We start from the raw sequence: 66,364 nt of genomic DNA, 5'->3' as shown, positions 1-66,364 counted from the left end.
TTCACAAGGTGGTTTTTTCCAAATAGTCAAAAATATAGTCAAAATCCAATAGCTCCCGTAAAAATAGTCGGATCAAAATGACAGTATGTTCAACTACACATGATAGCAAACAATCCTACCAAGTATGAAAGTTTTCTGTAAAAGGGTATCCGATGAGTTGCGTTAACAATGTTTTAGTGTCACAATACTAAAAGACAATGGTCAAATTCCCAAAACTGCTGTAAAAATGTTCAAAACATACTGACGATATAGCATGGTCAAGAGAATATGACGAAAGATGAAAAAATAATACTACCGATTATGAATGCTATGTCAAGCGGTCAATGAGCATTGGTGTGTTTCGGACGGACGGAGGCCATTACCATCACCTCGCTGGGACAACTAGTCAAACAGAAAAAAACCAGCACAACCCTTTTAAAATTTGTATGAAGCAATGCACGAACTGTACTATTAATTGATGTTATTTCCAATAAATATCTTAAGACTCCTTTTGATTTAGTAAGTTCATGCTTTCGTCACACTTACATGACGAAAACTACTTCGTGTCGGGAGATTTGTCATCAAAAACATCCAGCCGATGAGAACTATAACCCAGATCACCTGTCGCAAATAGTTTTACTCAGTCACAATAAATAACTAAAGGATCAACCTATGCCACTAACAACAAATATCATTACATCCTAATATCAGGAGAAATATCAAAATACAACAAAACAAATGTATGTGTCTTTGTATCAAGCTATATTGTATATTTACTTCACATGATCAACAACTGACCATCCATTAGTCAAATATGTATTTTCAACTACATTTGTATTTCTCGATCAAAAATTCTATTCCGGAGACTGATTATTTATATTTTCAAACATTCTGTGTTTAGTTAATAGTTGATCCCTGTCCAAAATGGATCGGTCAATATTTTATAGATTTCTGATTGGATAATGTTGAATATAAAAATAAGGAGACGTGGTATAATTGCCAATGCGACAACTCTCCACCAGAGACCAAATGGCATAGAAGTTAACAAGTATAGGTCTATGTACGGCCTTCAACAATGAGCAAAACCTATATCGCATACTCAGCTATAAAAGGTCCCGAAATGACATGTTAAACAATCCAAAAGAGAAAACTAATGGCCTGATTTACGTACAAAACAATGATAAAAAAACAAATATGATATAAAGCAACAAACGGCAACCACTGAATTACAGGCTTCTGACTTGGGACAGGCGCATACAGAATGTGGCGGGATTAAACTAGTTTGCTGGTGCCAAACCACCCCAAACCTAGGACAGTGGTGTAACAGTACAACATAAGAACAAACTACAAAAATCTGTTGAAAAGAGCTTAACTCATCAGATCGATACAAAGCAGAAAACATCTAACAAAAACACAGACCGGACGTGGCATGATATTTATACACCCCCACAACAAAAAAGACACTAAGTACAAATCTGAGAGTATTCGCAGTTTATTTACAAGCGACCCGCAAGAAACTGTCAACGAATGACGGTTAAGAACTAAAATCATCCCCTATATCAACACACTCAAACCCCTTTCCTCTGCTTGCGATTAATTGCGTTTCAATATTTTGTTCAGGCTTTGGTATCATTTTCGGCGGTGGAAGTTTGTACATATTTTTCTTTTGCAAAAGCAAGCTGATGATAACGTTGCTTTTTTGGGGTCCCGGTAAAGTGAGAAACGGAACAGAAACGAAACAGAGCGAAACGAAACGAAACATGGCGAAACGAAACGAAACACAGCGAAACGAAACGAAACGAAACATGTAAATTGAGAAACGAAACACTACGAAACGAAACAAAATCTGTATTTTGAGGAACGACATATAGAAAATCTTCCTGACGAGATATGTGCATAGCCGAAGACACCGAATATTCCATTCAACTTTGAAAAAATTACTCGTCATTTACATTGGTATCTTCGTGCATTAGTTGCAATTAGTCAACTTGTTTTGTTAAATGTGAGGCTTAGGTGCGTCAGCTATGCTACAGAGCCTGTTCTAATATCAAGCCTTCTTGTCACGTGCAACAATGAGTTAACATTGAAATTAGAATAGCTGTTACTGGGGATCGTCTGAATATCAGCCTCGAACAAAATTGGCCATTCTTACCTTTGTGACTAGGATTTTTATGTACCGCCTACGGTAGTGGGGAATAATCTTTTCTAGTCTGTGCTGCCGTCCGTCAGTCCGTCCGTCCGATTCTAGGTTTATTCTGTTTGTTAAGATAGATTAAATTACAATGGAGTTGAGTTCATGTCAACTTGAAACTATACACATGTTCATTATGACATGTTCTTTTTGAAATGTATGCCAAATTAGGAATTTGAACCATAATTTGCGATTCAATGAACTTGAAAATTTGATATTATAAGCGAGTCATACTGTCCTATGGATACTTAACACATGACATGAGTAAAATCTCTTTGTTCTTACTGTGCTATAATCTGGATAATGCACAGCAAAGGTGTGCATTTACTACCTCAGATATACTGCACAGTTCAAAAGTACTCTTACCTTTAGGGGCGGACCCTCGATTTTGAAAGGAGTGTAATTCCATATAAAATTTAAAAAATATTACCGAGTGTACATATATATATATAATAAATATATAATATAAAAAAAAAGATGTGATATGATTGCCAATGAGGCAACTCTCCACAAGTGACCAAATGACATAGTAATTAACAACTTAAGGTCACCGTACGGCCTTCAACAATAAGCCCATATCGCATAGTCAGCTATAAAAGGCCCCGAAATGACGTACAAATGTAAAACAATTCAAACGAGAAAACTAACGGCCTAATTTAAAAAAAAATGAACGAAAAACAAATATGTAACACTTCAACAATTGACAACCACTGAATTACAGGCTCCTGACTCGGGACAGGCACATTCATACAGAATGTGGCGGGGTTAAACATGTTAGCGGGATCCCCCCTCCTAACCTGGGACAGTGGTGTAACAGTACAACATAAGAACGAACTATAAAAATCAGTTGAAAAAGGCTTAACTCATCAGATGGATACAAATAGCATACATCTAACAAAAACACAGAGTGGACGTGGCCGGGTACTTATATATCCCAACAACAAAAAGACACTAAGTACTGATTTGAGAGTACTCGAAGTTACTGACAGCTAGTTCAAAGCCACTAACAAGTAATAAAAAAATCATGCATCTAAGACTAAATTATCAATCTGTACGCATCCAACATCCAATGGATTTAGTGTACAGACGTCATAAACAGTCAGAGGAAAAACACGACCTTGTGTAATGCCAAGATACAGGTATCGACAGATTGTAGATCCATGAATGTGTATATGAATTATATAACAATAATATTTAGTTTGCTTTTAATTTACTGACAACAAAATCAATATTGATACCAATAAAACAATTTTCAATGATCTAATTACAGTGTTGAATTGGTAACCTTTTAGAATAAGTTTATTTCACGGATCGACAAGTTTACCAGGATCGTTTCTAAATTTCCGGGCACGGTAAACAACATTTCCGTAAAAATTAGGATGTGCTATCCCATTTGAACTTCAAAACCAAATCTTTATATCTATGGAAGAATTTAGTAAAGGTTTTAACTTTGTGGTAACAAAATCCCTGGCTTAATAATTTACCAGTAATAAATAGATTACGTTCGTTAAAATCAAAAACGTCACAACAGACACGGCATAGCGAACGAGTTGTGAAATTCAAACACCATAAGATGGTGCCAATGGAACATCACCATCCAAAAAGGGAAAAATAACATTCGGGAACGAAAAATCGTCCCTTTTGTCGTAAATTTCGGCAGTATATTTAGAAAATTCTTGATTTTTTAACGAAAAAATATCACCAAGATAAAGGTAAGTGTTGTTGAATTTATCAGTTAAATGCAATTTTGACGGGTCTTTACTTAATGTGGTCATAAACTATGATTCATAACAGTACAAAAACAAGTCTGCCATTAAAGGGGCGCAATTAGTGCCCATTGGAATACATACAACCAGTCTATAAACTTTGTTGCCAAAACGTACATAAATATTATCAAGGGGAAATTAATAGCTTCACTCATCTCATCCCACCTCCAGTAAGTATATCTAGCATATTTACCTTTCACATTAGAGAAGAAGGCTTTAAATGAACTGCAGCAAATATATATTTGCATTTAGATTTACCAAACGACCATTTAATTAATTAAGAAAACTTTTGTTTGATAAGATTGTGTGGAGGTGTAGTGTAAAGAGTAGAAAATTCGCATTCAGATCTACCAAACGACCATTTAATTAGAGTAGAAAAGTCAAAACTGTCAACAGAATCCAAAAGACCATCAAAAACATCTAATTTATTTAAATCATCCAATTTTTTTCACTCCAAAATAGACGATTTTATGCTAAAACAGTACAATGTACATCTGAAATCAGTGTTTCCCAGTCAAACCAGATAATAATAATTTTTTATGTAATTTCTGCCGAAAAAGAAATGTATTTTAGAATATCCAAATAAATAAAATCTGATTTGGATTATAGTTTCGTGCTCAATGGAATTAATTACGACTATTTAGATATGTATGCCTTTTAAGTTTTGGGATCGAATTTAATGAGGAACATATTCAAGTTTGCATCAAAGCAGGTTTGGGGGATAAGCTACAGATTAATCAGATTTTGTTTAGAAGCGACATGTCTTTAAAATTGATACAGTAAAAAATATGGAGGGAGGGGAAGTTAAAGATTGAAAAGTGTAACATTATTTTCTGTTTACATATTAATATTTTTAATTTAGGTACATGTCCACATGGGAAGGTCGACTATTCATATGTATTATATATTGATAGAAACAAGTGTCTGTGTTCATCTCTCTTTGGTTCATCTTCCTAGAATTATTGAGGGAAAGAAAGACAATTAATCTATACACAATAACCAGTTTAGTTATGATTGTTCATGCACCGATTCAAAAGTACACTCAACGGAACTAAAACTGTATGAAATGTAGGTTACACGTCAATAAGACAGCAACCAAACGACAAGAACAAACTAAGGACATCTAGAAGGCAACATATAGTATAATTTCAACAATAGATAGGTGTCTACACAATATGTCCATTTCTAATTCGTCACTATAACATATTCTAGTTTGTATTCGTTTCTTCTTTGTTTTTAAGTTTTAAAGATATTTTATTATGGCAGTCTATGACCATGATGACATTCTTCTTCTGTCATTTTGTTGCAAATCAGGCAAGACATAATCTCGTTTAATACAAGTTCAATTCATATTAACCTTTAAAACTACTTACAACAGGTACCATCGACTTCAACAACTGTATGGAGATGCCGTATGTACTTCGTAGCTTATCTTTTGAAAATGTGGTAGATACTATACCTAGTAACACGCGTCTGTCAAGATAAATGGCGAATAACAAAACACAATATTCGGTACCGTAAGTTTAAAAAAGAAAGTAGAACATGACGAGTCGAACATACAATATTGTATGAATAAAAGGAGAAAAGTGACTGTGCTCCAGTACAAATTTAGATCACAAGGTCACGATTAAAAATTGCCTCGGGTCACCAGGTCACATTTAAGCAAACTATTCAGTTCTAAACTGATTTGATTCTCGGTTTAAACATTTTAAAGGTCATATGTACTTTCAAAAGAGACGTCAGGTCGCAACGTGGTCAATCCCCCCCCCCCCCCCCCCCTTTGACGTCACAGGTCGGACTTGACAATGTTGTAGCCACATATAGGGTGAATGCATCCAACTTGAACATTTGGATCCTACTACCTAAAGTTATGTATGGCAAAGTGTCCATACCATTTACATATTTTGGCTATGGTTATTTCACTTGGGATACTTACATATAAATGTTTCATTCATGAATCAAATACCTTTCTTGGCATAAACTCATAAACAATAATTAAATGATAAAAATCTATTGCAGATTATTGCATATACAATGATATTAACAGGCGTGATCGAATGAAAAGTTATACATACTTATATATTATAATATTATTAATGATAACAATGTGTGGGACTATAAAGCATAGAAAAATACAAAGCACAATAGAACTGGTATGTAATGCGTTCTTTCTAGTGCGGCAATCAGTGAAGTTAATCCCAGTGTGTAATGTGTGTTCGAATAAACCGTTAATCACACGTTCTCTTTGGATTAAACGAGATCTTTTGTATACATATATAAAAAAAAGCAGAGACAGATCCAGAGTTTAAGGAAAGGGGGAGGCATAATTGTCCAAAAAGATAAACATACCACCAATGTTGTTTTCTTGACGATTTTTAAGCAAACGATTAGATGATATCAATCAAAAGGGCCCTCTAAACCCACATTGGAGGGGCCTGATGGGTTATTTTCATTCTTCGTGATCGGCGCATTTTCGCTATCGTGATCCGTTTTTCTACAGATTTATTTTTTTTTATATTTTCTTTCGTGATCCGTGATCATGGAAATTTATTTTCTGTGAATCTTGATTGACAAAAAAATCAACTCGTGAATCGTGATGAGAAACCCCACCCGCCATCAGGCCCCTCACATTGATCTTCGGCTATGTCAGGAAGATTTTCTATAGGTCGTTTCTCAAAATACAGATTTTGTTTCGTTTCGTTGTGTTTCGTTTCTCAATTTACATGTTTCGTTTCGTTTCGTCGTGTTTCGTTTCGTTTCGCTGTGTTTCGTTTCGTTTCGCCATGTTTCGTTTCGTTTCGCTGTGTTTCGTTTCGTTTCGCCATGTTTCGTTTCGTTTCGTTTCTGTTCCGTTTCTCACTTTACCGGGACCCGCTTTTTTGTCTGCAATAAGCTAACTTAATTATTTGAATCAAATTTTGTAACCGCCTCTGTAAATACACTTAGATAAAAATAGGTACTTTATTAATTGAAGGAGCGCATGCCAGTTTTGTTTCACGTTTATTCATGCTAAAGAGTTGTCATTCGCCGCCTTCCGCGCAAATGTTCAAAATCCTCGTACAGGCCGATACAACGATTTTGTTCCTTAAGATTCCCACTTATTGTACGTTCTTTCGTGCAAATTTCATTCTGACGACCGCCATAATAGTTCGTTACTTTTATAATAATTATAATATAAGTAGTACTGGTTTCGTTTTTGATGAATACTACTTTTTAACTGTCATAATTATCATGATTATTATGATTATCTATGACATATTACTGACTGTTGTAGTTTTTGTTCCCTGTTTCTAACATAATGATAAAAACACATTCACACGAAGTTCAATATTTACACTTTTAATGAGTAAAATTAGAAATAAGTACCTTGATAATTGAGTGATTATGATAACCAAATAAAATAACAATTAATCTCTCAACAAATAGCTAAATTTTAATTAAAATAAAGAACTAAGCACTTTGTCTGTTTTAAGAATAATGATAAACTTTTCAACGAAACAACTGTATGATATTTTAAATAGCCAATAATACACAAGTGCACGTTCATAAGCACGTCCATCTGTCGTCGCGTTCGACTAATGACCCTTTAGTGTAGAGTGTTAAGTGGTACTTAACTAAAATGCTTCCTCTGGTATATTGGTTTTGCTCTTAAATGAAATTCCAGGATGTACAACATAAACAATGTTAAACAAAATAACTTTATAGAATGATTTGATGGATTTTGGCTCCACTTGATATATATAACATTATATGTAAAGGAAACCGGTATTTCCCTATTTGTTTTAAATCCTGTCTCATTCATAAAAACGCAGTTTTTCAGCAGAAGATTGCGTTCGTGACTTATAGTATTGCAAGTGGTTATCGTGTTTCCATGAACATTTTCATTCAATAAAATTGATTTTCTGAACCTTATTTTTCGTAATAATAAAAAGAGTGTACTATTCACTAATATTGTTGAAAGCTATCTGTATAGCCTTTGTTTAAATTATATGCAAAAGTGGAACCGTAAGTATTAATATCCGGACCAAGACAAAAGAATCTTTCGTGAGAATATGTTCTACACTGGACAACCCATTCTAACTTCCTTGGTCCTACAGACCATTCCAAAGAGGATTAAATAATTAAGTGTTAATCCAATGTCATTAACTACAATAACATCTCGTGTCTGTATTTAGAATGATAATTATAACAAACACGTCCATATGTTGGCTTTTATTGCTCTCTTCCTTACCGGATTATCTTCATTAAACCACAAATTTATTTCCATTCAATTTATCATGTGATCAATACAATCCTAAAGTCCAACATTGGATCCGGAACACGTACACACGCATGTTCAATTGTACGTGGAATATAAGGATATCGAACGAGTAAGGTCTTACTCTCAAACGGAAAATCTAAAGATATAAAAAAGGCAGTTCGAAAAATTCATATTGGAGGTACTTTTTATCTTAAAGTTAAAAAAAAAAGAAAAAATGAATATATATATTTGTTTTTGCGATGTAGGGGTATACGTCCATGCGATAGCAATTAACCTAACGGCAAAAGTAACAAAACGACACATAGCGAAATGATTCTTCAAGAGCGTCAGGTGAATTTCGATTTAAATTAGAAAAAAATCTTTATGACATTTTTAAAAATAATGACTTGAATTTTCAAATTCATTCTAGATAATAAGATTTGTAATGTCACTGAATTGCCCTCAATTTATAAAGATAAAGTTGTGAACATATTTAACAGAAACAATATATTCTGGGGGGGGGGGGGGGGGGGCAGGAGGATTTGTTTTGGATCGGTTATTTTTTTTGTAAACTAAGAGGACAGATTATCTATTTTCTGCACTATTGAAGCAAGATTTTTCATTTTCATTAAAGCAAGGGACTGATTATTTATTTTCACAACTATATTTATAATATTCGAAAACATACAATTTTTAAATTATTTGTTTATTATAAATAATTCATGTATAGTCAAGTCATTATGTACCATTTAATCAGAATTAATTATTATCCTCTGCAGAAATGAATCTTCTATATTCCCCAATGCATATATATGTATTGCATACATACATGACATACACAGTATTAAAGTCTGGTTGTAACTAAGGCTCTTTTAAAAATATTGGCAAACATGTTTCGCCGAGCGGAGCGAGGCATGATTTTGTTTGAAGGGTTTTTGAACCGCTGAAGGCCCAAGAAGCTATAGAACAAATGATGCAAATCATGCCTTCTGGGTGTTCCCCAGACCTTTTCTTAAACTGAAAATGCAAGTTCTGTTTTAATAATTTTATGACAATATTTTGGTCTCAAAGCAAAATCACGTTATAGATTCAATGTAAGACTTAAGTTTCTAGGAACAACATCAAAAGACAAATATGCATGATAAAGCAAAAATGTAATTCACATAGTTAAGTCTGTGGCTGCTGTGTTTTTTTAAACTCATGATCAAGTTAATAACAAAATTACTAAATTACAAAATGAATGCAACACTAACAGAATACAGAAGGGCAATCAATGAACAAAAGACAAATAAATAAGAAACATTGATCCCCAAAAATCAGGGGCTACGTCTGAGGGAGAACAGAACTTGCTTCTTGCAAGGCAATCACGGTGAACACAATTTGATATGGAGACAAGCGTTTGGTTTTGAAATTTCCTACATGAGGCATTTGTCTCAATGTAGTTACGGCCCTGATTTAATAAAAGTGAGGTAAGTGTTCCTGAGACAATTAACCTCGAGTTAAATGAAACCAATTTTCTGACATTTCAAGTATATTTAAATAATATTTATACTTTTATTATTAAAAGATATGGGAAGTGTTTCCCGATTTTTTTTTTTGGAAAAAAAGATGAATTTATGAAGAATCTGGTGCCATCTCATACTTTCGATTAGACCTGCTGAGTTATTTATTTTCAATACATTGCAAGTCAGGTAATCTATTTTCAAACTACCACAGAACAAACCATTTATTTTTGTGATTATCAAGGCTGAGTTATTTATTTTCAAAATCCTCCTGCCCCCCCCCCCCCCCCCCCCCAGAATATCAAATGGTCGTCCCCTTAAATCCCAATTCTCCAAATAGCGAAACGTAAAAATATCACATACAGCAAGTACCGACGAGAACATGTACATGCGAAAGTGGCGTGTTTTAACTAGTTGTTTTTAGATCTCCAACCCCCTCTTTTGTATATTTACCTGCAGATGTTTGTAAGTTTTAAGACGTCTCATTGGCGTAAACTCACGCTTCTTTTTATTCACGCCACTATAACAAAAAATAAAACGTCGAAAAAAATACACAATAAAAACTACACTAAATACTAATTAAAAGATTTATTACTATTGTTCCGATAAGAACGTTGCATTTGCTAATTAACCATAAATGAGGATTAGAGGACGGGAAAGTCCGTTTTGAAATTCGATGCTAAACCGGTCGAGGTACAGCAAGTATCATCTTTATTCTCTTTATTTTTTTTTCTCGTCCTGAACATTTATGAACTGTTTGTCACTGGACTTAATCAACCAACAATCAATCAATCATCTTTATTTTGAATTTTGTCTTTTTTAGATGACCTATTGTGCCATCAAGAACCTTTAAAATGCTATTAAAATTCTACAAACCTTTAATCTAAGACCTGAAATAAGATCGTAATACCAAATTTAATCTTAAAAAGTCAACGTAAATAAAACATTATGTTTCAGAAATTGTGGAATGCTAACGATATGAAAAACAAATAATAAAATTATTAAGATAATCAGTGACTAAAGATATGCTGAGTGAATCACTTGACGCTAAGTCCTTAAAACTGTTATCTCAACGTTGACTGAATATTTGTGTCACAGATGACCACCTGTATCTTCTGTTTAGCGTAGTCTTGAAGGGTGGAAGATAGATACTCAGAGTCCGTAAAATTTATGAATCTGTCATTAGCGATGTAAAGGTGTTATGTGCGTTGGTGTTGGAACTAAAAACCCATCTGAAACTCCTAAATTAACCCCATGTTTTAAGTATTGAATTGTTTTTGTCCTTGTAATACAATCTTAGATTTCTTCATTACATCATGTTTCTGACACAGATTTCGTTAAAATAAAGTCACTTATTTCGATTTCAAAAGAATTAAACAGTCTCTGGCGTACCTTGTGAAGGTTATTGCAGAGATACATGTAGCGCGCATTGGAATCAGTTTCATGCGTTTATTTTACTTAATACGCTGCACTTCATCGCATATAAACGTACTAGTAGTTGAAAAATGTCGCTGCAAGTAAGTAAAAGGAAAATAAAACTGACACCGCAATCAATAAGAGCAATAAAATACTTAGTCAACTAAAAAAACTAAACTAAAGTGGTTATAGGGTATACGTCATGAAACAGCAATCAACTGATAAAAAAAACCCCAAAAATAAAGATTTATACGATATTCAACTAAGACAGGTTTTATTTACTTACTTACTTAATTTTCTTACTTTACTTAACTTACGTACTTTACTTACTTTCCTAACTTACTTACTTTTCTTACTTACTAAATTATCTATTTACCCTACTTACTTTTTTACTTAATTTCAGGAAACTATACTGACAGCTCACTAATTATCAAACAAACTAACCATACATCTTACTTACTTACTTTAATTACTTACTTACTAAATTATTTAATATTCTTCACTTACTTACTTACTTACTTATTTGCTGACTGACTGACTTAATTTTTTACTTTATTACATGAACTATACTGACAGCTCACTAATTATCAAACATACTAACCAACTAACCATCTTACTTACTTAATAGATTATGTACTTACTTCACTTACTAACTTGCTTGCTGACTGACTGACTTAATTAATTACTCACTCACTCACTTACTTACTTACTTACTTTACTTAACTTAATTACCACTAAATTATCTACTTACTTTACTTACTTATTCAACTTATTTACTAAATTATTTACTTACTTTACTTATTTACTTACTTAATTATTTACTAAATAACAGGAATATGAATGAATATTTTAGTATTAAAGTGCAACCTGAATTATAACAAACAGTTATATTCAAATATACAAGTGATTTTCAGCCAACCAAATAGGCTTATGATGCACTGTCATGATATGATACACATTATGTTTCCATTATTGAAAATAAAAATAAATAAACCTATACTGACAGCTCACTAACTAAATATTAAACAAACTAACCAACCATCTTACTTATTTTTTTTCCTTACTTACTAAATTATCTACTTACTTCACTTACTTACTTGACTGACTGATTACTTACTTACTTCACTTACTTACTAAATTATGTACTTACTTCACTTACTAACTTGCTTGCTGACCGACTGACTGACTTACTTACTTACTTTACTTTACTTAACTTAATTACTACTAAATTATCTACTTATTTTACTTACTTACTTACTTATTAAATTATTTACTTACTTACTTTACTTATGTACTTACTTGCTTATTAACACAATTACAGGAACCTATACTGACAGCTCACTAACTAATTATTAAACAAACTAACCAACCATCTTACTTATTTACTTTACTTACTTACTAACTTACTTACTTACTTACTTACTTACTTACTTACTTACTTACTTACTTGCAACAACTTCGGTCCAATAAACAAACAATCTCGATGCAACAACTGAAGTACAATAAACTAGGCTGTAGTAAAAAAAAACATTAGCTGAAATAACAAAAGACCACCATTGACGAGATACATGACCTCGGACAGGCACATGGCACGTGGAGGGGATTAACTTGCCTTTCAAATTTATCAAACAAATAAAGACTATTATACATGCTACATGGGATTTGAGAAATGAGAAACGGATAGTTAGAAACGTTATGAAAACGATAAAGTAAGATAAAAGTGTCAAGCCAGTTGTTTAGAATTTTAATAACAAACAAATCTGAAAATTTCAAGTTCCGTTTATTGTCATATAAGTTCCATAATTATCGAAATTTGGTATTTTGACTCCATGACTCATCACAGACATCGTCGTATAAACGTCTAAATGTCAATGACAAATCAGTCTAGTATAGTTTTTCCAATTTATTTTCTTGTAGTGGTCAGAGACTCAAAGGTAATGTCAAACATTTTGACTATGTACTTAAAATATTCAGAATGTTAATCTATTATGTTAACAAAAAATACAAGCCAACATAGAAAGTAAATTTCACGCGTTTCCTGCGTTTCACAAAAAAATCATACGATACTGAAATTGATTGTAATTATCACAGTCACTTGTCTCTAAAAAAAAATAATCATATATACCTTAATATAACTTTTTTCAGAGACAAGTGCATGTGGTAAGTATACACTAAGTTGTTAAAATTTTCGATCAATTTTAGTCGTAAGATTTTTAGGAAATGTAAGCCAAATCTGAATCGGCTATTCTCTAGACTGAAATTGTTTGCAATACCACTGAAACATTATATATCTATTCAATATTAGGAATTTGCTTTATGATGCGAATGTATTAATACACGAAAAAATTAACCACCATATTATCACTATATGCAGTCATTTTTTAAAGTCCCTTTGGGGAGCTACCATTTGATTTTTAGGGGGGAGGGGCTAGGATGAAAAATTTTGTCCTGCATTTTTTTTTAGTTGTAATCTCTGTCCTGCCTTTTTATTTTTCACCCTATTCGGTCCTGCCCTTTTTTTATTAGTTTATCCTGACTTTTTTTACATAAATTGTCATCCTGCCTTTTTTTTTTGCCAAGTTGCACCATTCTGCCTTTTTTTTTACTCAAAACTCCTGTCCTGCCTTTTTTTCGAATTTCATCCTAGCCCCATAAAAATCAAATGGTAGCTCCCTTATCTAATAATGTTAACCAATGTAGGAAGTCGGTTGCACAATATACCGTACGTCAATTTGTATTTCAAACAAAAACACATAAAACAACATTGTTTTTTTTTTCATGCAAACACACATAATTGTCATGTGAATACAATTAGATTAGAATACGTTTAACTGTATTTCAATTCAACATAATTTTTTACTAACAAAATAAACAGCTATCAACAAAACAAAGAAACAAACAAACAATATAAATTACGTATAATAATAGTACTGAACATCAATTTGGTTTTGCATCGGTAAGGATGGAAATACGACGGGTCTCAATATGTCACAATCCCCGTAAAGTCTCTTTCCGTCCTTTACCAAGAGAGTTACGGCACATTTCTTACCCGGATGTGGCACTGACTGGTCACAGTGTAGCTGTCGACGTTTTGTTTTGTATCGTCTATTCTGGAACCAGATTTTAATTTGAGTTTCTGTGAGTTTAAGACTTTTGGCCAAATCTGTTCTTTCCGGTCCCGATAAATACCGTTGATGACGGAAACGTCTTTCAAGCTCAAACACTTGTGCATGTGAAAACGCTGCACGAGATCTTTTCTTATGAGATTTGTCCATTTTCACATCATCATTAGAATCTTCATTGTGCAGATCTGAAAGTAAATGAACACCGTATTTATAAATTATGAGATGAGCTTTATACAATGTGTTTCTTTATATTATATTTGTTTCATTTTTAAATGAACAAATGTCGTGTTGGGTGTTATTTAAATCGAAGCAGGTCATTACAAGAATATGGGTTGGATTATGACCCCTACAAGAAAAGGGAACGGTCAGACAGGTGGACAAGAACATTTTTTTGTTTAAAAAAATGGAAACAAAGACGAAGGCGGACAGGGTGCCTCTTACTACTAAATACCTTGGTTGAAGATTATATAAAATCTTATAGAGGCAAGCACAATGAATGGGGCTTTTAATCAAATCATGCTGTTGACAACGTTATTGCTAGTCAAAGACTAAAAACACACGGATAATAAAACATTTTATGAACCAAAAAATAATTGCGATACCTAACGGGGACGGCCATTTACCGGATATTCTAGATGGGACCAGAAGGATTTTTCCGGATTGATCATATAGTTTCATCTGAAAGCTGCGCATGCTTATTTTTTTGGCGCGGCTTATATACATATTTTACTCTTGTATACATTTGTTTCCTGCATTTTGTGTCGCAGAATACTCATTTACATCCTGTCTAGTGTGCAAAGTTATCTATTTTCAGTTCTTACCAGGCCACGTAATCTATTTCTAAAATCCTCCTGCCCCATCCAGAAAATCAAATAGTCGTCCCCTTATTAAGGGAAAAATCTTACTGTTAAAGTAATATAAACTTTATGATTTTTAACATTGATAATTGCTTGTAAAAAGTTTAGAACTGTCAACACAAATTTACTACTTGTACACTGCACCATGGCCTTATACCAGTTGACGATGCAAAGAACCTAATAAATCTATGACTGACGTAGCATGTGAATAAACTAAATATCAGAAAACGTTAATAAGACATCATCTCAACAACAATATCCACATAAGTGTCATCACAAGGCCTTCAACAATGGAATAAATTCAACAGAGAAAACTAATAACCTGAAATCATCACAAAAAATAGCGACAACTACTGAAAAGTGTCTTTACTTTGGTATCAGCGTTGTATACATATGCACAAACCCAGCATCAAATTTATTCGTTCACTTGTTTTTGTTAATATGTCTTTTGATTGAGTTAAGCCATTTCAATTGATATTTTATAGTGTATCTTTCTATGTTGTGATGTTACACTATTGTTTCAGGTAGGGTGAAGGTTGGCGCCTATTAAAACGTTTAACCCCGCTGCATTTGTTTGCACTTGTCCTAAGTCAGAAACCTGATGTTCAGTGGTTGTCGTTTGTTGATGTGGTTCATAAGTGTTTCTCGTTTCTCGTTTTTTATATAGATTAGACCGTTGGTTTTCCTGTTTGAATGGTTTTACACTAGTCATTTTGGGGGCCTTTATAGCTTGTTGTTCGATGTGAGCCAAGGCTCCGTGTTGAAGGCCGTACTTTGACCTATAATGGTTTGCTTTTACAAATTGTGACTTGGATGGAGAGTTGTCTCATTGGCACTCATACCACATCTTCTTATATCTGTGTTGGTAAAACACGCACTAGCGCTATTCTAGGCCGTAGTAAAAATTTTGCAAATATAATAATAAGAAGATGAGGTATGATTGCCAATGAGACAACTCTCCACCAGAGACCAAATGACGCAGAGGTTAACAACTATAGGTCACCGCACGGCATTAAACGATGAGCAAAATCCACAATTTATTTATAACAATAAGGATAAATGATATTTAATTACAAGATTGTAGCAATAAGACAAATACAAGCGTGTACAAAATAAAATAAATCATATTTACAATTTTGTTTTTAAAATAGTGAATTAAAAGAATGCTATAATTTTTTATAAAAAATAAACGAAACACACATATGACACACATGCAGCGATTAACGACAAAAACAAACAAGTTATTTTATTGAAATTAGTAGAAAATGTTATATATTTTTGGCGATTTTTTTCCAATTTCACCATATTTTTGTATAATTCTTCCTTAAATTATTCAATTGTAATACTCGTGTTATTTTCTGCTTATGAGTCATTTTAGGTCCAATTATGAAGTGATAACAGAGAGTAGATATAAAAAAAAAATACAGTTTTTATAATGTTCAGATATTATTAATTAAATATAGGATTTCATTACTTCACGTCTGATTCAGAGTGCAACTATAACTCAAATATACTTAAATTGTTTTTATTTTTCACATATTTTAAGATTGCCAGTACTTTATTTTTTAATTTGGGCAAATTGACAGTTGTCATCTTTATACTTCCAGACTTAGTATCTAACATTGGAATATGAAAGTTAAATTTTGTAAGAACTCCTTTACTATATATTTATGAAACTAAATTAATTTAACAAGAAATCTGATATAAATAAATTAACTGATTTTTTTTTTTTTGGCTAACTGCAATTTCAAGAAGAACCTGAATGATTTATTATAAAGACTATGCATAATATACTACTAGTAATTTTTTCTTAAGTTGTATGAAGTCATACTTAATTACAAGTATTGACAGTGGTTTTAGACGACCAGCGTTCCAAAAAACCGAGAAGGCGTTATTAGTTCGAATATCTGTGGTTGTTTTTGAAAATCAAATGTGTTTTAAACCAGTGTAGCATTCTAAGAGACTTCATTGGATTCACAGAAAAAAAAACAAATAATTTCAAAAATTGATTCCATATTGATATTTTCATTCCTGAATTCATCGACAGACTGTGTTTCATTTTTTTTCAAAGGAAGAAGAAATCTTTTGATCATAGTCTTCTTTTTTCAAATTGTCTAATTTAGTTTTACCACTATTCTACAATATAATATCAAACTTTCTATAACGGAAGCCGAATTTCATACAACTAAGATATTTTTCAGAAGTAAAAAAGATAAAAAAAAATTGCATTTAACTTCTTTGCAATAATCAATATTTTTTATGAGGTTTTATTTTTTTTTGTAGCAAAATTCACTTGGAAATCACTGTTAGTACTTTAAATTTATCTTAAAGATTCTATGTTTTGGGTCTAAATATCAGAAAGTACTTTTGGAATGAGATTTTTGTAATATATACCAAAGGGACTAAGTTGTGTTCATTTCCAACCTGCAGTTTGCTTAGTTGCTTAGTTAATACAAGTCACGAACTTGTAATTTTGCAAATATGAGACCTTATACGTTTAATGCGGATTTAAAAAAAAATATATAGCTATTGAACTCACCGTCTTGTCCCAGATGATGTGTGTTTGAGTTTTTCATTTCAGGTTCAAGTTTCGGTACAGACAAATTAAGGACATTCACTTGTTTGTGTTCTATTTCTTCAGTTTCTTCTGCGAATCTGGTATCCTGTCTAAAGTCTGTTGGTCTGGAAACATCAGACTCCTTGCATTCACCAGTGAATGAATTGAAACAAACGTTCTCGGTGTCGCGACGGCAAACTTGAGATGAGTCAATGATATTGCACAACTTTTTATCCTCGTCATTTCTTGAAGTATTATGTCCGAGAATCCTATCAATTGAAAATTTCAATGTACTTTTCTCCATCTGTTTTAATTTAGGTTGAAAGTTTGTTTTTAGACTGTTAAGTCATAGTTATCAATATATATGTAGATAACAGACCTGAGTGTATTGACAATGCAGTTAAGTTTTGATTTGATTTTAAAGAGAATATGTTAATATGTATAGCTCCTCCTACTCTTGCTTTCGAAGAAACCAAAGAATCTTTTCATTTGTTGCAAATTATGAATATTGCATTAGCTATGAATGTCTATGCACGTGCGCTAAACTAATATACAGCCGAAGGCGGACACGCGATTGGTGTAAATGTGAAAGCTCTCAAATATAAAATATTTACATTTGTTCTAATCTATTTTGTTATGTTTGATAGAGAGATAAGTGGTGTGAAACAAACTGTTTACACCATGTGAAGAGGATAAATTGTCATACACGAGGCATGCTGTCTAATTTGTTAAGTTTTATCCAGCTCCTTATTCCATTAATAACAATTACAAATAGAATTGGACCCCTAAAGACAAATACTTATTCCATAAAATGATCTTACAATTCGACCACACATGAGTTTAACTAGTTTCTGGTCGATTTCTAAGACAAATGATTGAATTTATATTTTCATTCAGTACTATTTAAATGCGTCTTAAAAGTCGGTTTAGCTTTGTTTCTTACTTGTTCGAAAATGGATCTTTGTAACAGGACTATTTTGATGCAAATGGAGAATTGTGATTTTATTAATCATTGAATTGAAGTCAAGTTAGTCATAATAGATATATTTGATTTTTAAAAAGTTTGAAATTGCAGCACTACTATGGTCTTGTCCCGACACTTTCAATCACCAATTAAAAAAAAATATCAAAAAGAAAAACAAAATCGCGGAGTCGATGAGCTATTTAGAAATAATAAAGCATTAAGTAGCAGAAAGTATCTTGTTTCAGATAAGTATTTGTGAGAATTCTGACATGTGGACGGCTACCATAAAGCGACCTATGCTCTCACATGATAATATGTTTCCGGCATTATTGTCGCTTAACATTGATTAATCAATTAAATAAAAGGCAATCGAAACAATTAATAAAAATTATCAGTATTAATCATTTGATTAGAGTGTTGAATCTAAACAGTACACCTTTAAGCTGGTAAACAAACTGAATTAGGAAGCTCTTACTTTCCATTCGATGGTGGTATTTTACCAGATGTAAACAATAAATTTCCGTATTTCCTCAGGTGGATAGAACTTTAAGTCATGAAAGAAGATAAAATCTATCTGGAAACGTGTTTAATAGGGCATAATGAAAGAAATATAACTTTCTGTCATACTTAGAGCAATTAGTGCACTCCGTTCAACAAATACTTTAAAAATGTTATGACCAGACGGTAAAAGTCTGTGCAGACACCAGAAAATATTGAGGACCAAATTAAATTATTTCATTGCACATCTACAATAAGAATGAAAAAGGTCCAAATAGCTTGTTACAAAAAAAGTTCATTGTCAGTTCTGAGGTTGAGGATCGTTTGTTTGTTTTATAGATTTTTTTTTGTAACCTGATTTCTTATAGTTACATCTCTGGACAGGTTTTTACACCACGTTTCAAATTGAGGCATCGAAATTTTTGAGTTTTTTTTTAAATATAAAGAGGATGATTTATTGAATAAGATGAAATATTGAAAATTAAGAGGAGATAAAAAATGAAATTAGAATAAAACAAATGATAATAAAGAGATAACATTTTATAAATGTAATGATAAATACAAAAAAATTGAAATAAAGTCCTAACATGCAATATAAAATTACTAAAAATAAGTTTCAATTAAATTATCAACTGAGTGATATTTATTTGTAATTACATGTATAAAGAAGCTTTGAAAAATATATTTAGGTCAGACAAAAATCTAAAAAGAATATCAGAAAAATATAACAAGTAGTAGCATTGACTCTAAGGCTGGATAAAACATTTAATTTTGTACTGCATTTCTTTAAAACAATAAATGCACATTGAAAAAATCGCACCCGTGCTTTCTCAATAATATTTTTACTGTGTGTTGTACTACTTTTGGGAAAAATTATTTAAAAATTCTAGAAAAATTCAACAGCTCTTAATCAACATATGGACAATTTTATGTTAAGGGAGTTTTGAATTCAGTTTCACAGATTCAGGCTTACTAATTGTCTACCTTTTCCAACTGGACCAAATCACTGTTTTGCCATAAAATTCATGAACTAAATTGTTTTACTGTGTAATTTCACCCACCTGATGCAACAAAACACCTGATGAAATAACTTGGGAAGGTGTATGAAAAAAATTGCAAGTAATATACATATCGTTCGGTTCATAAAGATTACAATGAGTACAATTGTTCTTGTTGATTTTGAAGCTTAATTGAAAATTCTTTGCTGGGGTGAATAAGATGTCGTCACTTGTTTTCAATTCGATTATTGGTAGTTCTTTCTGAAAAAAAGACCATTCAATTATACAGTGTAAAATTAAAATTATTTTTTAACCAAGAATTGGCGCTATCGTTTATTAATTTTTTGGTGCAAATGATACTAGGTATTTTAAAAACTAGTGGCACAAATGGGTTGTGGTGCAAAAGGGCGTGTGTTCGGCGCAAACGGATTTCTCCCGTTTTAACAGCACGACTCTAAAAACTTATTATTCAATCTAATATTTTATTATTTGTTATATGATGAAAGTAACAGAATCAGAAAAACAATATATTTTTCAGCAACTGTACTTTACAAATTAAAACAATCAGAAGAAAATGTCCACGATATGTGGATAGAAAGTATAAATATCAGTCCGCAATGTCATTATTTCAACAATACGAATTTAACATCTACTTTGTGTGTTTTTGCACCTTTTATCTGCAACTGTTGAAAATCTCATTCAAAACAACTAAAGTAAATGTTTTTTTTTCATAAAAAGACTAAAATTCAATTGTTTATTTATAATTGGTTCGGCGACAAATATTTCATGCATTTTAAGTATAGTATTTTATATACAAATCATACAATTTATGAAAAATGCATGCGATTTAATTGAAATAAAGGCTACTCGTTTATAATTCTCCCAATGACTGCTCGATCATGAAATTAAATAACTTTATATTTACAAAAAGAATAAAGTATTACTACAGTTTATGAATTTATCCCCTTTTTCTGACTTTTCATAGTGCATTTCATATTTTTTTTTATCTTCAATGACTATGGGTAAAAGTAGAAATTATGGTTATTTTTTTTTTAACAAATTTTTTACATTCTGAACAAAATATAAAAACATAATAAAATTTATGGTTTCCAACCATGAATCACATTTTACATGATTCTTGGGTGAGCTTAGGTAGACTAGCATTTACAGTATATGATTTAATTGACATTGTCTGACATGTAGAATAAGTACAATATGTACATGCGACGAAAGAACTGGATACAGAACGTTTAAAAATACAATTGAAATTGAAAGCTCATGATCATTGCACGTGTAAAAATAAAATACTTTTGGTCTGCAATTCATCAACATAAGCCCTATTAAGCATGATTTCGTTTCCACTAATAGTAACTCATTCTATCTTATACTACCATTGTATCCAACACGAGTTTCAGGGATGGTTCAAATTTTTATTTTGGATATTTTCCGAGTATTGCAGTACTGCCTTGCTATTAAAACGGCATTTGCGATCATCAAATCCCCAACTGACAGCGGCTTCTATTTAAATACAGTACTGTTGAATCAGCTGTATAAAGAAATGCAGTTTTGAACTTGCAGTGAAGTATGAACTTTTGCCCCATGTTGAAGGGCAATATGAAGAACATCACTAAAAGGCCTTTTACATTCACCATATGACTGAGATAAAGAACAGTAATTATCCCACTGTACCCAGCCTTTTTTATTTGTGTGTGTATGGATTTTGAATCATGGTTTAATCCACAATTTTCCATCTTATCCATTTCAGTTGGTTTAAAGAGGGTTCTTATTGGACCCCAATATATATAAACTTGAATATATTTATGACAGAACCAACAAGATTAGTCCGAATTCGATTATGCTCGAAACAACTACCATTGAAAGAAAAGAGATGAATGATTGTAGCGTAAATAAAGAGGAACTCTTTCAACTTGAATATTGATTTGTTCGATTTTTATCTACAAAAAATATGAATATGATTCATGATTTAAATATCATTAAACCTCATAAGTTTTCGTATGGACTATGAAGGGTCGGGATATAAGGGTTTTATCAGCATGACTGTATCAATAAACATCTTGCTCAATATCAAGGAATTATGGGAGGTGAGAGGTCAACCTCAACAACAGTATAGACGTCGGTAAATATTGGTAGTTCCGGATTAAAATAATCCCAAATAAGACATTGAGATTGGGGAGTCAATTTATAACACACATCGAACAGCTGGATAGATGATCCGTTAATGAATATGAAAATGTGTGACAAAATATCTGTCAAATTTGGGCAGAATCGATGAACTACGCGATGACTATGCATTAAAATAACTTGAAAAAGATGAGAAAATTGGTAAATTGTAAAACGTACTTAAAATTGTATTAGATCTTCGACATATAATTAATCCGAGCTATACATTTCTTTTCTTAAATAAAAATCTCAGGACATTTCTTAGCCCTAAGAAAAGGTACACGAAGATTAGATAGGACCAAGAGTGTTTTACCAGACAAACAAAAAGTAACTTAAGATCTGTGCTTACTTGACACTGACCAAAAAAGTAGTCCTTAGTTAGGAGGAAACAAAGTCTGAGCTTTTTTTCAATAATAATGCTCTAGTATTGAAAAATCCATGATGTTGCAATATTTTTGATGGATAGTTTGCTATTACTGCACTGCGGGATGATAGTTTATCTTGGAACTGATTAGAACCATAGACGAACTGGGAGACCTCATTACCGTTATGGATGGCTATTAGTCAAATACTTGAGAAAATTCAATGTGTACGAACAGATTTTGCTGCTCTACGATTTGTTTATTTTTGTATTAGTTGGATAACTGTAGATTAAACCACAAACGACGTTACCTTCCACAGTGTAAACTAACAAGTGATAAATTGATATGAATCGTTCATACCATCCATTTTAACAGCAATATTAAGTACAAAATATAATAATTCATTAAATATATTTAACTGGAATGCAAAAACTGTAATCCACTTGCAGTAATGCACTAAACTCAAATATGACGTTAGCACGAGAAAAAAATAAATGAATTGAAATATAAATAAAATACTACTATACAGAGCCCGTTTGAGTTCCATAAATCTGCAAACAAAATAATACATTCAAAATAAAAATTCATATGTGGTAACTGATTTCATAGACCTTTTTTAACTCAGTTAAAGCGTAGGGATAAGATAATTAATTTGAGTGAATAAAGCTGCGGGATTAAAAACAAATGAGACAACAATAGAATCGGAAAAGATTTCTATTGGGCAACATATACAGCTTTCAACAATGATAAGTGTCTCAAGCACTATATCATCGATAGTCCAGACAAGGGGAAATAAATTGAACAGTACGGTGACCTTTATTTGCTAACTTCTGCGCCATTTGGTCTCTGGTGGAATCATCTCACATCTTTTTATTTTTATAGAGACTACTGAAGCAAAATTATCAGCACCATATTCTTTAAAGGACACAACTTACACTTAGATACAAATCAAAGACAGCCGCCTTACTTTATTCTTGACTCGGGACAGACACATCAACATGTGGCATACAGAGGAATTCGTATAAAACAGTGCAAATATACCTGATTCTGAATGTTTTGAATATGGTGTAAATCTGCGACCAAAATTATTTTACAGAATCAGAAGACTTAAATGAGTAACCAGTGTGCATACAAAAAAAGCTCCTGATGTGATACTCCAAAATACGGGTTCTCGTGTGTGAATTTGATAAAATATGATCTAACAGTTCTTAATAGTAAATTATTTAATCATGCGCTTGAACATCTTATTTTTGGATATTTTGATGTGGATGAACGTATGTATGACAGATGATACGTTTCGTTCTTTTTTTGGTAATCTGTCTTTTTGTTCCCATCCTTGGGGTACTAACATCGGATTAATCACGAAAACTAAGTCAAAGATCAACAGTTATTTTGTGATTAATTTTCGGTAACAGAAATTAGTTTGGACATAGATTTCTCAATGATAGTATTACTTATTGATAATAAATTTGTGCTTGCGTGCAACACAATTTAACATAGAACCCAATTAGATATACATGAACACATTTTTTTTCTCTTAGAAACAATCACATACATTTTAAACCAAATTATGCACTAATGATACCAGGGTAATGAGCATCAAACCAAAGATACATTGTGATGAAGCCAGCAAATTTAATTGTCCCCACTGGTTACTTAGAAAAAGAATTTTAAAAAAGATTATCAAACACCAAGTAAACGGATCGTGACAATTGAATCTGTCCGTTTTCTTCATATACATAACCGCATATACAATAATCACCATTTTTTGATAAAAGAATAGGTAAAAAATCTTAAACCATTAGATACAAGAGAATGAACAATAAGGTCAAGTTCAGGTACAACTTATTTAGATGAAACAGCTAGAGACATATATATATTTACGGTGTGTGTATATATGTCTCTGGATGAACACACACTTTTTATAAACCAAATAAAGTTATTTCGACGTATTCCTATTAAGGACTAACTAACAATGACTGTCTGATGACATATTAGAAACTACCTCAATACAAATTCGTGTAAACCTATTATTGTTTAAAGTATGCCATCATCAGAACAATAAAATATGTATCTAGCCGCTTGGACATATCAATAGTGTTATAACACGGTCATATAGACAAAACACATTTTGGAGTAACAACAGCACAAGCATACAAACCAACGTATATGTAGTATCAATAAAACAAGGATCTGAACGTTCTTTAAAAACCAACGTATATTTAGTACCAATAAAACTAGGATCTGAACGTTCTTTAAAAACCAACGTATATGTAGTACCAATAAAACTAGGATCTTAACGTTCTTTGTAAACCAACGTATATGTAGTACCAATAAAACTAGGATCTTAACGTTCTTTGTAAACCAACGTAGATGTAGTACCAAGAAAACTACGATCTGAACGTTCTTTGTAAACCAACATATATGTAGTAGCAATTAAACTAGGATCTGAACGTTCTTTGTTAACCAACGTAGATGTAGTACCAAAATAAAACTAGGATCTAAACGTTCTTTGTAAACCAACGTATATGTAGTACCAATAAAACTAGGATCTGAACGTTCTTTGTAAATAATGATTCATGTAAAAAAATCAAACACTAGAGTTGATTTTTGACTTGCAATTGAGAGTAAACGCTTGAGTCATGGTTGTGGATTAAGGTATAAGTGAACATCTTAATACCCAATTGATATATAAGACAAACAACACTAATCTTATCCATGTTTAAAACGAAATCAAACTCGTTGAACATTAAATCATGACGAAAGATTATAGACCACTTATATTAACATCTAAGTCTTGGTTAAAGTAAGCTTTACTACGCATAATTGAATATTCAGTTGATTTTGATAACAGAATACCCTTACATTTAAGCCTAGTATAATTTGTTATATGTCATGGGGAACCCCAAAAATTTAGCTCTAGTGGAGAATTAATAAACGTGAACCACTGAATTTTGAGTCCCTGTTCAGAAAGTTTGCTACGTACATGATGAGTTTGGGTTCAGATTAAAAGTTATCACTAAAAATCTGAGCAGATTATGGGAATCTAAAACTACTGAACATCAGAGGTCCTAATAATAACTAAAGCCATACACCATGTCAAACATCTACTTTACATCAAAATAGTTACACTAAGTCTTTTTATCAACCTAAATCATCAAAATGTTATGGAGGTCAAATCATCCTTTTGACCAAAACTTTGGTCAATCAATCCTTGAAATTTTCTGTTGAAGGATTTCATCAAAAAGTCAACTTGTATGCATTTCAACTAATTAACTAGAGTTGTGGTTGAGTTAAAAAAAAAACAATAAAACTGAATCATGGTTGAGGTTGAAATGACAACCAAATAAATGACAGTTGTTTCAAAATAGTTTGAAATTTTAATCAGTGCCTGTAAAAGTTGTTAAAAAAACTGACATTGCTTTTGGTAAAGACTTCTTCTTTCATTTAAAAAAGAGTCAACATCAGAAACCAAATAAATAAATATATATAGGTAATCAACACTACATAGGACAATGCCTAAAATGTCTTCTGATACTTCTGGAGTTTCAAAATGTTTACACAAAACCATTTGAGACAAAATCACTTTTCCACAATACAGGTGCAGAATTGTTTACCAGCATAATTTTCTGTGACTGAATGATATGTTCTGTCTTGTAATTTTTTGTTGCTTTTGTTGTAATATATACTTGTATGCTGAGTAAAGTTCAGTTGAATCCTTCCTTTTGGTATCATATGTACACATAACATAATGTTTGAATACAACTGCTTGGCCTGTAACTTTAATTAGTTGCAAAAATGAACTTCTCATGAAAATTTAATGTAAAAATTACAATGAGAATGAGGAAAAGGTCACAATATCCCTATCAGACAGATATGTATACCTTACAAAAGAGAGGTGAAAGATACCAAATGGACATTTAAACTCATTAGTAGAAAATAAACTGACAACGCCATGGCAAAAAAAAAGCCAAAAGACAAACAATACACAAATCACAACATAGAAAACTAAAGACTGAGCAACACGAACTCCCTCAAAAACTGGAAGGGTAAGCAGATCCACAACAGTTCTATAAGCAAATAGTTGAAATACAGTCATTGAGAACCTGAACATTAGTCATTGAAGCATAAAACTGAGGTCTTGGTAAGGTTACAATTTTAAATGGACATCTGCTTATTACGATAATATTCTAGACCAAAGATAGTTGACAATAACTAGTATGTTTATTACATTAACAACTGAGAAACTTATCCAATTATGATTGCTTAACTTTTATCAATGTCCCATGTATAAAAATGAGGTTGAGGTCAGGTGTCACCTGTCAAAGGGACATGCAAGGCTAATACGATTTAAAGAACCTAAAGATCACCTTATAGATAACTAAGTTACAAGGTTGACCCATGAAAAACTTAAATTTGCCAGAAATAAGCATCCTACCATATGGTATCCATATTCAAAATACGTGTACTAATTGTGTAGCTCTTTTTCCAATCAGAAATACAAAATTTACAGTGGATAAGCATATTTATGAAACTCTGTATCTGCCATTCACCAACGAATAATTTGTAGCAAGAAAGACAAAAAGGAACACTTAATTTTACAACAATGGTCTAAGGAAGATACTAATAAATCAAATATGTTTATAAACAACAAAGACTCAATAATGTAAAGGAATTTAATAGATTAAAATAAAATATCACAGATATTAATATTTGTATACAGGACAGAATTCAAGAATTCAGAAACATAAATTTTGAATTATTAGGTAGAATATATTTATCATTTTAGAAGTGATGTAAATGATTCACAAGAATTATTTACTAGTAAAATACTATAGGAAAGTGGCTAAAAACTTCATACTGTTTCACATGAAAATTTAACTTTAGAAACTATACTCATATTAGTTGGAGTTGCAGTTACCGGTAACCAGAGATAAAAATTAGTAAACCATCTGATGACAAAAGATGATCATTCACTTTAATTCTAAAACTTCATATTCAAAATCTGTTTTACCATTTTCATGAAAACAACAAAACTGAATAATCCGTTAAGTGAAATCTTACTTATGTTTTGAGATTTTTCAAATAAAACTCAACTTATTCTTATGAAACTATGCACTCAAGTCATCTTTTAAATTTTTTTTTAAATTCCCCCTCCCAATTCTTCTGAATATAATCTCAACATTTCATTTGGAAATTCCAAAAAAGACAGATAACATTTTGTTGATACAGTGTTTAAAATAAAAAATTATAGTTTATAATTTTTCTGTTTTCTGTAGAAGTTTTTGTGAAATGTCCTAAATGTGGTCTATGCTACGTTGCTCCTTTTGTTGCTTTCAAATTAAATCCTCCACCTGTGAAACGTGGACCATCCGATCTTTGTGGTTGTATAACAGGAGCCCCTGCTTGAGCTAGTGTACGCTCCCTCTCTCTGAAAAAAAAACACAAAAAAATCATAGGAAATTGCTATTATTTTACCTTAATAATTTTACTTTGAATCTTTTCATAACAGCTCATACATATTTGTTAAACTTGAAACAGAAAATAGAATATCTAAAAACATTTTGAAAACAATAAAATTGTCAATTTATGTATTCAAATAAACAAACTTAATTGAGTAAAATAAAATGTTTGTTTAAAAAATAAACCACAAAATCATAATAAAAGTTTATCTAAATTTTCAAAGATTGCAATATACACTTTTCATCATGGTATATTATAATATAATACACAAGTATGACTGATAAAAAATTTAAAAAAAATTTGTCTTTTTTTCTTCATTGTCCACCCAAATTTCTTTTACAAGTCAATATGATTCTAAACTTACTTTGTTTGTGACTCTTTCTTTTTCTGCATAAAATATTTCTTCTTGACTTCTTGTAACTCTCTGGCAATTCTTTCTATCTCATACTTATATTCACCGACCTGGGATTCGTACATGTTCAGTTCTGATGCCATAGCCTGTACAGAAATAATATCAAAGTTTAATCTGGAGTGTACACATGATGAGTTTTGTGAGGGATACAAAATGTCAAAAATAACTAATGATATACAATTCTGTAAGTAAAACCATAGTAAACTGAGATAAAAAAGTATGTACATGTTTAAATATGAATCGTTAATAAAATTTGTATATAAGATACAATGTGCAATAAATTTTCTCTTCTCTAACTGCCTTTTTTTCAATATTAGGTGCACTCAAAATTATCAAAACACTTTTCCAGTTATAAGCTCTTATCCAAAAGAATTTACAGTATAAGAATAAGCTGCCAAAGTTAAATTTTCTGTGACATGGGATGGAAACATCATTTATTTTATTTAAATTTGACGGATGAACTAGTGTGATTGTCAAGAATATATGAACTTTTCTTCCAATAACTTCTCCAATACAGGTCCACCAAATCTACTAGGGATATTACCTTCATTTGTTTTGTCTTTTCTTTCAGTGTTTGTTGATAAATCTGTAATTGTTCTGCCACTTCTGGACCTGGTTGTCTTGCCAGGATGTGCTTCAGTTCTAGATACAACTTCTCCTTCTCCTGGATCAATAACTCCTTCTCCACAACCTCCTCTGTCTTGGCAATCAAACGCTTCTGTAGTGTGTGGATCTTCTGTATCATCTCAAACTGACTTGGATCACTTCCCTTTAAAAGATTTTAACATGGTCAAGATTGTACAAATGGGCAATTTTTCAGAAAAAATAATTTTATATTTCTTTTTAACATATCTATTACAGAGCATATTCTCAAACTTCCTCAATAACAAAAATATTCCTTAATTGTAAAACAAAATTGTTTCAAAGTGCAAAACCTACCTCTAGTTTTCTCCATCTATGAATATTCATAGGATTCTCAAGTTCCTCCTCCAATGCTTTACATCTTGTTCTCTCTCTCAAAAGTTCTCTCTGAATGTGGTAAACCTCACGTCTGTAAGAAAATATAAATGTTCAGCTTTTAAAAGAATTAGCATTTCATTCAAAATCTCAGAATTCAGAAATGAATGTTTCTCTAACATTAGTTCTTATTTCAATGAATATAAAATCCATGCTTTTTATATAGACAATGATTCACAAAGCCTTTTTCCGAAACAGCTTCTTTACTTGATTATTTAATTATATCTATTTCTATCTTTTTTCCGTTTTTCTTTAGTTTGTATCATTTGCATCATTTACCTCAGATCTCCAACATTGGCTACACTCTTGTTGAGGATGTTGTTGGCTCTTCTCAGTTTTCTGATCTCTAGTTTAAGTACTCTAATATCCTCTAGTCGTTGATTATACTGGATTTCTCCTTTGTTCAGTGTTGACTGTTGGATCTTTATCTTCTCATACAGCAAAGCTAACTCATCATTACGTCTAACCAGCTGTGTTCCTAAAATATCTCTTTCACTTATAACCTACAAAACAATATATATAAATAGTAAACAGCATCTAAATCAAAGGGCTTATCTGGAGATATTATCCTTTGCCCATAGTTATACCAGTAGTTAGTTCATCTACATTTTATACTGGACAAAGGAAGGCAAGCTAAATTTTAATCTCTGGAAAAAAATATTACCCTTTCACAGTGAGATCATCGAATTTTTTTTAGAAAAAAATATTAATGTAACATGCACAACTATAATCTAATGCAAATTTTCTTGACAAAGTATCATTTTACACATACACATCTTTTTGTTACTTTAATATCCAAGTTTACAATTCATTGATACATTTCATGATAGGTACATGAAAAGGATGAAAAAGAATGTTCTCCTCAATGCACTATATTTTTGTACTCTATCAAGTAGTGATAAGGTCTGTTAAAATATAAATATCAAGCCAGTTTCATAAAGGTTTTGATTGCATTTGCCATCTTAACCCCAAAACTCTGGTTCAAAACACACCCTAGCAGTCAAATAGTGTTTAATTAATCATGCATTTTATATATATCAAAAATAAGATGCTTTAGACCTTCATGCAAAGTGTAATTTTGATAGTTTTAGCTGTTTTGTTTTAGGTTCGTCATGCCAAGAAATAAATAACTTCATTTTATAAAACTGAACAATAACACTGGAGAATGACATGAAATAAAATCATTAAGTTCATCAAGAACATAATCTTTAATCAAAGACAAAATTATTTACTTGTTCTAATTCTTTCTTTTGTCTGACTCTCTCTGCATCAGCCTCAGCAATAATCTTCAGTAATTTCTTTTCCTCTGCAGCTTGGTTGTTGATGACATCCTTACTCTCCAGTACTTGTTGTCTACTCTTGTCTCTCTCAGACTTCAGGATATCCTTATCCTTCTCCAGTTTCTTGGCCTTGACAGCAGCCTGGACGATGGCATTCTCCTTGTTCTGTATATCTTCCTTCAACTGATCTATCAGATGGTTCATGTTCTTTAGTTTCTTCTTCATCTCAGTGATTTCATCCTATGAATGGTAAAATGTTCACATTTATAAACAACTCAACTGATTTAAAATAATTTATTGCCAGGAATTAGATGACTAATTACCTTTTCACTGCATTTGTGCAAATCATATCTTAAGTATCAGTATCAATAGAAAATAAATTGGATTTGAAGGTGCAAATTTTTTTCTTCATTTTACAATTTTTCTTAGTTAAAGCTCAAATTGATCCAAATAACTCTCAGGCTACCAAAAATGAATCTCCCTTAAATTCTTAATCCATAATATGAGTAATTGATAATACAGGTGATGCATTTCCTAACAAAAATCTTATTTACAGCTTACATCAACAAGGCCTTTTTAAAACTTTATTACATTTTCCTTTTAATTTTTACTTAGATCTCTCAGATACTGATTATTTTTCCATTTTCTCACCTGAGACTCAATCAAGTTTTTGCTGTACAAGTTACGATCACTTCTGACAGCCTCGTACAAGTTTTGCTGTTGTCTAAGTCTTGTCTCAGCTTCAGCTATTTTCTTCTTGTATTCAAATATTTTCATTTCCTTTGTCTTAACCAACTCCATGTGTTCCAAGACCTACAAAACATTTTAATGCATTACAAATTTAATATTTTCCACAAAAGATGTTTTCTGTGGCAGCATAAATGTTGAAATTAAATGTTGTTTATGAGCATATGTAATTTAATAAGTTAATAAATATTATAGCACATGCCATTGGTTTTGTTTCCTTCAAAACATTTTTTACACAGACAAACATGTCAGATGACTGATGTACATGTAATGTATAACTATATATCATGAAGAATTAAAAAATAAATGGAGAATGTGTCCATGGGACACAGATGCATGGACACAGATGATGACCCCACCTGCATATAACATTAAAAAGGGGCATAACTGGAGAAAGGTAAAAGTGACACCACCCAAATTCGAATTAGATTTGTGTTTTGTTGTAATAAGTATTGTGTATAAGTTTCATAACATTTGGTTGAGGCAAACTAAAGTAAAAGAACGGAAACCAATTTCGGGATATGCATACAGACGACAAGGGTAACACTTAATGCCCCCTTTGGTGACTGTAAGGGCATAAAAATATAGAATGAAAAACAGACGGAATATATATGAAAATTTTTAAAATAAAACAAGTAAATGAATGAACTAATCAATTGATCTATCAATCAATCAATAAGTATGATAATAACAGGTACCATACATAAAAAGATAATCACCTTTTGTGTAAGATCACTGGCTTCATTGATATATCTGTCTCTTTCTTTCTCCAGTTGGTAGATGATTTTTCTTTGTTTCTGGGCCTCATCCTTGTAATTTTCTATTTCCTGTTCTGCTTTCTTGAATTTGTTGATATCAGCAGCCATTTCTTCAAATCTTTTCTGGAATTCATTCTTCATCTTTTCTGAACCCTAAAAAACAATAATTTTTTTTCACAGTGATTAATGTTATATAAATCAAATGTGTGTTCTATATTTTGTGTAAATTATAAGAAAAAAAAAAATGTCCTTTTCAAACACAACAATCAATCAATTCAAAATAAAGAATCAATTCTCAACAAATAATAATTAATAGGTTACCTTCTTCTCAGTTTCAAATTTCTTCACAACATCTTGGTTTTCCTTTTTACCAGTGTCTACTTTCTTAATAGTGGCATCAAGATCTGAAATACACGCAAAAGTGTGGTTTTAAAAAGTACATTTAAAATCCAATAATAGTTGAATGTTTGTTACTTTGTCTTATATTAAACACTTATATTTGAAAAAAAAATTAAATAAAATTTTATTGTATGTTTCATATAAAGATTATTGTTGGATGTTTTGAAGTAAATAATTATAGATTATCGTTGGTCATCTCAGCGAGATTGATTTTCTCGCTTGAGCTGGTACAGCGAAAGTGAGAAAAGCAATCTCGTTGAGATGAGCAATGATAATCTGTTTATCCCTATCTTGCCTATGACAACAATGAAGTTTACATTGACATCGGCACATGCACCATTAGTTTCTAGGGATAACTTTTTATATCAAACTACTGTGCTGAGAAAGCAAATTATCAGTCAGTAAGATCAAAGGAAAATTTCGTAAAAATAGCAATAATATAAAATAATCACCTCTTTCTAAAGCTAGATTTTGACTTTTCAGGATTTCTTTCTGTTGTTCAACTTCAGCTTTCAGATCTTCTATTTGTCTTAGTCGTCTCTGGATTGTCTCCCTTACTTTATTTAATCTTGTTGTTTCCTTCTTCAGCTGATTGATCTCATCATCTTTTTGCTGTAATACATTTCATACATTAAATTCAAATTTTTATTTAATATCAGTTTGTTTGTTTGTCTCTACTTTCAGTGACCATGGCTATATCATGGTGGTCAAGTTTTATTGGTGGAAGAAACCAGAGTACCTGGAGAATCAACAACTTTTGGCAGAAGTGCAGAAAAACCTTGTAAATTAAGAGTTAAACACACCTCACCACAAACAGGATTTAAAACACTACAAACTCAAAGTTGACATACTAGTAATCCCTGTAGATAACTACATATAAATAAGAAGATGTGGTATGAGTGCCAATGAGACAAATATTCATCAAAGTCACAATGTGTAAAAAGTAAACAATTATAGGTCAAAGTACGACCTTCAACACGGAGCCTTTGCACACACCGAACAGCAAATTATAAAGGGCCCCAAAAAGACTAGTGTAAAACAATTCAAACAGGAAAACCAATGGTCTAATCTATATAAAAAACGAGAAACGAGAAACTCATATGAACCACACCAACAAACGACAATCACTGAACAACAGGCTCCTGACTTAGACCACTTGCTCACTGAAGCTCCAATTGATATTGATTGTACAAGAAACAAGACATTAATTAATAATGGACACTGTTTTGAATTTAATGGAAATTTAACATAATTATTGAACAAGCCAAACAATAGGCAACATTCTCATTCATTATTTAGTTTTATTTTGAAGTACAGTATATTTACTCTCAGTAACTTGAAACCAAAAATGTTTCACAACGTGAATTGTAATACAGAACTATTTACAGTTATGAATTTCTAAATCTTTTTAAAATCTTGTTTAATCTTTATTCATACATTAATATATTTGTGTTTTATCTTCATTTTACTGTCATTGATAATTTGATTGTAATTACCTTAAGTTCAGAAAGTCTTGATTGCTGGTCAGCATTTAGTTGCTCATAATTAGTCAGCTGATTGTCATAATCTTGTTGCAGTTTCTGTAAACGTGTTGTCTGCATATCAGCATCCTTAATTGCCCTTTCCGCCATAATCTGATAAAAAGGAAATTAACATTGGAAATTACAATCTCAAAGTATAAGTTTGTTTTTTTTTAAATATAGGAACAGAAAAAAGAGTAAACAATAATATGTGCTCATAGATCACCATGTCCAGCTCACAATATCACTTTCTTTGTTTAGTGCACCACAAAAACTGTATAGAAACCCTAATTTGGAATACTTCAAAGAATTCACATCATGATGAACATTGTGTACTGAGTCTCAAGTTGATGTGACCACAACTTCATGGTAATATACCTTGATCCAAAACTTTAACATGAAACAGATAGACACACAATTTGACACAAACTAGAAAACATAATCCCTCCTAATTTTGTAGGTGGGGTATAAAAAACATCCAAAAAAGATTGGAATGCTTAATTCTGAGGTGTTTTTTTAAATACCAAATAGGTATCTTGAAAAACAATTTCATTTATCCTTGTTTTTTACCAATGATTATAAAATTAAGTAGAAATTGAGATTATAGTTAGAAGTAACTATTTTTACAATCTTGTTTTTTACAATAAGAAATAAGCAACAAAAAGACACAGTCACAACAAAAATCAACAGTTGAATTATAGGCTTTATAATTTAGATATACCAAATTCAAAAGCACCTACCCTCTGTTCCTTAAGCTGCTGCTCCAAATGGGACTTTTCCAGATTGTGACGTTCCATTGTAGATCTGGCTGATTTTATTTCACTGTTCTTTGCATCCAACTCAGCTTTTGTTTGTTTCAGTTCTCTTTCCATCTTCTCTTTTTTCCTATTCTCTCTCTGTGCGTCATTATTCCTTATTTGTATGTCTTGGGTTAACTACAAAATTTAATATATATATATATATTACATTTGTTTAAGAGTTCCTATTAGTTCTTGCAAATACAATTGCAACTTAAAGGTACATGTTTTAATCCAAAATAGTATTGTGGATTCAATGAAATTTGTGGTAGTACATTGTTAATATGAGTTTGGAGAAAAAGTTGTTTCTTTAAAGAAAAATGATGTTTAATCATACAAGATGCTTTTACCTAAGAAAACTATACACATTTATTTTATTGACAAAAATATTAAAGCATGCAAGGAAATTTAATAATAAAATAAATTACCTCATAAATATTAATAAATTCACAAAGAAGTTAGCTATTTTCTTTTTTTAAAGTTACTCATCTGCTTTTTTAAAACAGTTTCCCTATAATTTGTTTAAATGGTAAAGATAAAATTGACATTGAAAACTGGATTTAGCTTGAAAAGACGAGGATCAGCGCAGTGTTGTGCCCGAAAAGAATAAACGGTCTTTAAAATAAAAAAAAGTTTTGGCAACTTCCTGATACATTTTAGCATGAAAAAAAGTAATATTCTATAGAATTGCAAAAATTTCTGTAAATAAGATTTTAAATCAAAGATAAACCTTCCTATGAACATGACACTCCATTAAAAAAATGTTTATTTTTTGTAAAGCTATTTCTCACCTCCTGAATTTTCTCGTCTAATTTTTGTTTTTCCCCTTCTATTTTACTTTGTATACTGTTGGAGTTTTCTGCAGCTTCTTGTAATTTAGCAATCTCCTTTAAATGTTCTTCTCTTTCCTTTGTTAAATCTTCTTTTATTTTCAAAAGACCATTCACACTGTAATAGAATTTTTAGTTAGCATGGGGAATAATAGAAGTTTTATTGAGGTCACTTATTTTTTACAAGCACGTAAAATGTTTATAACAAATAAGAGGGATTTCTTATAAAGTTCTTGATATTAAGAAAAGTCTTTCACCTGATGATGCTGATTATTTATTGAGTTTACTTAAAAACAGTAATAATACTAATTGCTAAGATCAAAGTATTGAAATCAAAATGCAACATATCTTGAATTGAAAATAATGAATTTTATCAAATTTCATATTATAAACATTGAGACCAATGATGGTAAAACATACTGAAAATCTGCCGTTCAGTATAGTTTTTAACAGATATGGTGAACTTTTGTGAAGTAACTATATCTTTTGAAATTGATCTTCATAAAGTTTACCTGTGTTCTTGTCCCATTGTTAAGTTAGCACCTTGTTCAACAAGCTTACTCAAATTAATGACCTCCAATCTCAAATCTTGAATTGTCTCCCTTGCTCTTGTTTCTTTCTCATTAGCCTGATCTGCCATCTTCCATACTCTGTCAAGTTCCTACAATCATAAATAAAGTGTACTTTTCCTAATCACATTTGATATTTTTTTACTAGACATAACAAGCTTATGCAGTATATTCAATTTAAGATGTTGTAATTTCTCATTTTTTCTCCACTAGTCTTCAGAAATGATAAAAAAAATAGTGGTGAATTTTCCAAATTTCTGACATTTTTGAAAAATTATGTGATGAATGTTGTTTCCATTGGTCATATTGAGATTGATTAGTAAGCTGGGAAAATAATAAATTTACCTTTTTAAGTTCTGTAATTGTATGTTGGTCATCCTGAGAAAGTTTGAGGGCAGTGGCTACTTTGGCAGAATTCGCTACGATCTCAGCATTCAACTCACGACATTTTTGCATCAATCTCTTTTCTCCATCATGTGACTTTTTCAAAGCTTTATGAAGTTTCTCAAATTGTTCTCTAAACTTATCCATTCCCTCACTGCCAGTAAGCTGGTTGAGAACCTAGAATAATAAAAATGTATGCATATTATCTAACCTCCCTGCACAGAAGTAGACTGATATTTGTATTAAACAATGTCTATCATCACAACTTATTATGAAAATCTGCTGCTGAGTATTCTTTTAACAGATTTGTAGAACATTTGTTTGTTAAAATATTGTTTTTAGGTTCACTTATATGATTAAAAGGAGATATGGGGTAAAATTTGATGAGATAGCAACTAAACAACAAAAGTTAACCAAAACATGTAGACACTTATCCCTGTTTATATCTTATCTATTTATTCGCTTGTACACATGTTGTGATTAATAAAATAAATTATGCTTCATATTAACTGTTTAATTGTTATTATGATCATTGAAAACTAAAAGATTTTATGTTACATGATATTAAACATTAAGAGACAACATTAAATGATATGCAAAAAAATAACAAAATTGTATTTAGTTATTAAGAAGAAATCATAATTACATGACACAATTATCAATTTCATAAATTACAATTGAAAATGTTGTAATCAATAATCTAATTGATGACACTTGAAAACAATAGTAATTGTAATTTATATAGGTTCTTTTCAAACTAATGCCCTGTAAATATATTTTTTTTTGTCAGAACTAAGGTTTATAATGGGACACAAATTCAGAATCCTGTAAAATTTACAAATACTCACATCTTGGAAATCTTTTTCCAGAGATTCAAATGCACTATCATCTATTGCCGATTTATCTGGTTTCTTATCCTGTTTCAAAAATTAAACAGACAATCTTTAATACATATGCTGTGTGCAGATAATGTTCAACAATGTGAATTGTATCTAATCATGATAATTATAAATAATGAACTTTCAATGCTTTTATACTCATATAATAACATAACTGTATACTGATTAGGCATTGCATTAGGGAACGACCATATAACTTCAAGGGGGGAGGGGGGGGGGGGGGGGGGGGGGATATGGTTTTTTCCTAAAAAAATATTCTGATCCTCAATTTTAGGAAGAAAAAAATATTGTGGTCAAGCAGATGACAAAAAAAAATATTCTGAATCCAGATTTTCCCCATACCTTGAAGTGTTAAATTTTGAAAAAAATAATTTGATTGATAGCATCGAAAAAACTAAAAAAAAATGTTCGCGCTTTGCGGGAAAACTTTTTTCTAACTCAGACAAAAAAAACACAACCCCCTCCCCCCCATTGAAGTTAAATGGTTGCTCCCTTATTTGCCTATTAAATCTTGTACTTTTATCTCCTTTTATCTACAGAACACTGCGACTGAGTTACCAATAATGTTAAACATAAGTTATGTGGAAAAAAATTATGTGTTGTTGTTGAATTTTGTCTATGTATATCTTTTTTTTTCAAAAGAGGAGGATGTTGGTGCGTGCGGCCTGTTTAACTATACAATATTTTTGGTGTTTACTGGCATATATATACTGTGCTGATTTGTCCAGATGCCAAAGTAGCTAGGAATCTCCCCAGACTGTGTTGTGACAATTGGAAGATATACACTAGTGTAAAAATTTCCAGTCTTATTTTTCCTAGAATTAATGTGCCTTCCATTTGCGAGGGTAGAAATGCCCTTTACCGTCAGGCGTCAAACGGTCATTTTTGGCTACTGTTAGCGTCAAATTGGCTAAAATTTTACTGTCATTTGTCAAAATATCCTTATCGTGATTCGTCAGAGGTCTCAAATTATTATCGTTACCGTAATTTTAGGAAAATATTTAACGTGATTCGTCAAAATCGTCTTTAAGAGTGTGTATATTTCATCATCATGCACCAAAAATTAACCTTAACGTCATTTGGCAAGGTTTTTTACCGTTATTCGTCATGAAGTTACCCCCATTTATAACAAAATAAACAGTAGTTTGAAATAAGAATACACTTGTGCATCTCATATGCCAAAGGTTCAAAAGACTGGAGTGAAAGCACACTGATATAAACACCTGAAAGCAATGTAAACATTTACTGCCATAAGGCATAACTCTGTACATAGCTCAAGGGTCATGGTGGTCCATGGATTTGAAATAATAGCCACTTTATAATTTGTTCTTTCAATGTCTGTGAATCAGGATTGCTTTCCCATTTGGGTCTTCTGATACAGGTTAAAAAAAAGAAAACACTCAAACGGTATGTATATTAAAGTTAATAAAATATTGTTTTACCTCTGCCATTTTGCAGGAATGTCAATTAAATTCAAGAGTTGATCCAGATTATGCTACATGTATTATTTACAACGTTACCAACGACAACTGCCAACTATAGTTTCGGATGAATTGTCCTTAAAATTTCAGTGCTCGGAAAAAAGACCATTTATATATATTAAAAAATATAAAAAATCAAATTTGATTTAAAAAAAGTATTTTACTCGAAGAATAAGTCGATATCTATAATAATATGCGAAACTAAAGATATATATATCTCTGGCGAAACTAATAAAAAAATAAATTACGTTAGATGATCCCGTATACGTATTCCTTTTCATGTAATGATTTTGATGAATCTAATTTGATTGTACCCATAATTTACATAAAAAAAAATTTCATAGATATTTAAACGATTATAAAATGAAACAGTGTTCTAAGTTTAATGTTATTAACTTCACTTGAAAAAAGTTACGATTCCGGAGATTGTGTACCTTTTTTGTATATATTTGTGTCCATTGTTGTTATTGACAACATTCATTTCGGATGTGAAAATAATTGTCTATCAAGCTTCAAGGGAATACAGTTGATGTACAATGGTTATGATAGAGGTATAACATATAAAAAAGCCAAAATGAAAACACAGACGACTATCAACATAATTCAAACACAGACGGCTATCAACATAATCCAAATATGTCATGTGAAATGCATAACTGATTCTTAACCACCCATAAAATACTAGAATACATTTATCCTTGTTACCTGATTAGCTCAGTAAACCTTGTTATAATTGATAATAACTGAAAAGAATCTCTTAAATAATTATATAAACAAAACAACGACACCTATTAAATATAAAAACAATGCATGTACAAGTAAAAATTAAATAAAACTCTGCAGTCTCTGAACAGCCTATTCTGTGACATACTTTGTCAACATCGACGTACCCTGCATATATTTTTTTCTTCTCTTAGAAGACGGTTGTGCCATGATGCAAACGTAGATTTCGAATTGTTTATGATTTTCTGATTACAGAATATACTTTGTGTTATAAGGTATTTGTCATATTAAATTTTACATTCAAAGCCTTGTTTCAGTAGGCGAGGAAAAAATATCTAAACATTATTATCCATATAAATTTTTCTATTTTTTTAGTCATGTTTATTATTACTTTACTCATCGCTAAAAATTGTATGGAAATGTTTGAAATATGAATTTAAAAAACAGAAAAACGAGGGAAGAGTCTACATTTGAGCCTGAATCAATCATTAATCACGACTTGAAAACATTATATTTTTATTTTTATTTTCTATGATGAAATACACATTGTAATTGGCATACATGAAATATCTTTTAAAATTTGTTGATTGATAAATTGTTGTTTGTTCAATGTCCAGTTGCAGGTATTGCATGCAATATTAAAGATGAGATCTAATTAATCTGTTGCTCAGGAGGTCCTACAAAGTACAGTGATCTTCCCAGGCTGTTTTAGCGTCCCTGCACCGCGACGCTAAACATTTTTTCCGTGATGCTATAATAATTTCCTTGACACTATAAATATTTTGAGGATGCTATATTTTCTTGTCTCTATACATTGCTGCAAAATCGATGTCCTAATTTTTGAACTATCATCTAATTACCGCTTGTGATCATAAAAATTATATCACCTTTAATTGTAATTAGGCAATTAAGAGTGATTAAAAGGTGTTAATTGCCCTTTGGGTGATAACTGTTTGATACGAATACCCCAAGCTGACACTTACAACATGACTAATAACACATGGTCCAATCGCAAATTCTGACATCGAGAAAATGTAATCAGAAAATCATCAACAATTCGAAATCTACGTTTGCATCATATCAACCGTCTTCTAAGAGAAGAAAAAAACATACGCAGGGTACGTTGATGTTGACAAACTGACTGACCAAACCAAGTTGTACAACTAGGCGATTTTTTCATGTCGATTAAACAGCAATTTTTCATTTATAAGTAAAGGAATTCATAGATATAAATGATTTATTTCTTTAGAAAAGAGGTTTCGTCGTATGTTATTTCAAACTAACAACTTTCAAAGAAGTATTTTCTTTCCCTTCCGGTACTTGTTACTCGAGAAGGTATATTAAACATTTTTATTTTCTGCAAAATAAGTTTGATACTTCATTAAAAAGTGATTGAAATTGCCTTTAGTTAATGTTTCATCCATTTATTGCATTAAAAGCGTCATTTTCATTCCTAATTGCTTGTCAAACATTGTTTTTTTTTTTTTTTTATTTATTTTTTCTTCGACCGCCATTGAAATATTTGTACAAACTACAGATCGGATGCGGGATTCATCGGAAGCGGACCAGCTATGACCAAAATCCGCATTTGTAAAATAATAACTACAGACGCACAAATGGCACAGCTGACAAAATAATAATGATCCCAAACATTAACAGACTATTTGTTAGATCTCCTTGCTAAATGTATTCATTTTGTAAATGCATTGTTTTAATATACTGATTAAAGTAGCTTAACTTTATTAAAAAAAATATATCATTTTGATAAGAAACAACTGGGACTAATACATGAGTCCCAGGAAACAATGAATTTCATAAACATGATAAACAGAATTGTTTTTTAATTGAAATTTTATTGCTATATTATACTTTCTCTTCCTTTTTGATATAAAAAAAGTTCTTTTTTGTACTAGATATTTAGTTGGTACATGTAGTTTCTGACAAGAGGAAAAATATAATTCTGTAACTATAAATGAATATAGAAGTTAGAAGACATAAACTGAAACAACTGTTATACTTTAATTGTATTCTCAGTTATGAATTGTACAATATAAACATAACTTAAAGGAAATAGAGCATCGCCACAATGCAACAAATGACATTAAAACAAAAATACAGTTTTATTTTTTTTACGCCAAATGTGATGCTATCCAAAATTTCTGGGGAGAACATTGGAAGTAAGAACCGAGATGAATGGCTGAAAATTTAGATTGCAACTGGGAAAGGATGACATGCTGGATATGAAGAGAAATCATAGTTTGCATTGCATCGGGTTACCTACTAATTCAATGTCCCCATTGCATCAGTGCCCCTCTATATTGTGACGTTACCTTGGATAATTGACGTTCTATATAATAAACAAGTTTTGTGTGTAGAAACCATAAATATACCTTTGGCAGCAAGAGGGTTAACACCCTTGGACCACCATTTTTTTTATGGTTTTTACATTTTTAAAGAAAATAGGTTCTTTAATTATTTAACCTTTTTATCAATTGCTTATTATGTTCTTGTTCTCATGCATACAATATTACAACTATATAAGTTTATTACTGTTGACTTTTCTTATACCCCTTATCGCTTTTTGTCTGCCATTACTGGACATCACAAAAGTTCAGGTAAAATTTGACGTCACAATAGAACATTGCCATTCCAAAACCTTTGATATATCATTATCAATCAATACGTTTTTTCATGTCATCTTTTTAGACAAAAAATCATGTACACAATGAACAAAATTTCGTTACATTTCAAACTGAGAAATCATTAAGTCACATTTGGGTAGATTTTAGACAAGACATCAATTTCATCAAATTAAACATTGAATAAAGGCCAGTTTCAATGTTTAATTTGATTAAATGTACATGAATATTTTAAAAGTAAAATCAGACTTTGATGAATAGATGTCTATTTTGATTTTACTCTTCTCTGAATCTAAAATTTCAAGTTGAACATTAAATTATGGGAGATAACTGTATTTGTAGAAGTTTGTATATTTTTATACCCCACGCAACGAGTTGCGGAGGGTATAATGTTTTTGACCCGTCTGTCTGTCCATCAGTCTGTCAGTCCTGTTTCTTGTCATCTCTACTCCTCTCAAACCACACAACAGAATTTCACAAAACCTTTTTAGATAATAAGAACATACTATGTAGTTGTGCATATCGACAGGAAATTACAATTCAATTCTTTTTCTAGGAGTTACACCCCTTTGAACTTATTTACTTTAATGTACTACTGCAACAGTTTGTCATTGCAACTCCTCTCAAACCACACAACAGAATTTCATGAAACCTTTTCAGATAATAAGGACATACTACGTAGATGTGCATATCGACAGGAAATTACAATTCAATTTTTTTTCCAGGAGTTACGCCCCTTTGAACTTATTTTCCCAATATACTACTGCAACCTTTTGTCATCGCAACTCCTCTCAAACCACACAACAGAATTTCATGAAACCTTTTCAGATAATAAGGACATACTACGTAGATGTGCATATCGACAGGAAATTACGATTCAATTTTTTTTCCAGGAGTTACGCCCCTTTGAACTTATTTTCCCAATATACTACTGCAACCTTTTGTCATCGCAACTCCTCTCAAACAACACAACAGAATTTCATGAAACCTTTTCAGATAATAAGGACATACTACGTAGATGTGCAAAACGACAGGAAATTACGATTCAATTTTTTTTCCAGGAGTTACACCCCTTTGAACTTATTTGCCCAATATACTACTGCAACCTTTTGTCATAGCAACTCCTCTCAAACCACACAACAGAATTTCATGAAACTGTGTAGATGATAAGGACATACTATGTAGATGTGCATATTGACAGGAAATTATGATTCAATTTTTTTTTCTGATACAATTTTTTTTTCTTACATTTATTTTATTTCTCCAATGACAATGTGGGGACGTGGGGTATGTGAGCGTGCTCACTAAGGTTCTTTAATTGTAATTCTGTTAAAACCATCCATCTGACTGTTGATGTATCGAGTTAATATAATATATATTCAAATCTGTTTTAGGATTCCAAAGAACTTCAGGTTGTTGACAAATCAGCCATTGATGATGCAGCTTTTGAAGACATGGAAGAGGATTTTTTGGAGGTATACTACAAAAAAGAACTACAATGTAGACAATTCTTTTACATACAACAAATTATAAGCATACATGTATAAACATGTCTTTATAATAATATAATAATAAATTCTTTATTAAAAGAGGGTAACTCAATTTAAGAACTAGTCTTATTTTCATTGATGCCCTCAAACAAAATACATGTATACAGATAACATTGATACATCTGTGTTTTTTATGAATATACGACTTGATTTAACATTTTATTAATGTAAATATTCATTCTAAACGAACATAATATTCATTAAAGTAGAAAAACCCCCTTCTGTAATGTTTACACTTAAAAAATTTGAAATATTATTACAAAATGTAATTAAATAATGGTTACTCATACAAACATTAACTTCAATTTATTTATATTATAATAGGTACTACAACAACTTGCTGGAGATAGAAGTCTTGAAAAGTTCAGATCAGAATATGAGAAGCTATACAAAGCCTTGAAGAAGTCTCATGAAGGAGAAAAAAGGCTAATGGGAAAGTGTCGTGAATTGAATGCTGAAACTGTTGCAAATAGGGCTAAAGTTTCGACATCACAGAAATTATCAAATGATGATACACAAACCATAGCAGAACTTAAAGAGGTGCAAAATTAAAATATTATTACTTAATAATGGACAAGGTGTAGAAACTTTAAGAGATTTTCTTACACATTTGCTAATAAATGAGATAAAAGATGGTAAATTTTGTTAAATAATATAATAAAGCTCTTTTGTATAAGCTACTAGATACATGTTTAGTCAGATTTTCATACTTTTATCAATTTGTTATTTTACTTTTAACTGCATATATGTATTATTATTATTTGTTTGTTTTGTAAAATGACGTGCATTTTTGTGGATAATGTTGTGCTAATATCTTTTATTACTTAATTATACACAGTGTGTAAATCAGCACTACTTATAAAAAAGAAGATGTGGTATGATTGCCAATAAGACAACTCTCCACAAGAGACCAAATGACACAGAAATTAACAACTATAGGTCACTGTACGGAATTCAACAATGAGCAAAGCTCACACCGCACAGTCAGCTATAAAAGGCCCTGAAATGACAATGTAAAACAATTCAAACGAGAAAACTTACCTGGTAGTCTTTGATTTGTTTGTCATTTCTTTATAATTTTCAACCTGCAATATAAATATGTTTGCAATCCAGTCTTTTGCCTTTGTTTAATCATTAAAGAGATCATAAAATTATTTTCTTTTTTTAGGAAAAAGCGCAAGCAACTGAAAACGAAGTAATGGCTCGAGAAAAAGAACACCAAACAAGAGAAAAAATTACAGCACTTAAACGTGGCATTAATGATCTGACAAAGAAAATTGAATATGGGTCTGGCCTGTCTATAGGACAGGAGAAAAGGTATTATAAAGCATTAATTGGTCTGTTCTGTCTATTGGACAGAACTCAGGAGAAAAGGTATTATAAAGCATTGGTCTGTTCTGTCTATAGGACAGGAGAAAAGGTATTATAAAGCATTGGTCTGTTCTGTCTATCGGACAGAACTCAGGAGAAAAGGTATTATTAAGCATTGGTCTGTTCTGTCTATTGGACAGAACTCAGGAGAAAAGGTATTATAAAGCATTGGTCTGTTCTGTCTATAGGACAGGAGAAAAGGTATTATAAAGCATTAGTCTGTTCTGTCTATCGGACAGGAGAAAAGGTATTATAAAGCATTGGTCTGTTCTGTCTATCGGACAGGAGAAAAGGTATTATAAAGCATTGGTCTGTTCTGTCTATTGGACAGAACTCAGGAGAAAAGGTATTATAAAGCATTGGTCTGTTCTGTCTATAGGACAGGAGAAAAGGTATTATAAAGCATTGGTCTGTTCTGTCTATCGGACAGAACTCAGGAGAAAAGGTATTATTAAGCATTGGTCTGTTCTGTCTATTGGACAGAACTCAGGAGAAAAGGTATTATAAAGCATTGGTCTGTTCTGTCTATAGGACAGGAGAAAAGGTATTATAAAGCATTAGTCTGTTCTGTCTATCGGACAGGAGAAAAGGTATTATAAAGCATTGGTCTGTTCTGTCTATCGGACAGAACTCAGGAGAAAAGGTATTATTAAGCATTGGTCTGTTCTGTCTATTGGACAGAACTCAGGAGAAAAGGTATTATAAAGCATTGGTCTGTTCTGTCTATAGGACAGGAGAAAAGGTATTATAAAGCATTAGTCTGTTCTGTCTATCGGACAGGAGAAAAGGTATTATAAAGCATTGGTCTGTTCTGTCTATCGGACAGGAGAAAAGGTATTATAAAGCATTGGTCTGTTCTGTCTATTGGACAGAACTCAGGAGAAAATGTATTATAAAGCATTGGTCTGTTCTGTCTATAGGACAGGAGAAAGGTATTATAAAGTATTGGTCTGTTCTGTCTATCGGACAGAACTCAGGAGAATAGGTATTACACAATGTATATAGCATTGGTCTGTTCTGTCTATCAGACAGAACTCAGGAGAAAAGGTATTATAAAGCATTGGTCTGATCTGTCTATTGGACAGAACTCAGGAGAAAAGGTATTATAAAGCATTGGTCTGTTCTGTCTATTGGACAACTCAAGAGAAAAGGTATTATAAAGCATTGGTCTGTTCTGTCAATCGGGCAGAACTCAGGAGAAAGGGTATTATAAAGCATTGGTCTGTTCTGTCAATCTGACAGAACTCAGGAGAAAAGGTATAACACTGAAATGTAATTATCTGACAAAGGCAATTGAAGATGGATCTGGTCTGTATATAGGACAGATAAGGCAAAACAATGTGGGTGTCAAAGTAGATGGATTTTTTTTTCCTATGGAATGTTACCTTGTGAGCTATGACAAAAAAAAATCAAACCTTTTTTTCCATGTAATGCAACACATGGTTTTTCATATGTTACATGTTGTACCTTTCTGAGTATATATAGAAAAATGTCATTTTGGTTTTTTGTACTGACTTTTTCTGTAAGAATATAAAGCAAGCCTGCTTGGTGAACTGAAGAATTCAGTATCAAAAAATGAAATACCGTTATTCTTTTTATCAGCATTTTGTCTTAAGTTTATGTTTTTTTTTTAAGAATATCAAATTACATGAAGTAATGAGTAAAACTATTTTTAATCATACAAAGCATTGTGATTGTTGTTCGTTTTTAGGAATGATGTCATATGTATTTCATTGATGAATTGAAGCATGGTGACAAGAAAACATGATGTTACTATATTGATACCCCATTGCATAATATTTTTGAATATCATATCCTGTCCTTCATTTAATATAAAAGTTGAATGTGTCCATGGGACACAGATGATGCCCCTGCTTTTGCATATAACTTTAAAAAGAGCATAACTCGAGAACAGTAACAGTGAAGCCAACCAAATTCAAACTTGATCTGTGTTTTGTGTTAATGAGCATTGTGTATAAGTTTCATAATATTTGGTTGAGTCAATCTAAAGTTAGAGAACGGAAACCAATTACGGGACGTACACACTGACGGATGGACAGACAATTGTAACATGTAATGCCCCCTCGGGTGATGGTAGGGGCATAAAAATATTAAGCAGCAGAATCAAAGGGAAAATGTACAAATTGCCCATAAATTTATATCTTCCTAAATATGCCTGTAATATTTGTTCTGAATGTTAAGTTATTAAAGTCATAAAAACTGCTGCATATAACATATCATAAATGTGACAGAAAAACTCTGATTCAATCATATGAAGTCATTGTTTTATTGTTTATACAATATTACACATCATCATCTTCAGCTTGAATTTCTTGGAAATCCTTGTACAAAATGTATGATTTAAAGTTTTGTGTCAAGATCCTTTTAAAACAAAATATCTCATTTCAGTGTTAATGAACTGCTAAAGACAAAAGAAGAATTAACAAAAGAAAGAGATGTGCAACTTCAGGAGATTGTTAAATTAAGAGAACAGCTAGCCCACACTTATGATGAACAACAAAAATTAGATCAAGAAAGAGCAAAAACAGATGAAAAAATAGCAGAGGTATAATTCAAAGAAACAGAAAAATCATAGGGATAGATATAATTCCATGATATTAAATAGTCAAAGACAAAAACTGAGGTTTCTTGTTTACTGTCCTTACTAATTTGAAATTTGGTTTATCTTGCATATTTTACCAGCTTTGATGGGTTGCCTTTTTGAGACTCATTTGCTTCATTAGCAGATTTTTTAACACTCCTACTAAAATTAATATACTATACAAAGGAAATGGGATTTTTGTCGAGCCTTCGACTTTAAAGGAAGGAAATTTTGTTTAAATTTTGTACCTGTTTATCTGTATTTTACTTATAAATGGACTTAGTTTTTCTTCCAGTTAACATTAAATACAGTCTGCAGTTAAAGTTTTTAAAACATTTATTAGATTCATAAACTATCCTGGATTTATACCCAGTGATTTTGCTAGCGCTCGTCATTTTCGTCATTTACGAAACGGTTTTCAAAATGACGAAAGTATTCCAAATCAATTTCGTCACTTAAATTTGGAAAGAGTAAAAATATTTTCGCATGAAAATACTATAATTCTACCTGTCTTATTGTTTCTGACAAGTTTATGACCCTCAGCTAATTAACATTTTCAACAGGTGTTAAAAGTTGTGATTACAGATAATCCGCTTATCGCCATCGGATGGGTCACTAATCCGTTAATCATTTATCAACCTCAAAATTTATCATCAATATAATTATTTTCCCCAGTAAAATCAGTCAGTCGGCATTTCAATTTCAATATTTATCAAACGAGCACAATTTGCAGTTCGTTTGTCGTAGTTTCGTCATTTCAACATTTGAGTATTCCCTTGGACAGTTCGCATTTTAATTTCAATATTTCTCAAACGATCACAATTTGCAGTTCGCTTGTCGTAGTTTCGTCAAATGAACGTATTTTCGTCATATTTGATATAACTTTTAATCAAAAACTTTCGATAAATTCGATTAAAAAGATAGAACTTTATTCATTACATTCAGAAATGTTTTCACAAGTCAAACAGGTACTTCTTTTACTAGGAACTGCGCTTGCGCGAAAGTATTCATATGAATTTAAAGATACATGTACTAAAACGTAAAATACGAAATAATTAAGTATCAAACTAAACGAGAGAGACAAATATAGTTCTTTTGTAGCAAATTTAATTTAAAAAATGATAATTTCCTGCCTTTTTTAAACACGAACCAATCCGTAGATGAATCCGGATTCATTCTGAATTTATTATCAACTTGTCACTTCCCGTTTTCATTTCATTTGGAAATCGAAAGTAAACGTGACTATTCATGATAAATTTACAATTTAAAGTCATTAGAATTGTTCCAATAAGGATTTGTACAAATTCTTGGTTCCAACTTCATAAAAATTAATTCTAAATATCGCTTTAAAACGTTTTTAAGGATAATGAGTATGAATAATGCAGTGAAATAGTCCTTACAAGTTCATTTCTGCTGTGAATCCTGGTTTAAAAAAAAATGGATCCCAACTTTTGCTGATTAGGAATGTACCCTGAAACTAACTGATGTGAAATTGTGAACTAGATTTCTAGATCTTATATCCTAATCTTTCGTATTAAAGTGCCACATCAGTCAAATCATGCAGTAACTGCCTAGTATGCCTATTAAAGTCCTTCAAAGACAAAGTCTGACAAAGTAATATACATCCTAGGTCCCTTGCTGCTACCCAAAAAAAGGTTGATTTTCATCCCACGCAAAAGTGACTAAAGCCCTCAAAATCCTAGCTTAAACCCTGTTTATACCAAACTTTGACAGAAGCTTCTTACAATCAAAAGATAGTATCTAAAGGAATATTTTTATTGATTTTTTTCCTCATTTTTGTTGAGCCTGCGATTAACAGCAAAAGTAGGTGAGACACTGGGTTTCACGGAACCCTTACAAATTTTTTTAGAAGCAAAGTGAAAAAAATATAATTATGTTTATCAAATCAACCATATAGATTTTTTCTATCATTAAAAATTTTCTTGTTTTCTAAGTAAATAAAAAAAGTAATTATTTGAAATACTATTGTAATACATGCCACAAAATTGTCCTTTTTGTAGCTTAAAAAAGATATTACAGAAAAGAATAAGGATGCAGATGAAGAAAGAAAGAAGAAAGATAAGGTGGACAGAACGTTAAGGGAGGCCAAACTGAATTTGGAAACACGGACAAATGCATGTAAAACTATTGAGGATATGATTGCAGCTTATAAGGAAGACATTACTAAACTAGAACAGAAGCTGAAGGATCTTAGGGTATTGATTAAATTATTAGACCCCTAAGGGTATTGATTAATTCATTATACCCAAGTGCATTTATCATTTTATCTGCAGAGAGTGATTAGAACTTTGTATTACCACCATGATACTACAATGTTTAACATTTCATCAATATGAAAATAAGGAGACATGGTATGATTGCCAATGAGACAACTATCCACCAGAGTTTAAATGAATAGGCTATAAGCAATTAAAGGCAACCGTACAGCTTGCAACGATGAGAAAAACACATACTGTATAGTGGGCTATAAAAGGCTCCAACTTGGAAAATGTGAAACAATTTAAACGTGAAAACAACTTTCTTTTGTCATAAGTTAAAATATGTCCTGATAAAACAGTAAGACAATATATGGCATTAGAAATTCATAGAAACCAATGTTAATATTATGCATATTATGAACTTTTCTTAATTTAACAAATCAATTATAATTTGAAACCATTAAATTTCTTAGCACCAAAAATTTACCTCTTTCAACTGAAATTTAAGTTGTCTTGATTTAAGATTTGAAAAGAATCTTAAATTTATTATTCCATTTAAATCTTCTTCATGATAACATATTATTTTTTCAGGTTCTTAATGAACGCTCTAAGAAGGACTATGAAGTTTTGACAAGCAGATCACATAAACTGCAACACGAATTTGAACAACTGTCTTTTGTAACTGAACAGCTAGCTGCAGAAAACACATCAAGAGTAAATGAACTAAAGGCAAGATATTTTTGTTTCACAAACAAAATGACAAATTTAATGTTAAATTGGGACTTCCATTTGAATTTAACACTCGCACAGGAAGGCACACTGAAATCTCTTTTGTATTTTTGAAACTAAACTGAGAGGTGGAAGGACCTTTTTGTGACGTTCAGATTGGGCCTTTATTTTTGCAGAAATTCAGGACTTACAAGTACCGAGACTCTGGATTTAATGATTCATTTTTCAGAATCTGGGAAAGAATACTTTATTTTTGGGGGAATTCAGGATTCAGTGATAATTTTTCCAAGAACTCAGGATAGCCTTCTACACTCCTCTTAACTTATTTAAATATCATATCTATTGATGGTAACAGTTTAAGTTCTATAGTTTTGTTTCTTGTGTAAACGTTTTTTTATAAAAACAAAGCAGGTGTTGAAGATCCTCCACCTCCTGATTCATGCCCTGAGATTCAGTAAGAGAATTCAAAGGAATTGATAAATGTTATTTAAATACTGGGCCTTGAAATATTGATCAGTAATATTTTGTTCTTCATATGTGAATTTGATTCAACATTAATTTGAGGTTTTTCAAAGATCTATAATAAGTAGGTTTTAAAAAAAAGAATCTCCCAAAATTATGTTAAAATTTGCAATCTTGAACAGCTTTTTTTTTTAAATAACATAATGTTTCAGTTTCCTTATTTGTTTTTATTAGCAAAAGGAAAATGAAGTTGACCATTTAAAGAAAGAGACACAACATGTTAACAAAGTGAGGGAGGGTATACAGAAAAAGATCAGAGAGATTGAAAGTAAAAAGGCAGAAATAGAGGGAGAAAGAGATAAGCTGAAGGATGAAAATAACCAGCTCCAGAGTCGTAAGTATTTCTGTTTTGAAAGGAAGGTTGTTGTATATATAAATTTTGTTGGAGTTATGGACATTTGGTCTTGGTTACAAGGTCAGATCAACTCAGCCTATGGTCAGATTAGTTTGAGTTAGACTCTTGATTCTGTTAATTGCAAAACTTTGAGACAGTGGCTACTTTGCCACACTTAATAAGTTAGGTGCCCTGTAAAAGAAAAGACGATATCACTGTTTCAAGGAACTTAATAAGAAAATATAGATATCAAGAATTTTGAAACTGAATGCCTTTAAGACTGAAGATTTTTATGGATATGAAAAGTGTTTGGTTTATATATACAGGATAAATGACACAAAAAAAATCTTTTGATATACTGATACATTCAAGTTATTTAGTTGATAATTGTTTATTTAGAGTTTTATTTAAACTTGAGGTGGATGTTTATTACAAACCCTTTCTACTTTCATACATGAATTTAAGCTCTGCCTAAAAAGCATTTTGTTTTCTGGTCTGTGTGTCCATCTATCCGTCCCATAAATAATATCTGGTCACATTACCTGAAAGTTAGTACACATGGTCATTATCAAATAAACTGTTGATATATATATATATATATATATGTCAAAGTAGGGTTTTGAGTAAATTTGAACTTCAAAATGTTCCAGTGCGAGGAGAGCATGGTTTCCTATGGAGACATATTCTTGTTTGTGCTAAAATTCCAATGTATTATTTGATATCAGTGTGCTAAATTGATTCTTACAGATTTAAATGAAGCTTATAAAAAAGCTGAACAGGACAAGAAAGACATTGAACAGCTGACAAGAAACAGAGACATATTTAAAAAGGTATATTTATCTTTATCATATTTCCTTAATCCTTATACATGTTATAGTATCTTCATTATATTAAGATCTATGTAAATTTGCCTCATTTGTGCCAAACATAATTTTTATTTGAATGGTTTTTTTTCCTTTTCTTTAAATCATTAAATTGATCAATATGATTGATTTCATTGTTTATACAGGGAAATAATCATATTATAATAGATAAAGTGCATTCATCCTCACTGGATATCAAAATAATAAAATAATTTATATAACTGTAGAATGCTATGAAAGCAGAAACTGCCACAAGGAAACAAGAAGAATTAGTGAAATTTCATGAAAATTCCAAGAAACATCTTCAGCAAGAGATAGAAAATTTCAGAGAAGAGGCAAAGAAGCAAAGAAAAATAATTTATCAACTAGAGAAGGAAAGAGACCAATATATACAGAAAGCCAGTGATTTTACTCATCAGGTATGACATTCAAAGATTTGTTCATATTCTAGGAGTTTTTACATTTTAACCCAGTAAGGCTGTTTAAAAATGCATGCAGGTGTCTCAGATAATTGGAAAAAAATATAAGCTGTAGCAAGTGAACCTTAATTGCAGAAAGGCAAACTTTATAGATATTGTCCTGGACTGTTGGTATATGAGGAAGTAAATGTTATAAATGATTAAGTTATGTGGTATGTTTTTAACTATTAAATGAATATTTTTATTTTTAAATGTTAATGATATTGTACACATGTAACAAAACTGAATAGAAAATGAATTATATAATCCCTGATACATTAAGTTAGCATATTTTATTTTATTTGTTTTTAACTCATTCAAAGGTGTTGAATGACATGGAGGAAGTAAAAAAGAAAGAAATGAAGATATTTGAATTAAAGAAAAAGATAGCTGAAGCAGAAACAAAACTGAAACAACAGCAAAATTTATATGAAGCTGTACGAAGTGATAGGAATGTATATAGTAAAAATCTTATTGAGTCACAGGTTTGTATTACTAAAAGAAATATTAACGTTATCAACCTTGTATTAAGAAACTCAATTTACTTTGATAGTAATTATCAACACAGAGCTGAAATTTAAAAGCAGTCAACCACTCCTGTTTTGGTTTTTATACGGCTGCAAAAAATTTTGCAGTTGTATATTGGTATCACGTCGTCTTTGTCGTCAGCGTCGTCCGAAGACAGTTGGTTTCCGGACAATAACTTTAGTATAATTAAATAGAAATCTATGAAATTTAAACACAATGTTTATAACCACAAAAGAAAGGTTGGGATTGATTTTGGGGGTTATGGTCCTAACAGTTTAGGAATTAGGGGCCAAAAAGGGGCCCAAATAAGCATTTTACTAGTTTCAGACAATAACTTGTGGAACGGTGTATGGATCTCTCTGAAATTATACCACAAGTTTCCATACCACAAAGGGATGGTTAGGATTTGCTTTTGGGGGTTATGGCTCAAACTGTTTAGGAATTAGGGGCAAAAAAGGGGGAAAACAAGGGTTTCCTGGTTAATGGACAATTACTTAAGACAATTTAAAAGCAGTGTAAGGGAGGTAATCCAAACACAACGTTTTGATTACCTCCCTTACACTGCTTTTAAATTATGTATAAAGAAATGTTGTATTGTCTTGAGATGATTAGCTGTCAATTTATTTTTAGAAGTTACTATTAAGGAATATTTGAGGGAAAGAATTTTTTTGGGGGGAAAAAAGGGGGGTGAAAAAAAATTGGGGGGGGGGTAAAAAGAAATTGTGGGGGGTCAATTTTTTCTCATTTCAGATTTCAGAAATTAAAAAGAAAAATTCTTCAAATATTATTTTTTTTTGCAAAAAAAGGTGGGGGGGGGGGGGGGGGGGGGGGTCAATATGCAACAGCATAGTGTTTTGCACAAAAGCAAAAAAAAAGGGGGAAATTTTTTTTTGTGGGGGGGGGAGGGGGGTCAATTCACAACAGCAAAGTGTATTGCACAAAAGCAAAAAATTGAATATAAATTCAAATCATATTACCAATTCTAAGTTCTTTGACTACAGTTATTCTGTGTCAGAAACCTATTATGTGTCAAATATTTAATTACAATCCAAATTCAGACCTGTATCAAGCGCGAATATTGTGTCCATTTTTGCCCCAACTGTTCAGGGTTGGACCTCTGCGGCCGTATCCAGCTGCGCTCGGCAAAGCAATTTATTGACACTTGTTATTGAATCTAGTGGCCTAAATTTAATAAATTTTGCATTTTAGTGTTTTGATGAACCTTGAAATTCTTGAAAATTGATAGGATAAAGCATAAAATGCCTTCAGTGTACAAAATTATTATTGTATTATTATAAAAAATATGGTATATCTTTCTCAATAGTGTTCTGGTATTTTATTTTATCTCAAAGATTTCTATTTCGACTTAATATGGTGTCAGTAGACATTACTTCGTTTTGTAAAGTTGGTTATTTTACCAGTCATCGCTTGTAATAAGATGTATAAGAGTTTAAAGATACAAAAATAGTTATTGAAATCAGAAAGTGGAACAATAAACTGGCATATTTTGTCATGGTCATATTCTTCATGTTCATTAAGTACATGTATAATCAGTATTGATAGAACACTAACATATCAGTTTAGATTATATTTCTTGCAATTTTATTTAAATATGTTTATATATTGATTAACAATATAGGCTGAGATTCAAGAAATGGCAAAGAAACTGAAGAACATGTACCATCTTATAAGCCAACTCAAGGAAGACATTCAGTCTAAAGAGAATGCCTTGATTAAATCATACTTTGACAATAAGAAAGTAGAGAAGGATAAAGAAGTTTTAAGAAACAGTTTGAAGAAAAGTAAAGAACAGTCCAGGGAATGTAAAGCTTTTATTGGTGCTCAGGAATCAGAAGAAAGAAAACTTCTGAAAATCATTGCAGAAGCTGATGCTGAAAGGATTAGACAGAAAAAGGAACTTGATCAGGTAAGTTTGCATTATAAACAAATGTATTTTTTTTATGAAATAAACAGGATTTCTGAACATTTTTTGTCAATTCATGGTTTTTATCTAAAAAAAATTAGCTCTTTTCTGTTTGCCCATGACAGGCAGGTTTATGAAAGGCTAGCACTTACATATTTTGGTATTTGATTTGGTTTTTCATTGGAAATTTTAACAGGCTAATGAATAAATAAAGAAAAAAGTACTAGTATGATTTATATCAGTATCATACAAATGAGCCCCTTTGACAGAAATAGGTTTTCCAATTTTCTTAAAAGTCACGAAATTTATGTAACCTTTTGATTATTTGAACATTGGAAAACATATATAAGCAATTTTTTCTCAAGGGAGATAACTAACAAATTTTGCAAATTTAAAGTTGATAAGCATTTGTTTTGAAATATTTGTAAAGGTAGTATTTATAATTTGTAATTACTTATTCAACAAAACAAAAATAGTACAAATAACAGTAAATTTTATTCCAAACTTTTCAAACTTTGCCAAATACCACTACTGAATGAATAAATGTTAGAAAAAACCTTTCTTACTTAAGGTTATCAGTGAGAGAGATATCATTGGAACACAATTTGTTAGGAGTAAAGATGAACTTAGACAACTTTATGAGAAGATTAAAATACAGAGATCTATGTTAAACAAAGGGGAGACCCAGTACAACCAGAGACTTGGTGATACAGCCTTACTGAAATCTGAAATCAGAAAATTACGAGGACAAAAAGCTGTGCTGCAAAAGAAAGTTGCTGATACTGATGAATTGAGGTATGAGAAAAAAATAAGATGTAAATCAAATATTTTTATGAATATGTATTAACTTTTGTGCCTCTTTAAACTTTAAAACATAGAAAAGCTAACAGTTACATTTTGACAAACTAGAAAACTGACAGGTCAGCAAGGGACTGGCTTGCACAATATTTTTAGAGGCACAAAAACAAATTAAAACTGATGCAAATAAAGCAATACATATCAATTTTTGGTAAATTTCTACATTGGGAATTGAGTCAGGATATGTTCTTCATAGATGTTTACTAAAACCTGAGCACTATGAATGTTTGATTGATTGTTGTTTGCTTAACATGACCTACAGATAATTCTTGACAATGAGAATCAGTTTGGAATATCAAAATTATACTTTTATATCACTTTAAAATCCTAGCACAAAAAGATGTTTTAAAAAAAAAAATTATACGTGTATTTTAACAAAAACTGTTTGTGATATTGACATTATATTTTATGTGAAAATTTGGAAAAAAAATCATTGTGGCAAAAACCACATTTTTTTTCCAATTTTCATTTAATGCAAATTTGACACAGGGAATTAATTTGGAATATCATTTTATGCCTACTTATCATTTTTCACTGAAATCATAGCACTTTAAAATGTCTATTTGTGATTTTTTAATAAAAAAAAAAAGAGTTTTTTAACCACATTTTTTTTCTCTCAATTTTCACTTCCTGCAAATTTGATAATGGGAATGTAAATTTTGACAAGAAGAAATAATTCTATGCAGATAACAAGTTTTGGTTAAAATCATAGATCCATATTTTGACCACCATTTCTAGATGGCCACAGATAATATTTGATACTGGCTTTAATTTGGAATAGCATATTATACCAATATATAAATTTGATACTGGGAATAATTTGGAATAGCATATTATACCAATATATACATTTTTTTATTGACAACCTAGCACAAAAAGTTGTTTTTCAAAAACCTTATAACATAAACACATGTTCATATACCTGATTGCTATAGCTTACCTAGTGGAGAAATTATAAATCATTAAGTCCACAAACATGTTTTTGATTTAGATTGTTCTGTAGGAAATATTCCATGTTCCAACAAAGATTTATTACTAAAGTTTCAAAGTGAAGACAATTCTTAGATACACAACCAGTTAATGAGAAACAAACTTAGTTTACTGTATATATATTTGTTTATGGTGTAAATTCTAAACATGATAAAGGAAATTTAACTTTATATACAAATACAAACATTTTAATTTCTTTTCGCCACACAAAATTTTTCACTCTCCAACGTCATAACAAAAATTCCTACATTGCTTATGCAAGGATTATTAAATAAAGATTTTTAAAATTTTTTCTTTGCTCATCCCTTCAAAATTAAATTCTTATATTTTGCTTATATTTAAACATTTCGAAAATAAAATATACTGATTAAGCAAAAATTTAATACATATTTTAGAATGGAAACCTATAACATCCAGAGAGAACTTCTGAGGGAAAGAACCAGATGTACTGCCTTAGAGGAGGAGCTCCTAAATCCTATGAATATTCATAGATGGAGAAAATTAGAGGTATGGCTTTGATATTCATTCACAATAAAATTTGTTATCTGTTATCATATTCAGATAATAGATAAAAAGAACATTGAAAGGATATGATACAAAAGAAAGCAGCTCACAAGAGATTTTTTTTGGTTTTACAATAGTGCTTTCAATTTTACATTATGAAGGAGAAAGTAAGATTGGCATACATAGACAGTAACCCAACAACACACTTAAATCCCCAAAAAACATCTAGAAGTGAATATACTGTCTTCAACGATGAAGCAAATTACTATAGTCAAAAGTGAATAAGTCCAATTCAAAGGGACATGATTTAATACCTTGTATTGTCAATCAGTAGATAGATATAAGAAGATGTGGTATGAGTGCCAATTTAAAGATGAAAACAAGTTTTATCTTTAACTCCAATACTCTTCAAATTTATTATTGAATTGTGGTATTTTGGATCATTTTTATACGCCGGTTTATGGGACATATTGTGGTATACCGTGTCCGTCCGTCTGTCCATCCGCCCACCCGTCTGTCAGTCTGTCGTCAACATGGCGGACAATAACTCAAAAACACTTTAACCAATTTGTATGAAACTTTGGTGAATTATTAATATCTATTGACGTGAGCTCCCTTTTGATTTTTATAAATTTTAGATTATACTTTTCCGAGTAATGGGGTTTTATTCATTAAAAAAGGGAGATTTTCCAGTTTTCTGACAATAACTTAAAAACACTCTAACCAATTTGCATGACATTTTGGTGAATTGCTTATATCTATTGACGTGAAGCTCCCTTTTGATTTTTTTATAAATTTTAAATTTTACGTTTCCAAGTTATGGGGATTTATTCATTAAAAAAGGGGGACTTTTCAGTTTTTGGACAATAACTCAAAAATGCTTTGAGCTCCCTTTAGTTTTTTGTAAATTTCTATTATGACATTGAGGAGTTATGGAACTTAATTCTTTGAAAAAGCAACGGGCGTATCATGCGCTCATGGAGCAGCTCTTTATTGATATGGTCATACTGAAGTAGTGTTTTGTTTTCTTTAAAAAAATGTATACATTTGTATTTCCCTCCATATATTCATTTATTTGTATTTTGAACTGTTATATTACAAAACATTCATTTTTTTTAGGGAAGTGATCCAAGCACTTATGAACATATACAGAAAATCCATGCATTACAAAAACGTTTGATTACCAAAAATGAGGAAGTAGAAGAAAAAGAACTGCTAGTTCAGGAAAAAGAAAAACTTTATATTGAATTAAATCATGTGTTAGCCCGACAACCTGGTCCTGAAGTTGCAGAACAGTTACAAGTTTACAATTCAACACTCAAAGAGAAAAATAAACAAATAAAGGTAAAATATTGCATAATAATACATGATGAAAATATGGAGTAGTCATGAATTGTTTCAAGTTCAGCAAAGAAATAAGAGAAGCACCATTATACTTAATATAAAGATTTGGTATGACATTGCTGGGATTATAAAACCCTCAACATTTTGTATTTAAAATGTTGATATGAGGCAGGTGCTACCTGGTGAGCTCGAGTAGGTTACTTTTCAGTAATCAGATATTCAAATTTGGAAAATTGGGAAATGATATGCTCTGCAGACAAAAATTTGCAGGACATCATATGCTCATTTATGACATTTTACTAGAAATTCTGAAAAGGAAGCATAAAAGGGTTTTTATTGACTATCATATTGCTGAAGGTCTTTGAGTTCGTTAGTGGTATGACCAAAATTGACCCTTTTTCCCTTTATGCTCCCTTCTGGAGCATATTACAATAGTTATACTAATAGATAAAAACATAGCTGACTATTCGGTATGAGCTTTGCTCATTGTTGAAGGTCCTACGGTGACCAATAGTTGTTAATTTCTGTGTCATTTGGTGGCTTGTGGAGAGATGTCTCATTGGCAATCATACTACATCTTCTTACTTTTATATTTCATGTATTGTTTTACTGTTTTTCATTTATAAAGGCAATGAATCAGGAGCTGTATATGTATGAATCACAAGTCAGCGAATATAAGTATGAGATTGAACGTATTGACAAAGAATTGTTAGAGGTCAAGAAAAAGTACATTTTACAGAAAAAGAAAGAGCAAAAAGCACAGTAAGTTTTCATATACTTGTAATTGGAAGTAGCAATTTTGTACAAGTAATTTGAGGAATCTTATGAATATACAATTTAGTGAAATATATTTGAAACATTTTACTTAACTAAAGGTTAGAGGATCTTGGATGAAATCAGTTAGGTTTAAAAGTTAATAATAGAATAAGTAATCCAAGAATTGAAATATAGAAAGATATTGAACGAATGACAGAACATCACATTAATTCATGAATGTGCATAGCACATGAGTTAATTATCAGTGTTGTTCGGTCATGAATTTTTTAATTATTTTTATTTTTATTACAGAACTTTTTAATGGAAACAAAATAGATAAAGGAACTGTAATTTTTTTTTACATATTCTTAAATGTTTTGTTGCAAAGTCATTGAAAATATCTTGACAACACCCTTTGTTATATGATGTCAGAGGAGTGAAATTATCCCATTTTATTTGCACAGGTAAATCAGGGTATTTCATTGCAACCAATGTAATTAATTGAGATAAAAGTATTTTTATGAAAATAAATATTAATTTTACTACCATTAGTTTGGTTGTTGAGTGATTTATTTTCTTTGAAATCAGCATGTATATAAAGAAAGCATTCTTAATGGTTACATCCAGAGTCAAACGTTGCAAATTTCTAAAATTGGTGACAAAAGTGATAAAATTTTAAGTGCAGATTTATAGTTGATCAGCAGAACAACTGATTAAAAGATAAAACACAAAATCAAACATAATCCAAACAGAAAACAAATGAAAGACTAAAAATGAACAAGATCAAACAAAAAAACTCAGTAACATATCGAAAATGCAAGATAATAAAAGAATAAAAAAACTTGTTGATGATCAAGTTAAAAAAAATAATAAAACAAAGCCAAATTACACATTAAATTAAAAAAAATGATAATCACACTTTTAGTTCAGAAATAAAGGCCCTATATGAAAAGGACTTTTGTACTTTTATTGTCATGATAATATCTCTTTTCCTTTTTTTTTAAATTCTTTTTATCTAAAATAATAATTGGTGCATTAAATTTATCAAGAATTTAGACCATTGGTGCACTTAGACAGGTTTGTTTTTGTGTAGTTTTGATTTGTCACAGAAATTTCCAAAGAATGCTTGACACTGATAGAAGAAATAATTCACTATAATAAATATCTCACTTGAAAAGCATTTGTATTAATCCTATGTCTGTCATACCTTCCTTTAAACCTAATGATGATAATTTATCCACATGGTAGTATTATTGTTATAGCTTGATAACCATTTATACACATGTTTTGATATGACTCATCTTTATACACATGGTTTGATATGACTCATCTTTATACACATGTTTTGATATGACTCCACTTTATACACATGTTTTGATACGAGTCCACTTCATACACATGTTTTGATATGAATCCACTTTACTGTGATTAACAGAATACTGATTTGAAACAACGACTTCACAAATATGTATTGCTTTGAATCCATTGAGTTTTTTATTTCCTACTGTTATTCACATTTACCTCTCAAAATAATTTTTTGTATAGTTTTTTATTTTTCAACTGTAACAAAAACAAAATTCTAGGTTTTAGAACTTAGCATTCGTCTGATTTTCTGTTAAACAATTGTAGTAAAACATCTTAATCATTTCTACTGATCCAAAAGTCTTAATAGATATTAATTTTGTTAAAAGTAGATTTGGAAAAAATAATCAATTTATGTATTGTTTATCATCCCTATTAAACTATTCTTTCTATTATAGGGAAAGAGAACAGGTATTAGCCCAAGTAGGTCAGTCGGTGCTTAACCCATCCAGAATGGAAGGACCAGGTTTTTCAGGAGGAGGATTTAATTTCCCGGCCTCTGCATCATTGCCATTATAAACATTTTTTTTTTTTTTTTTTCATTTGTTAAGATATTTGTATACTTTATTTTATTATGTTCTTACATTCTAAAATAAGAATAAAAGAAGTTGTTATTTCATAATATATTATGTGAGCCTATTATATTACATTCTCTTCAATATTTTGGGTTATTCTCCTCTTTTTGAATTAGAATTTAATTTTTTTGGTTGCATTAATTATCAAATTAATGAAAATTTATAAAATCTAAGAATAAACAATTTGATGTCTACACATTACACTACCAATTTGTTTTCCAAAGAAAAAATATTCAGGAATAGAAATCAAGGAATTAACATAAAATTTACATACTTAAAAATAACAACATCATGTGACATTTATTGATTTTTATAAACCTGTGATAATTACTATTTTATGCATTTGCTTATGTACCTGATATGTATAAAATATTAAATATTTATTTGTTAATGTATTTTTGTTTTTGATTTGTTAATGTTAGTTTATAAATTGAGTTTCCTTGGCCTCAAATTAACATCAATAATGAAAATGTGGCAACAATATAATCTTTTATTTAAATGATATCTAGGATTGATTGATTGTTGGGCATCACAAAAATGTTATGTTTAGGCAATGATCTTAAAATAGGTACACAAAAAAGGAAAGGAATTTGGACTGCCATACATATATGGATTGGAAGGAGCAAATAATTTAACCTTTTGTAGCTGCCTTCTCTTTTATGTTGATGTACACAACATATTTTTAAAGCAGATATGGCATGTCACTCTCCATACACCTCAGCCATTATGTTCCATGGTCAGGCTTTCCCTATTATAATCTGACTACCCCTAGGGTAGCAATACACAGTTAGGAGTGTGATTTCACATTTTGGTCACAGTGGATTTTTCAAATACGAAACTTATTGTGCAATAAAACTCATTTTTAAACAGCTGATGAATAATTAAGCCTTCAAAGAGGGTTTATAGGATTATAAAGATTACTTTTTACATGTTTTGTGGGCTATTTTCTGTTTGTCCATTTTTTCATAATCCGACCGGCCATAGGTCCCGAAATTATTGTAATGTTTACAAACACTTTTTTTTCACATGAACTTTTTGACGCAATTTGACAAAAAAATGAGAAGAAAGACATATGATTTTTATTTGATCTCTTGATAGATATATGTAAATAGTTTCAGGAAAGTATCACTCCAAGGGATTGAAATTCTACTTTTAAACAAATTTAGGGGGAATATGTGACATCTTCACACCTCTTTTTGCAATATTTTATAGCAAATAAATTCAGATTGTTGCCATGGAAACACAAAAAAAAAATTATATTTCACCATTTTAACTACTGGAAATGAAATCTTTGGAAGATACTGATTACATACACATGCACATATATGACACAAACAGTGGACTTAGTTTGAAAGAAAGCAAGAAAAAGTGGATGGTAAAATTTATGAGGATAAATCTTCATATTTTTTCCCCTGTATATTGCTACTTAGGACTAGGACATCTCTCTAATTCCTTTGGCTGCTCTATTGGTAGAGCTGCTGGTTGCTGATAGATTTTCCCTAGGATATCTCAAATGAAGTTATTAAGTTTCATATATGGTATGCTGTTGTATTTAACTTAACATCATTAATATCAGCTCCTGTAAAGCATTATGTGTAGGGCCAAAACTGCCAGATGCAACCAGTTATATATAAGGTAAGTGTTTTCTTTCAGATTTTTCTGATTAGATTCATAAAAGAAATATTTATAACTTTTTTTATGCTTTTGCATTAGCATCATTCTATGCTTTTCCGTTTAAGGTTCAATATGAAGTCTTATCTCTTCATTCAAGCTCTAATGGCTATAAAATAATTAATAGAAAATTTCAAGCTTTAACTCCTAAAGTTGCACTTTAGAATCACTACACAGTAACTTAACATGAATGACAACATAGTAAACAAACTCATCAAAGATACAGCAATGGAAGGTTGTACAGGGGCCGAATAAGATCCAAATGAGAAACTACTTGTGCTTACATGACTCGAAGACAGATTGCAAGCTTTAGGGACCAGAAACCAAAGCCTGTGCCTGCTAAATAGTGGTTATTTAAAATGACTTATTTTGACTAAATTTTCAGTTATAGATTTGATAAAATTGTACTTAAACCGAGGTTGCAAATCCCCGAGGCAAAGTTGTCCTAAAACGGTTTTGAACGTTCTGCGTAGGCCGTTTTGTTTATTATGCCCTCGAACGTTTCAGACTTCAAAAAACTAATGGTCTCAAGATTACATGATGAGGATAATTCCAGAACTACGTGTGCGAACTGAAATCGGTATCAAACGTTCAATTAGATGTACGAGATTTGAAATAATACAATAACAAATTAAAGCCCAAATAGACAATTAACATGGAGACAAAACCTCTTCAGCAAGAAAGGACAAAAAGGAAGCATTAACCCTTGACTTATGGATGCTTGCAGTGAGTTGGAAAACGCAAGTTCTTACGTATACACCACAATAAGTTGGAAGGAATGAAGACACCAACCAAAGAGAATGATTCGATTTTTCACCCCAAATAAAATTTGATTGATTGATTGTTGCTTAACGCAAATCTACAAATATTATATACCTGTACATCATGTGTACGATCTCAAAGGACGTAAATTTCAAATGACAGCTCGCTAAATATTCAAGAAAATACGATTAACGTCTGAATATGATGCTGAATTTAATATGTTTAAGAACCTACAAACCTTGGTTAAACACCTCTCACAAAACCCTCTTTGGAAAGTTCATTAGATAAGAGGAAATAGTGGTATACCGATGTTCAAATCTCGTAAATTAAATTTCAGTACTAGTATGCAAATCCAATGAAAAACCTGAGTCAATCGCTTCAATGAGGTTGTATGAGACAATCTCCTTGATCGCATGAATTCCAAAAGGAGAGGGACCGAATACATCGACAGGGTAAACGTCTCATGCTATGCATGCATCACCCGCCATGTGAATCCAGACTACAGTTAAGTCAAAATGTCACGATAGGGAACAGGACACAATCGGTAGATTTAAAGATCAGACGGGTATAAAACTGAAAGAGGTAGGGCCATTTTACCCTGAAATTTTTTCACAAAAGGTCCAATTTCAAAAAGTGCTGAAAGAATAAAATTTACGATAAAAACAAGAAATAAAAATGTTTTTTGGTCCATATCTCGATTTTTATGTATTATGTTATGTCTGGAAAATAGTTAATTTAACCTCCAAAAAAAGATGAAAGTCAAATATGCGGAATTTACCGTGTTTTTAGGTTGGAAAACAGGGAATCTCCCTAGAAGGACACTTTAAACTCTAAACAAAGTTATGTTTTTTAATGTTGTTGTAATTTATACAACTTTCCCCCTCAAAAATGAAATTGGTTTTATAGTGTGTCCTTAAAACCTAAAATACAACTTTTTTTTATAAAAAGTGGAACATCACTAAATTTTACCTATATAGCTGCTTAATATCAATTATGTTTTCAAGAGTCGCCGTGGCTCCATCGGTAGCGCTTAAAACTGTAAATACTGATTGTTTTTAAGATGGGGTTCAAATCTCACGCTAATTTTTCTCATTTTTTATGTTGAAATATTAAATTGTTATGTTTCTATCACATTTTTTCGGATGTTTGTTTAATTCAAAGAGTCACACTGAAGTAGGTGCCTGTACATAACCAATAACACGAGAATTGATTATATAGCAATGAAGCCCAACTGTTGTTTGTGTTATACACTTAACGAAAAAAGGCCATATCAGAAAAATTTCAAAACAACAAAATATTTTTTCTAAATCTTGAACAAGAACGTTTTAGAAAATGTTATGATATGTAACAAATGCAGACAGTAATTTTATCGCCAATCAACCAACTGTGTAGATACTAGTACTGACATTGTTACATTGTACCACCGTCCCTACACCGGAACCTATATAAGTCATCAGAAAATGAAAAAACACCATAGAAAAAATCAATTACTCTAAAATATCAAGAAAGTGTTGAATCTGTATCACAACATAGGGTCGATCCATTTGGTACAATGCCATGCAGAAAAGACCAGGTTACATGTGTTTGTTACGCAAGCCGTTCTAGTACCAACTGGTGTAAGCTGTTGTCCGGTTTATATAGACGGTAAACATTAAAAGCCGGAACAGTGTATAGATATAGCTGATTTATATCAGATAATTAGATTATTATATGTTTCTTGTATTTATATTTAACACCCTTTTTTAGGCGCCACTTAGGGGCATTCAGTTTTTCGGTCTGTGCGTCCGTTCGTTTGTTTGTCCGTCCGTCCGTCCCTTCGTTCGTCCATCTGTCCCGTTTCAGGTTAAAGTTTTTGGTCAAGGTAGTTTTTGATGAAGTGGAAGTCCAA

The 66,364-nt window shown here is 31.2% G+C and overlaps 2 protein-coding genes across 3 annotated transcripts; one reads left to right on the top strand and one right to left on the bottom strand.

The window, feature by feature from the left end:
• Positions 1–27,298: 27,298 nt before the first annotated feature.
• Positions 27,299–39,259, bottom strand: LOC127735767 (cilia- and flagella-associated protein 58-like). The gene is made up of 17 exons (XM_052246069.1): positions 39,154–39,259; positions 37,661–37,729; positions 36,774–36,989; positions 36,372–36,520; positions 35,821–35,977; positions 34,973–35,167; positions 34,209–34,346; positions 33,165–33,324; positions 32,635–32,717; positions 32,275–32,466; positions 31,460–31,621; positions 30,761–31,048; positions 29,808–30,031; positions 29,451–29,562; positions 29,056–29,280; positions 28,464–28,597; positions 27,299–28,067 (listed from the first exon to the last, which is right to left on the bottom strand). Exons 1-17 carry the CDS (start codon positions 39,160–39,162, stop codon positions 27,950–27,952), a joined length of 2,631 nt encoding a protein of 876 aa, XP_052102029.1. The 5' UTR covers positions 39,163–39,259; the 3' UTR covers positions 27,299–27,949.
• Positions 39,260–39,639: 380 nt separating this feature from the next.
• LOC127735766 (cilia- and flagella-associated protein 58-like) lies at positions 39,640–62,434 on the top strand. Of its 2 annotated transcripts, XM_052246068.1 has the most exons (18): positions 39,640–39,743; positions 43,949–44,029; positions 44,429–44,644; positions 45,273–45,421; positions 47,885–48,041; positions 50,099–50,293; positions 50,888–51,025; positions 51,722–51,881; positions 52,629–52,711; positions 52,972–53,163; positions 53,526–53,687; positions 55,370–55,657; positions 56,226–56,449; positions 57,898–58,009; positions 59,126–59,350; positions 59,979–60,112; positions 61,156–61,183; positions 61,867–61,964. In XM_052246068.1, exons 1-17 carry the CDS (start codon positions 39,729–39,731, stop codon positions 61,160–61,162), a joined length of 2,538 nt encoding a protein of 845 aa, XP_052102028.1. In that variant the 5' UTR covers positions 39,640–39,728; the 3' UTR covers positions 61,163–61,183; positions 61,867–61,964. The 2 variants fall into 2 exon arrangements, with proteins under 2 accessions (XP_052102028.1, XP_052102027.1); XM_052246067.1 differs by lacking the exon at positions 61,156–61,183 and having other exon boundaries at positions 61,867–62,434.
• The last annotated feature ends 3,930 nt before the right edge of the window (positions 62,435–66,364 follow it).

This window comes from Mytilus californianus, unplaced genomic scaffold (assembly GCF_021869535.1).
Source record: "Mytilus californianus isolate M0D057914Y unplaced genomic scaffold, xbMytCali1.0.p SCAF_3, whole genome shotgun sequence".
NCBI lineage: Eukaryota > Metazoa > Mollusca > Bivalvia > Mytilida > Mytilidae > Mytilus > Mytilus californianus.
This window is presented reverse-complemented; position numbering and strand designations above follow the sequence as displayed.

What these genes read in the sequence shown, in the direction of transcription:
- LOC127735766 (XM_052246067.1), top strand. An exon ending in TGGAAGAGGATTTTTTGGAG is followed by an intron (nt 44,030 to 44,428) that starts GTATACTACAAA and finishes ATATTATAATAG; the next exon opens with GTACTACAACAACTTGCTGG. An exon ending in CCAGTGATTTTACTCATCAG is followed by an intron (nt 53,164 to 53,525) that starts GTATGACATTCA and finishes ACTCATTCAAAG; the next exon opens with GTGTTGAATGACATGGAGGA.
- LOC127735767 (XM_052246069.1), bottom strand. An exon ending in CAATTACAGAACTTAAAAAG is followed by an intron (nt 36,521 to 36,773) that starts GTAAATTTATTA and finishes TTATGATTGTAG; the next exon opens with GAACTTGACAGAGTATGGAA. An exon ending in AATTTGAAACTGAGAAGAAG is followed by an intron (nt 32,467 to 32,634) that starts GTAACCTATTAA and finishes ATTGTTTTTTAG; the next exon opens with GGTTCAGAAAAGATGAAGAA.